Source organism: Coregonus clupeaformis, chromosome 29, assembly GCF_020615455.1.
Source record: "Coregonus clupeaformis isolate EN_2021a chromosome 29, ASM2061545v1, whole genome shotgun sequence".
Lineage (NCBI taxonomy): Eukaryota > Metazoa > Chordata > Actinopteri > Salmoniformes > Salmonidae > Coregonus > Coregonus clupeaformis.
This window is the reverse complement of record NC_059220.1, coordinates 78,939-151,027: the sequence shown is the minus strand read 5'-3', so window position 1 is coordinate 151,027 and position 72,089 is coordinate 78,939.

Here is a 72,089-nt window from a genome sequence, read left to right as displayed (position 1 = left end):
CTGAACTGTTTATGATAGATCTGCCCGTTGGTAGAGTCCTGAACTGTTTATGATAGATCTGGCCGCTGGTAGAGTCCTGAACTGTTTATGATAGATCTGGCCGCTGGTAGAGTCCTCAACTGTTTATGATAGATCTGCTCACTGGTAGAGTCCTGAACTGTTTATGATAGATCTGCCCTCTGGTAGAGTCCTGAACTGCTTATGATAGAGCTGCTCACTTGTAGAGTCCTGAACTGTTTATGATAGATCTGCCCGCTGGTAGAGTCCGGAACTGTTTATAATAGATCTGCCCATTGGTAGAGTCCTGAACTGTTTATGATAGATCTGCTCATTGGTAGTCCTGAACTGTTTATGATAGATCTGTCCACTGGTAGAGTCCTGAACTGTTTATGATAGATCTGGCTGCTGGTAGAGTCCTGAACTGTTTATGATAGATCGCCCGCTGGTAGAGTCCTGAACTGTTTATGATAGATCTGCTCACTGGTAGTCCTGAACTGTTTATGATAGATCTGGCTGCTGGTAGAGTCGTGAACTGTTTATGATAGATCTGCTCACTGGTAGAGTCATGAACTGTTTATGATAGATCTGCCCGTTGGTAGAGTCCTGAACTGTTTATGATAGATCTGCCCGCTGGTAGAGTCCAGAACTGTTTATGATAGATCTGGCCGCTGGTAGAGTCCTGAACTGTTTATAATAGATCTGCTCACTGGTAGAGTCCTGAACTGTTTATGATAGATCTGCCCGTTGGTAGAGTCCTGAACGGTTTATGATAGATCTGCTCACTGGTAGTCCTGAACTGATTATGATTGATCTGCTCGCAGGTAGAGTTGTAATGTATTTTTTTCCTATCCACTTTTCTCTGTAGAGAGCCCCGTCTTTGGGCGTCTTGTCAGCCGATCGTTTGATCTTTCAGATGGTGTTTGTCATCACAGGCTGAGGAACATATGCTGTTATGCAGGACAGGACGGCTCCGTCACAGACTCTAGATGAGACATTCAAGATGAAACGTCTGGGCCATTTTATCGACTTCAAACCAGGTTATTTATCTCATCTTTCATCACAGGCCTATGTACTTTAGTGTCGTTAAGACAGGCGCTGCCTCCCTGGGTGAAGAACAATTATTTACTTGTTCAAGTGGTTTCATAACTATCTGAACAGAGTCAGTTAACTGTTAGAGACTGACCAAACGTAACATTATACAGCTCTCGTACAATAATTCTATAACCTTTATAATTGCTATGTAACAAGCTAAGTACATTCAGTTATATGGTACATATCACTTCAGTTGATTACCCTTATAGATTTCATATTACGAGTCTTCTAAATGTGGACCTTCTTTGAATGATAACAGTACACTTCCACCTCAGTGTCACCGCCATGGAGCAGCTAACAATGGACATCATCCTTGTCATTCAAAAAACATTATGTTGCCCCCTTTAGAACAGGTTCAGACTTCAAGGCGATTCCTCCCAACAACATTTTAACAATGGAAATAGGCAGCGAGCCAGAAAAAACTAAACAGATACGGTAGCCTTGAGAGAGAGAGAGAGAGAGAGAGAGAGAGAGAGAGAGAGAGCAAGAGAGAGAGAGAGGTGAGTGGGTTTGGGTTTACTTTACATTACATGTACAATTCTGTTCAGAGTGGTAGGAACTAACATTGTGTAGGTTTTCAAATTTACGAAAGCATTGTACTCCTTGTATGTTCAGCATAAGGCCATTCCAGGCACAAACAAACTGACAGGCACACAAAGGGTAGTCTAGGATTTTTTTCAGAGTCCTGGGACTGCACAATGTGTCTAGAGGTTATATCAGAGTCCTGGGTCTACACCACAAGGCTAGGGTTTATTTCCCAATGAAAACGAGCTGAGCAGTACGTGGAAAAGGACATTGGACCAATATCCTTCAGTTGATGAAATCTAGAAAGGCCAGGCCACCACTCAAAGAATGAGGGTAGGACCAAAGACACAAAGGGAAATCAAGATAATCAAATCCTCTTTCAAAACAGACTGTATGACCTCATGAAGCCACACAATACAATGACTAGCACAATGCAACACTGTTTGTGCAGTACAGAGACGTGGATGCAAAGAGAATCTTTCAGGGAAAATGGGTTGTTCAATGTAAGTGTCACAAACGAGACTCCCGCTGTTCCTCCTGCTCACCACCAGAGGGAACCCTCTCCTGAGTATTAAACCCCTGAACTACATTTCCCACATACCTGGCTCTGATTACCGTTGCACCTGACTCCCATCAGTAGACTATTTAGGTGCTCTCAAACTCTCTCCCCTTGCGAAGTCTTGTTTACCCTGGTGATCATTTCTGTGCGTTTTCGCCTGTGTCTGTCTGCCCGTGGATTTACTCTGGACTGTTTTTCCCTCCTTGATTCTTTGCTGCCTGCCCTGGACTATATTCTTTACTGGACTGATTTTGGTAAGCTTGCTGCCTGCCCTGACCTTATGCCTGTACCTGGATTACGAGTTGCCTTATCCCTACTGTTGTGTCTGCTGGCGATTGACCCTGTTTGTACGACCCAGATTGTAATAAAACTGCAAATGGATCCTCACTCTCCTGGAGCGTCATTACAGAAGACTTCGCCAACACACGATCCAGCAGCTCTGGTTCAGATGTCCACGGAGATCTCCACTCAAGCTCACCAACTCGCCATTCATCAACAGCAGCTAACCCATTTAACTACAGTAACAGAGGAACTCGTCAGGACGCTACAGAGGTTGCCGGTGTCGCTAACAAACCCAGCCCCTCCTCCACCGAACGCGAGTGTGGGCGCTTCTCCACCACCGTCACTCACAGTTAACCCACGTCTGGCTCTCCCTGATAAGTTCGACGGCAACCCAACTAAAAGTAAGGGATTTCTACTGCAATGTTCATTATTCATTGATCAACAACCAGCTATGTATGTCACCGATGCCAGCAAGATTTCCTTGGTATGCTCACTCCTCGCTGACAAGGCGTTAGAGTGGGTGACGGCGGTTTGGAGAGAGGATGGCACTGCTTTTCCATCGTTTGGTACCTTTCTTCAACGCTTCCGGGAAATATTTGAACACCCGGAGGGAGGTATGAGAGCTGATGACCGACTACTTGCGTTGAGCCAGGGCAGGAATACCGCAGCAGAATATGCTTTGACATTTCGCACTCTAGCAGCTCAAACCGACTGGGTGGAGAGCACACTTAAACTGCTCTTTCGCAAGGGACTCAGCTTGGAGTTGCAATCCGAACTGGCCTGCCGAGATGAAGGGAAATCGCTGAATCAATTCATCGAACTAACCATTCAGATTGACAATCTGATTCGTTCACGTCGTCCACTCAGAACGGTACCCACCAGCACACAATACCCGGTCACTCTGTCTCAAACTGAACCCATGCAGCTCGGATATACTCACCTGACTCCGGAAGAACGAGAACGCCGCATACGTCAACATCTCTGCCTCTATTGTGGTCAACCGGGCCATCTGAGGGCGTTTTGCCCCACAAGACCACCTCCTCGTAATCCCTCTTCGGTGAGTCCTTGTGTTCAAGCACATCATTCCAGTTCTTGCATCAAAGTACCTATAGTATTATCTCTAGAGGGCAATCATATATCCACATCAGCTCTATTAGACTCAGGAGCAGCCGGGAACTTTATGTCTCACGAGTTTGCCCAACAACAACAACTCCCATTAATCTCCTGTAACTCTCAATTGGCAGTGGAGGTGCTAGATGGACGGCCTCTCGGCGATGGGAGGGTCCTGCACACCACCGTGGACCTTCAACTACAGACCGGTACCCTTCACACTGAGGTAATTCGTTTCTACGTCATCTCATCACCTCATAACCCGGTTATTCTTGGACTCCCCTGGCTACGTCAACATAATCCCCTCATCTCATGGAGGGAGGGTCGTATCATCAAATGGGACCCGTCATGTCACTCCAACTGCTTAACTGGCAGCCCTTCACTCTCCATTCAGACCGTCACGCTAAAGGGACGAGCCGGTCCTTTTCCCCACTCTTCCCATTGAATACTCTGACCTCATCGAAGCTTTTAGCAAGACCAAGGCGATGGAACTCCCCCCCCCACCGATCAAGCGACTGTTCCATCAAACTATTACCAGGCACAACACCACCTAAGGGCCGAATCTTCCCCCTATCACAACCCGAATCAGAAGCCATGAACAACTACATCGAGGAGGAACTTTCGAAGGGGTTCATTAGAACGTCGACATCACCTGCAGCCTCTGGCTTCTTCTTTGTTAAAAAAAAAGACGGTGGCCTACGCCCTTGTATCGACTACCGGGGTCTCAACGACATCACCGTCAAGTTTCGATATCCTTTACCGCTGGTACCAGCTGCCCTAGAACAACTCCGCAAAGCCAAGTACTTCTCCAAACTGGACCTCCGCAGCGCCTACAATCTCATTCGCATCCGGGACGGTGATGAATGGAAGACAGCCTTCTCTACCAGCACTGGGCACTATGAGTATTTGGTGATGCCTTTCGGGCTGTCCAATAGTCCGTCCGTATTTCAGTCATTTATCAATGACGTCTTTCGGGACATGCTTAATCGTTGGGTAATTGTTTACATCGATGACATTCTCGTCTATTCCAACACCTATGAGGAACACGTGCAACACGTGAGAACAGTATTACAACGACTCATTGATCACCAATTATACGCCAAAGCAGAGAAGTGCGAATTTCACCAGACTTCCACGTCTTTCTTGGGCTACATCATCAACCAGGAGGGAGTCGCCATGGACGAGAATAAGGTCAAGGCCGTTCTAGACTGGCCACTGCCAGTAACCTTAAAGGAGTTACAACGCTTCTTGGGATTTGCGAACTTCTACCGACGCTTCATCAGGAATTTCAGCTCGGTAGCCTCTCCCTTAACCTCTATGACTAAGAGAAATGCACCACACCTCACCTGGTCAACTACAGCACAGGAGGCTTTCGCAGAACTCAAGTCACGTTTCACATCTGCCCCCATCCTCCATCACCCTAATCCTGAAATCCCGTTTACAGTTGAGGTGGACGCTTCTAATACGGGCATTGGAGCCATCCTCTCACAGCGGCACGGATCCCCACTCAAGCTCTATCCGTGCGCCTATTACTCCCGCAAACTTAGTCCAGCCGAACAGAACTACGACGTCGGGAACCGAGAACTGTTGGCCATGAAAGCAGCTATGGAGGAGTGGCGTCATTGGCTGGAGGGAGCTAAACACCCGTTTGTGATTCTAACTGACCACAAGAATCTGGAATACTTGCGATCTGCCAAGAGACTGAATCCCAGACAAGCGAGGTGGGCTCTCTTCTTTACACGATTTGACTTCACCGTTACCTATCGTCCCGGTTCAAAGAACACCAAAGCAGACGCATTATCACGCCAACACGACGGTGTAGTTCCCACTGAATCCAAGGAAACCCTGCTTCCTGAGTCATTAATCGTGGCCCCTATTCAGTGGGACATCATGACAGAGCTCACCCAGGCCAATTCACAAAAGACCCCTCCTCCCGAATGCCCCCTAACAAAACTTTTGTACCTCAGGATCTCTGTCAGAAAGTGCTACAGCAAGTTCACTCCGTACTCAGCTCCGGTCATCCTGGAATCGCTGCCACTGTTCACCTGCTTCAGAACAGCTTTTGGTGGCCAACCTTGCGGGCAGACACAATAAAATTCATTAACGAATGCACCACCTGTAACACAAGCAAACATCTCAGACAACTACCATCGGGCCTACTGCAACCACTGCCAGTTCCCCACCGACCATGGTCCCATCTTGCCATAGACTTTATTACCGATCTTCCCAAGTCCAATGGGAACACCACAATACTCACTGTCATAGATCGCTTCTCCAAGGCCTGCCGGTTGATTCCACTTCCCAAACTGCCCACAGCATTGGAAACAGCCGAACTCATGTGCAACCTTGTGTTTCGCTTCTATGGCCTGCCTGAGGACATCGTGTCGGACCGGGGGCCCCAATTCACATCCAGAGTATGGTCAGCATTCTTCCAACAACTCAACATCAACATTAGCCTCACTTCAGGATATCACCCACAATCTAATGGTCAGACAGAACGCCTCAATCAGGAGATCACCCGGTTTCTCAGAGCCTACTGTCATCAGAACCAAGCAGACTGGAGTCGATTCCTCATGTGGGCGGAGTATGCACAGAACTCACTCCAGAAACCCTCCACCGGTCTAACTCCATTCCAATGTGTAATGGGCTTCCAACCTCCCCTATTTCCATGGTCAGGGGAACCCACCGAGGTACCCTCTGTCAACGACTGGCTCCAGAGAAGCGAGGACATCTGGAGTCAGGCTCACACCCACTTGCTACGTGCTGTCAGGAGACAGAAGTTGCAGGCCAATCGTCACCGTCGCCCCAATCCCGAATATACTCCAGGTCAATGGGTCTGGCTATCCACTCGAGACCTACGCCTCAGACTTCCTTGCAAGAAACTCAGTCCCAGGTATGTAGGTCCCTTCCAAATTGTTAAACAGATTACACCAGTTTCCTTCCGTTTGGCATTACCCTCTAATTATCGTATCTCTCCCACTTTTCATGTATCACTTCTCAAACCCGCTGGTGGTCCGAGAGCGGAGGAGGAGGAGCAGACCAGTGATCAGGGGCCCCCACCCATCTTGGTGGACGGCGAGGAGGCATATCAGGTTCGAGATCTACTCGATTCCAGACGCCGGGGCAGGCTCCTCCAATATCTGGTGGATTGGGAGGGGTACGGACCGGAAGAGCGATCCTGGGTTAATACAGAGGACATACTCGACCCCGCACTCATGACTGAGTTCCATAGGACGCACCCGGAGAAACCGGGCCCCCGACCTCGAGGAAGACCCCGGCGTCGTTCGCCTCTTCGCGTCAGGAGCCGCTCGCAGGGGGGGGGCTCTGTCACAAACGAGACTCCCGCTGTTCCTCCTGCTCACCACCAGAGGGAACCCTCTCCTGAGTATTAAACCCCTGAACTACATTTCCCACATACCTGGCTCTGATTACCGTTGCACCTGACTCCCATCAGTAGACTATTTAGGTGCTCTCAAACTCTCTCCCCTTGCGAAGTCTTGTTTACCCTGGTGATCATTTCTGTGCGTTTTCGCCTGTGTCTGTCTGCCCGTGGATTTACTCTGGACTGTTTTTCCCTCCTTGATTCTTTGCTGCCTGCCCTGGACTATATTCTTTACTGGACTGATTTTGGTAAGCTTGCTGCCTGCCCTGACCTTATGCCTGTACCTGGATTACGAGTTGCCTTATCCCTACTGTTGTGTCTGCTGGCGATTGACCCTGTTTGTACGACCCAGATTGTAATAAAACTGCAAATGGATCCTCACTCTCCTGGAGCGTCATTACAGTAAGTCTGGCTGGCAGTCCGCCCATAACAAACAGATTGCAGGTCAGGTCATACCACTGCACTTACCAGGTCATGTCAAATCAAATCAAATCAAATTGTATTTGTCACATGCGCCATCCCCGGTGGAGCGGACTGCTCTGGCTCCGGAGTGGAGCAGCTGACCGGAGCTGGATCAGGCACCGGTGGAGCGGACTGCTCTGGCTCCGGAGTGGAGCAGCTGACCGGAGCTGTACCAGGCACCTGTGGAACGGGCACGGGCCGTGCCGGACTGGACACACGCACCACAGGTCTGGTGCGAGGAGCAGGCACGGGCCGTACCGGACTGGGAACACGCACCACTGTCTTGGTGCGAGGAACAGGAACGGGCCGGGCCGGACTGGGAACACACACCACTAGTCTGGTGCGAGGAGCAGGAATGGGCCGGGCCGGACTGGGGACACACACCACTGGCTTGGTGCGGGGAGCAGGAACGGGCCGGGCCGGACTGGGAACACACACCACTGGTCTGGTGCGAGGAGCAGGAACGGGCCGGGCTGGACTGGGAACAAGCACCACTGGTCTGATGCGAGGAGCAGGAACGGGCCGGGCTGGTGAGGTGCACTGGAGACCAGGAGCGTTGAGCCGGCACAACCCGTCCTGGCTGGCTGCCCACTTTCGCACGACACGTGCGGGGCGCTGGCACAGAACGCACTGGGCTGTGCATGCGCACTGGCGATACAGTGCGTATCTCCGCATACATGGGTTCCTCTATTAACCCCCGCTCCTTATGTTTCCTAACCAGCTCCTCTCTCCGTGCCTCTACTTCCTCCTTCTCCCTACGAGCCTCCTGCAGTGCCTCCTCTTGAATGGAGCTCTCCCGCTCTATTCTTGCAATCAGCCCCCATAATATGGTGGCCTCCTCTCTTACCCTGCAGATCCGATCCTTCTCTCTCTCTCGGCACTCCTCCTCCAGTGAGGACTCCTCCGGGAGCCCCCACGAGCCAGGGAACAGAAACTCATCGTTGTCGTCATCCTCCGACTCCTCAGTATAAAACTGTTCCCACTCTTCTTCCCATGGTCGTAGGGACTCAATCTGGAAACCCACCGGTTTCCTCTCTCTCGCTCCCCGACCACTCCTTTAGTCCCCCCAAAAAAATGTTTATTGGGGCTGCCTCTTGGGCTTCCTCCTCGGCCGGCGCCTTCTGTGTTGCCGTTGCTCCTCTCCTGCCTGGGCTTCCTTCTTCGCCCAGGGTCCTTTCCCCGCAAATATCTCCTCCCAAGACCAAATCTTCCCGACCTGTGTCCAGGGTGTTTGCTCCTGGGCACGCTGCTTGGTCCGTGTTAGGTGGGATCTTCTGTCACGTTCGTTTAAGGACGGGTCAGACCAAGGCGCAGGGTGAAATGCATACATGTTTATTATAAAGATAAACACACGAACAAAAACAACAAAACAACGTAACGTGAAGTCCTCAGGCTAAACACAATACAAGCCTCTACACGGAACAAGATCTCACAACCACTGATCGCCAACAGGCTACTTAAGTATGATCCCCAATCAGAGACAACGAGCGACAGCTGCCTCTGATTGGGAATCACACCCGGCCAAACATAGAAACACACAACATAGAATGCAAACATAGAAATACTAACCTAGATATCCACACCCTGACTCAACATACTAGAGTCCCATAGGTCAGGGCGTGACAGCCAAATACAACAGGTGTAGACCTTACAGTGAAATGCTTACTTACAAGCCCTTAACCAACAGTAGTGAGGCTATATACAGGGGGTACCGGTACCGAGTTAATGTGCGGGGGCACCGGTTAGTCGAGGTAATTAATATGTACATGTAGGTAGAGTTATTAAAGTGACTATGCATGGGGGGGTAGCCGTTTGATTAGCTGTTCAGGAGTCTTATGGCTTGGGGTTAGAAGCTGTTAAGATGCCTCTTGGACCTAGACTTGGCGCTCGGGTACCGCTTGCCGTGTGGTAGCAGAGAGAACAGTCTATGACCAGGGTGCCTGGAGTCTTTTTTAGGGCCTTACTCTGACACCGCCTGGTATAGAGGTCTTGGATGGCAGGTAACTCAACACATTTACCAATTACATTAAATTACTCATAATCTGTTTACAAACCGCTTAGAAAACCTTTACAAAAGGGTTCTATATTGTACAACTACAGAGTTTACCTTCAGTTTCCTAACAGTTTTTATTCAACAAATACAAATGTTTTTTAAGTGTTTAGTGTAGAATCTGATCAATTTGTTTGGACGAACAAACTGTTGTACCAATCAGTTTGTGTCTTTATCATATTATCTTAATATGATAAAGACTAAGATAATATGATAAAGACTATCTTAGTCTTTATCATATTATCTTAGAGAGACCGTGTACCAGGAGAGCTCTCTTCCTCCATCTGTCTGGCTAGATGAGAGTGAAGGTAGAGAACTCTCCTGTTTCAGTTTAGATTAACAGAACTCTAAGGTGATGACAGAACGTAGTGGCACAAGATCCATGCACACACACACAGATACAGACACAGACACACACACACAATCGCACAAACACACGCATGCACGCATGAACACACACACAAACGCACACACACGCATGCATGCACGTACAAACACACACACAGGCCTGTATGATACTATGATTAATCTCTTGGAATGTAGTGGTGCTGAACGATATCTCAATAGTTGCTGTGGTTTTAGGCTGGAATTGAATCCATTTTGATTGGCAAAAAAATACAAAAAGTTAACAGTCCTTACCTGAGATTGAAATACCGTTTTTTACAATCACTTTGGCATTAATTTCAGAACCTTGACGTCATTTTTCAAAACTCTAGACACAAAACTCAAAACGGTAATCACTTGTAACACAGGCTGTCCAATGTTCAAAACATTGCATTGTGCATTCATATCTTTAAAGAAATCTTGCACTTGCACAATCATTGGTTCAAAAAACAAATTTATTGTGAAATACCAATGAAACGTTAATTTAGATACCCACACACAAGCAACCGATAGTTTCACTGTGTCATTGTTCGTACAATCATTAAATATTGTAGTACAAAATAGTTGATACATGTTTCATTATGGTACTACATGTAAATACATCCCTGTTAAAGTACTGCAGTAGTAGAGAGAATACTACAGACACAGTGGAATCATTGAACAAAATCTGAAATATATTGATGAAAAACAATACAGTACTGTAAAACATCAAATGCAGTGTTCCTCAACTTGCTTGCTTGTACTGTAAAAAGCAAAACGTAGGAGTGATTACTGTACTTCTACATTTTCATCAACTCTGTCTTGTGGATTTGGCCACAGGTTCTCATCTACATCACAATGGATGTTTTCATTAGCCAATCATCTTGGAAAAAACCTTTGGCCATGGCGAATCCAGGCCTGACACTGGTCTGCCGTGATGTCATTGCATGCGTCATCCATGGCCTGGAGAAGAGTGACTTGTTCATGAGGGCGCCTATCATAAACCTTCCATCTCCATGTGGAGAAAAATTCCTCAATCGGGTTAAGGAAAGGAGAGTATGGGGGTAAATACAGGGTGGTAAATTGTGCATGGGCCTGAAACCATGCTTGCACCATATGAGCATGGTGGAACCTGACATTTTCCCACACAATGACATAGGTCACGCCATCAGCTCTACAGACCTGATCGAGCTCATCAAGGAAGGTTACAAGGAGAGCTGCATTATATGATCCAATACGAGGTCTGCGTCCCACCACACCATCTTCTGATATAGCCGCACACATGGTAATGTTGGCCCCAAGTTGTCCAGGTACTTGGATGGTTGCCCGCTGGCCAATGAAATTCCGACCTCTCCTCCTTGTCTTGGCCAGGTTAAAGCCTGCCTCATCCAAATATATGAATTTGTGATGGTTGTCATCAGCATCCAGCTCCATCACCCTCTAAAAATACATTTTGGAAAGAGATTTACTGATTACTGTACAATGTAGAATTATTAGGGAATTTTATTACAACAGCCATCTTCAAACTGAACATACCTGAACATACTCAGTCCTCATTTGCTTCACTCTGTCTGCATTTCTTTCAAAAGGCACACGGTATAGTTGTTTTAAAGACACCTTGTGCCTTTTCAGCATGCGTGCAATAGTCGGCAAACTTATTGATTCCACATTGTTAAACATGTCTTCATTGTCCAAGATATGCTGGCGAATTTCTGTAAAGCGAATATCATTTCTGGCCCGAACCAAATCGACCACAGCCTGCTCTTGTTGGTCAGTCAGAATTTTGCCTCTGCCTCCCCTATTTGGCCTAGTCTCAATTCTACAGGGAACATTAAAGTAAGAAGACTCTTGGTCACATCACCTACTCTGTGATACACATTGGTATGCAGTCATTTGACAATTGAGAGTGGCATAATGTTTAGTGCATGCTGACGACTTACCGGTTCTCATTGCGGAATGTTCTGATTATTGAAGCCACGGTTGACCTTCTGAGGTTTGGTTGTATCTGTCAAGGCGTGTTGTAGGTGTAGTGTAGGAATCAAACGCAGGACGCAGACTGAATGTTCCAAATGCTGTATTACTGGCCCAAACACAGGCAACAGGACAACTAAGCCCGACAGCAAAAACACGCACGAAGGCGAAAGGTCAATGCGCACTAACAGGTGCGACAAAATGAAACGGTGCACACACAAGTGCAAATAAGCTCCAGCACAGTGGAGAAATACGCTCAACCGAGCAAGACACAACACTGACGGAAACAATCATACACAACACTAGACAAACACAACGAGAAACTTATAGGACACTAATTACGTCAAAACAGAAACAGGTGTGGAAACAAACAGACGAAAGCAAACGAACATGAAACATCTATCGGTGGCAGCTAGAATTCCCGGAGACGACGAACGCCGAAGCCTGCCCGAACAAGGGAGAGAGGCAGCCTCGGCCGAAACCGTGACAGTACCCCCCCCCTTGACGCGCGGCTCCAGACGTGCGCCGACTCCGGCCTCGGGGACGACCAGGGGGACGCGGCGCAGGGCGCGTCGGATGCCTCCGATGGAACTCCGTCAGGAGCGACGGGTCCAACACGTCTCTCCTCGGCACCCAGCACCGCTCCTCCGGACCGTACCCCTCCCACTCCACTAGATACTGGAGACCCCCCATCCGACGTCTCGAATCCAAGATGGATCTCACGGAGTACGCCGGTGCCCCCTCAATGTCCAACGGGGGCGGAGGAGTCTCCAAGATCTCATCTTCTTGGAGTGGGCCCGCTACCACCGGCCTGAGAAGGGACACATGGAACGAGGGGTTAATACACTTATACTCCACAGGTAGCTGTAATCTATAACATACCTCGTTCAACCTTCTCAGGACTTTAAATGGCCCTACAAACCGCCGACCCAGTTTCCGACAGGGCAGGCGGAGGGGCAGGTTTCTGGTAGAGAGCCAGACTCGATCACCAGGTGCGTACACCGGTGCCTCACTGCGGTGGAGATCAGCGCTCGCCTTCTGACGTCGGAGGGCCCGCTGCAGGTGGACGTGTGCAGCGTTCCAAGTCTCCTCCGAGCGCCGCGCCCACTCATCCACCGCAGGAGCCTCGATCTGGCTCTGCTGCCAGGGTGCCAGAACCGGCTGGTAACCTAACACACATTGAAATGGAGTTAGGTTAGTGGAGGAATGGCGTAGGGAATTCTGGGCCATCTCGGCCCAGGGAACGTACCTTGACCACTCCTCCGGCCGGTCCTGGCAGTATGTTCTGAGAAACCTACCCACATCCTGGTTTACGCGTTCCACCTGCCCATTGCTCTCCGGGTGGTAACCCGAGGTGAGGCTCACCGAGACCCCCAACCGCTCCATAAACGCTCTCCAGACTCTGGAGGTGAATTGGGGACCTCGATCAGCCACAATGTCCTCGGGTACCCTGTAGTGCCGGAACACATGGGTAAACAGTGCCTCGGCAGTTTGCAGGGCCGTAGGAAGACCCGGCATGGGGAGCAAACGACAGGCCTTAGAGAACCAGTCCACAACGACCAGGATGGTAGTATTCCCTTGGGAGAGGGGAAGGTCTGTTATAAAGTCCACTGAGAGGTGGGACCATGGCCGTTGTGGAACGGGCAGGGGTAGCAACTTACCCCTAGGTAGATGTCTAGGCGCCTTACACTGGGCGCACACCGAGCAGGAGGAAACATAAACCCTCACATCCCTTGCCAACGTGGGCCACCAGTACTTGGCACTAAGACAGTGCACTGTCCGGCCGATACCCGGATGTCCAGAGGAGGGTGACGTGTGAGCCCAATAGATCAATCGATCCCGAACCTCGAGCGGAACGTACTTCCGACCCTCCGGGCACTGTGGTGGACTAGGGTCGGTGCGTAACGCCCGCTCGAGTTCGGCATCGACCTCCCACACTACCGGTGCCACCAGACACGACTCAGGCAGTATGGGAGTGGGCTCCACGGACCTCTCCTCCGCGTCATACCGCCGAGACAGCGCATCTGCCTTGCCATTCTGTGACCCAGGGATGTACGTGATCTTAAAAGTAAACCTGGTCAAGAACATACTCCATCTTGCCTGGCGAGGGTTCAGCCTCCTCGCCGCCCGGATGTACTCCAGGTTACGGTGGTCCGTCAAAATGAGGAAAGGGTGTTGAGCCCCCTCAAGCCAGTGCCTCCACACCTTTAGAGCCTGTACCACGGCTAACAGCTCCCTGTCCCCTACGTCATAGTTCCGCTCCGCCGGACTGAGCTTCTTAGAATAAAAAGCACAGGGGCGGAGTTTGGGTGGCGCGCCAGATCGTTGTGAAAGCACGGCTCCTAAACCGGCCTCCGACGCGTCCACCTCTACTTGGAACGGCAAAGAGGGATCCGGATGCGCCAGCACCGGGGCCGAGGTAAACAGGTCCTTCAGCCTCCCAAACGCCCTGTCCGCCTCGGCCGACCACTGCAGACGCACCGGACCCCCCTTCAACAGAGACGTGATGGGAGCTGCCACCTGTCCAAAACCCCGGATAAATCTCCTGTAGTAATTTGCAAACCCCAAAAACTGCTGCACCTCCTTCACAGTGGTTGGTGTTTGCCAATTACGCACGGCCGACACCCGGTCTACCTCCATCCTCACCCCTGACGCAGACAACTGATAACCCAAAAAGGAGACCGACTCCTGGAAAAACAGACACTTCTCTGCCTTCACATAAAGGTCGTGCTCCACCAGCCTCCGCAACACCCTGCGCACCAGGGCCACATGCTCGACACGGGTAGGTGAGTACACGAGAATGTCATCAATGTACACCACCACCCCCTGCCCCTGCATGTCCCTGAAGATCTCATCCACAAATGATTGGAAAACTGATGGAGCGTTCATCAACCCGTATGGCATGACCAGATACTCGTAATGGCCCGAGGTGGTACTAAAGGCTGTTTTCCATTCATCACCCTCCCTGATGCGCACCAAGTTGTACGCGCTCCTGAGATCTAATTTCGTGAAGAAACGCGCCCCATGCAACGACTCAGTCATGGTCGCAATCAGCGGGAGTGGATAACTATACTTCACCGTAATCTGATTGAGACCACGGTAATCGATGCACGGGCGCAAACCACCATCCTTTTTCTTCACGAAAAAGAAACTCGAGGACGCGGGGAAGTGGACGGCCGTATGTATCCTTGTCTCAGCGATTCGTCTATGTAAATCTCCATAGCTTTCTTCTCCTCCTGAGACAGAGGATACACATGGCTCCGTGGGAGCGCAGCTCCTGCCTGTAGGTTTATCGCACAATCCCCCTGCCTATGGGGTGGCAACCGCGTCGCCCTCGCCTTACTAAACGCGATAGCCAAATCCCCATACTCAGGTGGAACGTGCAATGCGGGCACCTGGTTTGGACTCTCCACCGAGGTAGCCCCTACGGAAACGCCCAAACATCTACCCACACACTGAGCAGACCACTCCATCAGAGCCCTCTCCTGCCACGAAATCACTGGGTTATGGGTACTCAACCAGGGCATGCCCAGCACCACCGGATACGCAGGAGAGTCAATCAGGAACAGCTGAATCATCTCCTGATGATCCCCCCTGCGCACACATCCTAAGTGGCGCCGTGACCTCCCTGATTAAGCCCGTACCCAACGGACGACTATCTAGGGCGTGAACGGGAAAAGGAACATCAACAGGAATGAGGGGAATCCCTAACGCTAAACAAAACTTTTTATCAATAAAATTCCCAGCCGCGCCTGAATCTACCAGCGCCTTATGCTGGGAATGAGGTGCTACCTGTGGAAAACGTACAGGCATACAAAAATGGGCAACCGTGAGCTCTGGGTGAGTGGGGCGCCTACTCACCTGGAGGGAATCCCCAGTGCGGGACCTGTCGTCATCTCCCCTAGGAGGCCATCCCCAGCACCTAGCCGCGGTGTGTCCTCCCCGACCACAGTTGGTGCAGTGGATGGACCCCCTAGCCTGCCGACTCCTCCTCTCTCTAGCGCCAGCGCCCCCGAGCTCCATAGGACAAGGCTCGGAGGCGCTGGAGGGTGGAATGGACGGACCCTCCGCAGGACGTCCCGCGGGTAGCCAGCAGGGTATCCAGCCTGATGGACATATCAACCAGCTGGTCGAAAGTGAGGCTGGTGTCCCTACAAGCCAGCTCCCGACGGACGTCCTCTCGTAGGCTGCATCGGTATAGATCGATGAGGGCCCGATCATTCCACCCTGCATCTGCCACTAGAGTACGGAATTCGAGCGCGAATTCCTGGGCACTTCTCCTCCCCTGCCGGAGGAAGACCAGACGCTCCCCCGCCGCTTTCCCCTCCGGGGGATGGTCAAACACCGCCCTGAAGCGGCGGGAGAACTCGGTGTACGTAATCGTCGTGGCGTCGATCTTCCTCCACTCCGCGTTGGCCCACTCCAACGCTTTTCCCGGCCAGGCAGGAGATCAGGGCGGACACGCTCTCATGCCCTGAAGGTGCCGGGTGCACTGTGGCCAGGTATAGCTCTACCTGGAGCAGGAATCCCTGACACCCAGCCGCGGTCCCGTCGTAGGCCCTCGGGAGAGATAGTCGGACTCCTCGAGGTTCCGGCGCTGGAATGGGCGGGCTGGCCGATGGTGCTGGCAGGGCGGGCGGCGGTGGAGGCGAACCCCAGCCTCGGAGTGTGGTAATCACCTCCTGCAGGGCGGTCCCCATCTGCAGGAGCTGCTCTTGCTGGTCCCGAACCTGGGCTTCCAGTCTCGTCTGGGCTGCTTCGGCTCCTGCTGATTCCATTGGTGGTGTATGATTCTGTCAAGGCGTGTTGTAGGTGTAGTGTAGGAATCAAACGCAGGACGCAGACTGAATGTTCCAAATGCTGTATTACTGGCCCAAACACAGGCAACAGGACAACTAAGCCCGACAGCAAAAACACGCACGAAGGCGAAAGGTCAATGCGCACTAACAGGTGCGACAAAATGAAACGGTGCACACACAAGTGCAAATAAGCTCCAGCACAGTGGAGAAATACGCTCAACCGAGCAAGACACAACACTGACGGAAACAATCATACACAACACTAGACAAACACAACGAGAAACTTATAGGACACTAATTACGTCAAAACAGAAACAGGTGTGGAAACAAACAGACGAAAGCAAACGAACATGAAACATCTATCGGTGGCAGCTAGAATTCCGGAGACGACGAACGCCGAAGCCTGCCCGAACAAGGGAGAGAGGCAGCCTCGGCCGAAACCGTGACAGTATCATTGTCATTGTCATCTCAGTCATTGTCATGCCATGATTTATGACATGGTCTACAACTATTGCTCGGATTTCATTGGACACTCTTTGCTGTTGCTGCCGCTGTCTTGGTCCGTGGCCTTGTCCTCTACCACGTTCCCCCACACCTCTCAAACGAGGCCCATGACAACCTCTCAGAAGGGGTGCTTGTCCCCTGCCATTCCTTTGACCAAAACGTCTTCCTCAGAAGACGGAACTGTTTTTAACAGAACTGTTTCACAGATCACAGAACTATATCAGGGTGTCATTTCTCAGGCAGAAATGTAGATAAAAATAATGAAATCCTGTTCCCCAAACAAGTGCAAGAACCACAGAGTCAAGAATAGGTTAAATATACAAATAAAATAAAATCAATTAAAAACAATAGCACATCAACATAAAAACATATAAACATAAAGCTGGAGCCTGAGGACAGTGTCCAAAAGCACAACATCACTATTAATCATAAAACACCTCAAGTTATTTGAAAGTTCTGAGGACAAAGAACACACAAACACACAATGCCTCAGTGATTCACAGAAGTATATCACAGATCACAGAACTATATCAGGGTGCCATTTCTCAGGCAGAAATGTAGATAAAAATAATGAAATCCTGTTCCCCAAACAAGTGCAAGAACCACAGAGTCAAGAATAGGTTAAATATACAAATAAAATAAAAACAATTAAAAACAATAGCACATCAACATAAAAACATATAAACTTAAAGCTGGAGCCTGAGGACAGTGTCCAAAAGCACAACATCACTATTAATCATAAAACACCTCAAGTTATTTGAAAGTTCTGAGGACAAAGAACACACAAACACACAATGCCTCAGTGATTCACAGAAGTATATCACAGAACTATATCAGGGTGTCATTTCTCAGGCAGAAATGTAGATAAAAATAATGAAATCCTGTTCCCCAAACAAGTGCAAGAACCACAGAGTCAAGAATAGGTTAAATATACAAATAAAATAAAATCAATTAAAAACAATAGCACATCAACATAAAAACATATAAACATAAATCTGAAAGCGTTGCTCAAACTCCCGTAACAGTCCCGTTATTTTATCTTTGAACCGCTTCATGTCTGCCACATGTTGGGTCGCGCACACATTTTTCAGACAGGGGAAGTGAGCTGCATCACCACCGGCAAGTTGCGTCTCCCACAATGACAGCTTCAACTTGAAAGAACGTATGCTGTCATAATACTGCGTGACAACTTTGTTGCGCCCTTGCAGCTGTTTGTTCAAGTTATTCAGGTGCTCTGTAACATCCACCATAAATGCAAGGTCCTGCATCCATTCTGCGGAATGAAATTCTATCACTGGTTTGCCCTTTTCTTCCATGAACTGTTCAATTTCTTCTCGTAAATCAAAGAAACGCCTCAGCACAGCACCTCGGCTTAACCATCTTACCTCAGTGTGGTATGGCAGGCCATAGATGTGGTCTTTCTCTCTGAGAAGGCTGTCAAACTGACGGTGATTCAGGCTTCTGGATCGGATGAAATTAACAGTTTGGATGACCACCTTCATGACGTTATCCATCTTTAATGACTTGCAACACAAAGCCTCCTGGTGCAAAATACAGTGAAAAGTCAAAAAATCACGTCCTCCATTTGCAGATTGCACTTTCTCTCTGAACTTTGTCACAACGCCTGCTTTTTTCCAGATTATTGAGGGCGCACCATCTGTAGCCAGGCTGACAGCGCGGGACCAGTCCACTCCGACCCTGTCCAGCGCGCCGACGAGTGCGGTAAAAATATCAGCTGCTGTCGTTGTATCTGTCATCGGCACCAACTCCACGAACTCCTCGGTGACGGTCAATGTGTCATCAACTCCGCGGATGAAAATGGCCAGTTGTGCAACATCTGTAATGTCCGTGCTTTCATCAATTGCAACCGAAAACGCAATAAATGACTTTACTTTTTGCTTCAACTGGCTGTCCAAATCCACTGAAAGATCGGAAATCCTGTCTGCAACTGTGTTTCTTGTCAGGCTGATATTTGCAAAAGCCTGCCACTTTTCAGGGCACACAATCTCCGCTGCCTTCATCATGCATGTTTTTACAAATTCACCCTCACTAAATGGTTTTGAAGCCACTGCGATTTCATTAGCAATGAGGTAGCTAGCTTTCACTGCAGCGTCACTGATGTCTCGGCTGTGAGTAAACACAGACTGCTGTTTCTTCAGACCCGCCAACAGTTCATTCACCTTCTCTCATCTCCGCTGTCCTTGAAAGTTGTCATATTTGTCGGCATGAAGACTCACATAGTGGCGACGAAGGTTATATTCATTCAGCACTGCAACATGCTCTGAACACACCAAACATACAGCTTTCCCATTCAATTCCGTGAATAAATAGGATGACCATTTTTCTTGGAACACTCTGCACTCTGCGTCCACTTTTCTCTTTTTTGACAGATACATATTGGGGCAATGAGGGTGCCAAAGCACATAATGTTAAAAGTAGAAGCCGTAATAAATATAGCGGGCAAAAGAAAGTAGCTCATTGGCTGCACATGCTTGACCTACTTGCTCTGCCCCGGTATAAACAGTTTGCTTGCTTAACACAATTGCTATTGCGCCATCCAGTGGACGCAATATGAACAGCAGTTTATTTTATAGAAAAATTGCAGCGCATTTCTATACTTTACCAATTTTTTTAATTTTTTATTTTTAAATTTTTTTTTAAATCATCTCGCGGGCCGGATTAAACCCGTTTGCGGGCCTGATCCGGCCCGCGGGCCAGACGTTTGACACCCCTGCTGTAAATAGTCTGAAAAGGTGGTACATGGGAACATAGAAACGGTGTCTGATAAAGAATGATGATGAAATATTACATCCATAGATAATGTAGTCTAATTGGTTCATGCTCCACGCTAATTGGTGACAATGAATCTCGTTATCTTGAAACTTTCATGATATAAACATGGAATATTGTTTGTCTGTTTCCATACAACTATGCATTAAGAGTAATGCAAAAGTTACTTATCATTTTGAGCAGTTGTATCAATTGATAGTTGGATAATTGTAATGAAATGAATAGACACTCATCTGAAATGTAATGTGTGAATTGCCTTTTTGAAATAGTAGTGCTTTTATGTTAAGTTGTGTCATATTGAACAGGTGTTTTTTGTTAAATGAACAAATGATCTTAGTTTTATGTGTATTGTATCCAAGCAATTGAAAAAAGTGTTAGAGTTTTGAAAGATGTGCATTTTGATCATTGGTTGTGAGTTTTGTGTCTAGAGTTTTGAAAAATGACGTCAACGTTCTGAAATTAGTGCCAAAGTGATTGTAAAAAACTGTAACATTATCTACCATAAATTGTTGTCAGTAAACAACAACAGTGGAGAACAATTTATATTTATTGAAATGCCAGCGTCTACAACCTCCACTGCTTCCAAAAAACTGTATCAACTCTGATCTGCCGGAAATTGGCAGCTGATGAAAACACCTTCTCTCAGACAGATGAAAACACCTTCTCTCAGACAGATAACAATCTGCCTTGAATATAAACATAAACACAGTATTTCATCCTGCAAAAGCCTACATCCCATCTGATTATGAAAATCTGTCAACATTATCCCTGTGGAAAGAGAGAGAGAGAGAGAGAGAGAGAGAGAGAGAGAGAGAGAGAGAGAGAGAGAGAGAGAGAGAGAGAGAGAGAGAGAGAGAGAGAGAGAGAGAGAGAGAGAGAGAGAGAGAGAGAGAGAGAGAGAGAGAGAGAGAGAGAGAGAGAGAGAGAGAGACTCATCACAAAGATGAGGTGATGATCAGGAAGAAGCACATTATCTATCTGGCATCCCTGAAGCAGTCATACTTCCTTTAACACGGGATATGAGAGAATGTGTATCTGTAAAATGTGGGACATGCCTTTAATTAGCAGACATTCTTGTTTATTAGTGGAGCCAGCTTAATTAGCCGTCTCGTTTTTTTCCGCCTTGCTTTGTCTCTGCGTTGTTGTTAACAAATCAACAATTCAATTAAAGAGCCGCTCATTGGATAGTACGGGGGGATGATCACAGCTTTGGTGGCACTTCTCTGACTCCCAATTATCAACTTCCTGTTGATCTGATCTCATACAATTAAATCTATCTTCTTAAAGTTCTGTCGGAGACAGAGGATGAGGATGTATGAGCCGAAAGCAATCAGAAGCTGGAACTGTTAACAAAGTTATTGCTTGCTAACTGGTTAACTTGCCCCTTTTGTCTAACATTAGCTATAACTAGCTAGCATAGCAAGCTAAGCTACTGGCTAGCAAGCAAAAAGTGATATTTTCGATTAATTTTATTTACAACTTACACAGGCCATAGCTGTCCACATTTTGTTAGTTTTTGAAAGCTAAACAGACATTTTTCCCTCTTGTTTAAAATTTTTTTTTTTATTAGCCTTTATTTGTATTAGCAATTCTGAGACATGTGATTATGGTCAATAGTGTTTTTCACCAGCAGATGTTTGAGTTCTCTTAAAATGTAAAGCAACCTTTAAGGCTGGATAAGAGGCCCTTTTGTTGGAATTAACATAAAAAACCTCAACATGCTTTAACAAAAATGAATTAACTGAAAGCAAGATTTAAAGCAATTAAATTTTTTGGGGATCAATGAATGCCTCCTTCCTCTTTCTGATAACAAACCCATGAAGCAATCCTTGATGCCATTTCAAAGGGCGGGGGAAAAACCTGGTACATGAGTTTTGCCAATATGGTAGCCGGAAACATTGTATATGGGAATTTGGATTTTTGTTTGTTTTCACAATTACACAGCATCATAACAATTCAAAGGTTGATTCATCATATACAGTGGGGAAAAAATATATTTAGTCAGCCACCAATTGTGCAAGTTCTCCCACTTAAAAAGATGAGAGAGGCCTGTAATTTTCATTATAGGTACACGTCAACTATGACAGACAAATTGAGAAAAAACATTCCAGAAAATCACATTGTAGGATTTTTAATGAATTTATTTGCAAATTATGGTGGAAAATAAGTATTTGGTCACCTACAAACAAGCAAGATTTCTGGCTCTCACAGACCTGTAACTTCTTCTTTAAGAGGCTCCTCTGTCCTCCACTCGTTACCTGTATTAATGGCACCTGTTTGAACTTGTTATCAGTATAAAAAAGACACCTGTCCACAACCTCAAACAGGCACACTCCAAACTCCACTATGGCCAAGACCAAAGAGCTGTCAAAGGACACCAGAAACAAAATTGTAGACCTGCACCAGGCTGGGAAGACTGAATCTGCAATAGGTAAGCAGCTTGGTTTGAAGAAATCAACTGTGGGAGCAATTATTAGGAAATGGAAGACATACAAGACCACTGATAATCTCCCTCGATCTGGGGCTCCACGCAAGATCTCACCCCGTGGGGTCAAAATGATCACAAGAACAGTGAGCAAAAATCCCAGAACCACACGGGGGGACCTAGTGAATGACCTGCAGAGAGCTGGGACCAAAGTAACAAAGCCTTCCATCAGTAACACACTACGCCGCCAGGGACTCAAATCCTGCAGTGCAAGGACGTGTCCCCCTGCTTAAGCCAGTACATGTCCAGGCCCCGTCTGAAGTTTGCTAGAGTGCATTTGGATGATCCAGAAGAGGATTGGGAGAATGTCATATGGTCAGATGAAACCAAAAGATAACTTTTTGGTCAAAACTCAACTCGTCGTGTTTGGAGGACAAAGAATGCCGAGTTGCATCCAAAGAACACCATACCTACTGTGAAGCATGGGGGTGGAAACATCATGCTTTGGGGCTGTTTTTCTGCAAAGGGACCAGGACGACTGATCCGTGTAAAGGAAAGAATGAATGGGGCCATGTATCGTGAGATTTTGAGTGAAAACCTCCTTCCATCAGCAAGGGCATTGAAGATGAAACGTGGCTGGGTCTTTCAGCATGACAATGATCCCAAACACACCGCCCGGGTAACGAAGGAGTGGCTTCGTAAGAAGCATTTCAAGGTCCTGGAGTGGCCTAGCCAGTCTCCAGATCTCAATGCCATAGAAAATCTTTGGAGGGAGTTGAAAGTCCGTGTTGCCCAGCGACAGCCCCAAAACATCACTGCTCTAGAGGAGATCTGCATGGAGGAATGGGCCAAAATACCAGCAACAGTGTGTAAAAACCTTGTGAAGACTTACAGAAAACGTTTGACCTGTGTCATTGCCAACAATGGGTATATAACAAAGTATTGAGAAACTTTTGTTATTGACCAAATACTTATTTTCCACCATAATTTGCAAATAAATTCATTAAAAATCCTACAATGTGAATTTCTGGATTTTTTTCTTCTCATTTTGTCTGTCATAGTTGACATGTACCTATGATGAAAATTACAGGCCTCTCTCATCTTTTTAAATGGGAGAACTTGCACAATTGGTGGCTGACTAAATACTTTTTTTCCCCCACTGTAACAGGAACAAAATTCTAAAGTTTTCCTTCACCGGTAGCATTTTACAACCTCCAGCGATGCAGAAGTATGAAATATTTAGAGTGGATTTGACAACCAACCCATATTGGGAATGTTTTTTCTTTTTTGCCCAGAGCATTTCAATCCAGAGAACAATATGAATGGGTGAATAATTCAGCCTCCAGTGCTTGACACTTCCTGAAAATCTATTACATTTTAATCTTGTTATAGCCCAGCAGCAGACTGCAGGACTTGGGAGGATCAGTTCAGCATTTCCATTTGATTTAGAAAAAGTGTCCCATGAAGCAGAACTAATGTTAGGAGGTGGTATGCGGTGGCCGGTAGTATAATAATATTGTTTTCTTCTGACATAGAGGATATGTGGTTATAGCAGAGTAAATGATTGTAAAAGCCCACACTTTAATAATTTCTCAGGGAAATATCTGAAAGGTGAATTTAGTGGATACAGACTGGCGGCAGTGTTAGTGGTCTGTTAGTGTAGGACATGGGGATGTTGGATACTCACCACTCAGCCTGAACTGGCCCCACGTGCACTGCCGAGGAGCTAGCTTTTCCGTGGCGTGACTGGTAAGGTGCTTCAGGAGGGCATTCACCTGTGTGTTTGCGAGGCAGAGGTCCTGGGTTCAAGCCCTTGGTATGAGCCGAATTAGGAGGAAGCGGTACTCGCTAGGCAAGCAGTGTAACGTCCGCTACGTGAGTGTGCACGTGAGCGTGCGTGATGACGGGACGAGGACATTGGTCTTGTAGAGAGGCTATTGAGCTGTTTACGTGGGATCATCAGTGTCTAAACCTCCTATCACACAGCTCCTGATAGACACCGCTGGGTATTATCACACAGCTCCTGATAGACACCCCTGGGTATTATCACACAGCTCCTGATAGACACCCCTGGGTATTATATCACAGCTCCTGATAGACACCCCTGGGTATTATATCACAGCTCCTGATAGACACCGCTGGGTATTATAAAACAGCTCCTGATAGACACCGCTGGGTATTATCACACAGCTCCTGATAGACACCGCTGGGTATTATCACACAGCTCCTGATAGACACCGCTGGGTATTATCACACAGCTCCTGATAGACACCCCTGGGTATTATCACACAGCTCCTGATAGACACCGCTGGGTATTATCACACAGCTCCTGATAGACACCGCTGGGTATTATCACACAGCTCCTGATAGACACCCCTGGGTATTATCACACAGCTCCTGATAGACACCGCTGGGTATTATCACACAGCTCCTGATAGACACCCCTGGGTATTATATCACAGCTCCTGATAGACACCCCTGGGTATTATATCACAGCTCCTGATAGACACCGCTGGGTATTATAAAACAGCTCCTGATAGACACCGCTGGGTATTATCACACAGCTCCTGATAGACACCCCTGGGTATTATATCACAGCTCCTGATAGACACCGCTGGGTATTATAAAACAGCTCCTGATAGACACCGCTGGGTATTATCACACAGCTCCTGATAGACACCCCTGGGTATTACAACACAGCTCCTGATAGACACCCCTGGGTATTATATCACAGCTCCTGATAGACACCCCTGGGTATTATCACACAGCTCCTGATAGACACCGCTGGGTATTATCACACAGCTCCTGATAGACACCCCTGGGTATTATCACACAGCTCCTGATAGACACCGCTGGGTATTATCACACAGCTCCTGATAGACACCGCTGGGTATTATCACACAGCTCCTGATAGACACCCCTGGGTATTATCACACAGCTCCTGATAGACACCGCTGGGTATTATCACACAGCTCCTGATAGACACCCCTGGGTATTATATCACAGCTCCTGATAGACACCCCTGGGTATTATATCACAGCTCCTGATAGACACCCCTGGGTATTATAACACACTCAGCCACAATGCTGCCACTGGGAACCTCGACACAATGGACATAACACAGTACTCTGTTAATTCCACCTTAACGGACACCATCATCACCACAACCTCAAAGAGCAGAGCACCCAACACCTGCACATAGAACCACACCATGTACAGGAGGTACAATTCGGCATGACTGTCACAAGATCACGCCACCTCAGCTGTACAGCACAAACACAACATCCAAACTTAACACAGCCAGCACCTACTCGTCATGAGAACACAACTCCACAGCATGGTCCCTGAATCACACATGACACAAGAACACAACTCCACAGCATGGTCCCTGAATCACACATGACACAAGAACACAACTCCACAGCATGGTCCCTGAATCACACATGACACAAGAACACAACTCCACAGCATGGGTCTCTGAATCACACATGACACAAGAACACAATTCCACAGCATGGTCTCCTGATGACAGCATGGTGTCGTCATGACAGCATTGTGTCGTCATGACAGCAGGGGTAAAGAGGACACAAGGAGAGAGATGTAAAGCTCCAATGTCGTTGTTATTTTAAGGATCTTGTTTTCATGAGACGTGTCATGATTTATGCCGGGGAAATAGCACACACACACACACACACACACACACACACACACACACACACACACACACACCCACACACACACAGTCGTGTATAACTGACCTTGTGGGGACACACAATTCAGTCCCATTCAAAATCCTATTTTCCCTAACCCCTAACCCTAAACCTAACCCAAACCTTAATTCTAAACTTAACCCAAAAACCTAACCTTAACCCTAACCCTAAACCTAACCCTAGCTCCTAGCCCTAAACCTAATTCTAACCCTAACACCCTAACCTTAACCCTAAACCCCCTAGAAATAGCACTTGACCTTGTGGGGACTAACAAAATGTCCCTAGTTGGTCATATTTGTGTTTGTTTACTATTCTTGTGGGGACTTCTGGTCCACACACACACGCAGGCCCACACACACACACGCACAAACACACACACAAACTCACATACACACAAACACACACACACATCCCCTTGTCATCCCCCTGTCAGGTTTCCAAAAACAGCCTGAGCGATGCCAAGGAGAGTCTTTCATCTCTGGATTACCATCAACCACTATCCCCCAAAATCTTCCATCGAAGATGAAACAAGTAAAGAGAACCTAGAATTAGTTTTGCTCACTAATCTACGGTAAGTCTTCTTTGGCAGAAACACACTGGGCCATGTTGAGGTATTCCAAGACTTCTCCAAGATGGTGGATAGCTTGATGCATGTGATGTTGCTGTAGGTACTCAGAGAAAGTCAGGTGATAACAGTGATAAAGGTGTGTTCTGTGGAGTCTCCGTAAGGTGTCAGTGCTGTTCTTGGTTCAATGATCATTGACGAGAGGGAGAGGAATAGTGTTGATCAATACTTTAACCCACCGGCAACGCAGTTACGCATTATGCAACACTCCTGCTAAATTAATGATCACCCTCGTCCCCATCGAGTAGATTGATCAGTAGGCGACGGGTAATGTACTCCCAATTACCACGATAGAAGGTAGGAATAACAGTGATTTCAGGTCAATTAGAGGAGATAGCTTTACATTTACATTTACATTTTAGTCATTTAGCAGACGCTCTTATCCAGAGCGACTTACAGTTAGTGAATACATTTTTTTTTTTTTATACAGGCCCCCCATGGGAAACGAACCCACAACCCTGGCGTTGCAAACGCCATGCTCTATCAACTGAGCTACATCCCTGCCGGCCATTCCCTCCCCTACCCTGGACGACGCTGGGCCAATTGTGCGCCGCCCATGAGTCTCCCGGTCGCGGCCGGCTGCGACAGAGCCTGGATTCGAACCAGGATCTCTAGTAGCACAGTTAGCACTGCGATGCAGTGCCTTAGACCACTGCGCCACTCAGGAGCTTTACATGGTATGGAATGGGTATAGTAGCTAATAAGTTCTACATGTGATTAACCAGGTAGGAGATTTTTTCCATCACAGTTTTTCTCAATTGTTTTGGTAAAACAGTTAATTGCGCTCAAACCGGTTAACTCGACCACGAAAGCAAACTTTTTAGAGCATGAAATGGAAACATCAATATGTTTTTAACATAAATGCTGAGTAAAATGTAAGTTTGTTTCATATGGAGTATTGCGCCTCACATTCATTATCCTTACAAGCAGACCCTCATGTAAAGTGTTGCTTCTATATAGTTGTTGCTGTGTGGCAATGGGTTGTTTTCTCCCAGGAAAACATGGCTCTTTTAGGACAGACGGATCCCTGATGGAAGCGGATGGCTTTTTGACCCCTGGGGAAAGTGAAAGTGAGCTCCCCACTAATTGGAAGAAGGAACCAGGAAACCAGGAGTCCTTGGTTTTCTTTCCTATTTTCTAGAATTGTCGGAAACCTTTTTCTCACGTCGCGCAGTGTGTGTGTGTCTGTGTCTCTGTGTGTGTGTGTGTGTGTGTGTGTGTGTGTGTGTGTGCCGGCTGACATTTAGAAACCAACAATCCAATTTTATCAATAGAGTAGAGGGGTCAGAGTTCAACTCCGTCCCCCGATTTCCTCCCTCCAAAAACAAGCGGTTTTTACTGGAATCAGACGTCTCTATTTACACTCCCTCACAACAGCTAGATGGCTGTTCTTGGAATCTCCACATTTGTGAGAGACAAATAGGGTGGATTGCAAAATAAAAGTGGGCGATTCTGACCCCACTCGCTCTAGCCAGTGATACCTTCTTTCAGCCAAATTGCTTTCTAGTGTGAGAAAGCTGTGGTCCTAATAATGATACCACGACTCAAAGTATGAAACACAATCTCAGTCCTCGTATGAATGTAAAGTACATTCTCATTCGCAATAGAACAAAACTTTGGTCTCTCTTATGACTGTTCTGAATGCCTCATAGTATTTAGGCTGAAAGCCTGTGTGTCAGCTATAACATATTGACAGTATATTCAAAGAGTATAAAAAAACGTGTTAATGATGCACACTGGGTCCAAGGGGAAGGCTGAGACATTTCTCATGAGGTGAAGAGGTGTCGGCTGCAGTATTGAGTCCTGTAGGCAGATTTAGCTGAAATCAATGGTGCATGTGTTTGCTCAGATTAATAAACCATTGATCTGAGGCAGGTCTCATCGCCCGGTAATCTCTTTTGAAGAGGGCCGTGATTCTCTGATGGGTTCGGGCAGGTCTGTCGGTAATGAAATATTAAACCATGATCCCCTCCACACGGATATTGCTGCATTCACTGTTCTGTGATTAGCATAGCAATGAAAGTACACACATCCAAGAAGCCATTTTGAAAAAGGAACCCTTTGGTCAGACAATACTTTCTTTATTACGCTTGCTACATATCAGTGGTATGCTTGGAACAATATACAACGCTAGATGCTATCACACTGTAAGATTACTACTATAACTGGTTTTGCCCTGTTGATTTCTGATTGGCTCACACCAACTGCAGGCCCGAGTACAAACAACTATGTTGAGCAGCATCCAACTGAGAGGAAAACCGCTAGTGTCATAGACCGTCTAGCATCCAACTGAGAGGCAAACCGCTAGTGTCATAGACCGTCTAGCATCCAACTGAGAGGAAAACCGCTAGTCTCATAGACCGTCTAGTTAAGGTGATATGTTGCCACCTTAAGGCATGGATAATATCCTCATTCACTATCAAGTACACTATATATACAAAAGTATGTGGACACCCCATCAAATTAGTGGCTATTTCAGCCACACCCGTTGCTGAAAGGTGTATAAAATTTAGCACACCGCCATGCAATCTCCATAGACAAACATTGGCAGTAGAATGGCCTTACTGAAAGCTCAGTGACTTTCAACGTGGCACGGTCATAGGATGCCACCTTCCCAACAAGTCAGTTCGTCAAATTTCTGACCTGCTAGAGCTGCCCCGGTCAACTGTAAGTGCTGTTATTGTGAAGTAGAAACATCTAGGAGCAACAAAGGCTCAGCCGCGAAGTGGTAAGCCACACAAGCTCACAGAACGGGACTGTCGAGTGCTGAAGCGCGTAGTGCGTAAAAATATATCTGTCCTCGGTTGCAACACTCACTACTGAGGTCCCGCCTCTGGAAGTAACGTCAGCACAAGAACTGTTCGTCGGGAGCTTCATGAAATGAGTTTCCATGGCCGAGCAGCCGCACACAAGCCTAAGATCACCATGAGCAATGCGAAGCGTCGGCAGGAATAGTGTAAAGCTCGCCGCCATTGGACTCTGGAGCAGTGGAAACGCGTTCTCTGGAGTGATGAATCACGCTTCACCATCTGGCAGTCCGTCGGACGAATCTGGGTTTGGCGGATGCCAGGAGAACGCTACCTGCCTGAATGCATAGTGCCAACTGTAAAGTTTGGTGGAGGAGGAATAATGGTCTGGGGCTGTTTTTCAGGTGAACCTTCAGAGGTAGTAATGGACTGGGCAGCTCTCCACTTAAACTTTGTATAGCCTGAAGATTATTCAAATCTGAGAGCTTAAGCATCAGCAATGAATGGCCATTATTGTATGAGCAAGATAAGATGGGTACTGAAAGGGTTTGTGTGTACTTGCAATGTATTCCTTACAGGTGTGTGTTCAAGCTATATGAGCATTAATGATAATGATGTGTAAGTGTGAGTTGGTGTTTGTATGCATACGCACCACTGAAGGCCATAGCAGTCTCCAGATGTGTGAAGCTTCTCTCTGACAGTGAACAACGCTGAGTCTCCCCTACTTCATCCTGTGGCGGCAGCTCTGACAGAATCTCTGACACAAAAACCCCTCCTAGAAGGGAAGTGGAGACAGCCTGGGCATAATTAGAATGAATGTGAGATGGAGAATAGGAAAACTAGGCATGGCGGCTCAAGATCAGCTCTTCATTTTATGCATCAGCCGTTCCATGTCTCACGGTTTAAAACACAGCCAGACGGGTTACTCATGCTGTCATACTGTCTATCACCATGTTGACAGACTGAAGAGTGGTAGTGACAGACTGAAAGAGACTGATAGATTTAGAGAAGGGGCTAAAAAGAGAGTTAGATACGGTCGAGACAGAGAGATTCAGTTTGAATGTACACCTTCACTGCAGAATTCAGCAGTTTCACATATCAATAGATAAACGTTTCCCAAGGGGGGCCAGCATGAAAATGTATGCACTCACTATCTGTAAGTCGCTCTGGATAAGAGCGTCTGCTAAATGACTGAAATGAAATGTTTAAAAAAACAGTACCAGTCAAAAGTTTGGACACACCTACTCATTCAGGGGTTTGTCTTTATTTTTGTACTATTTTCTATATTGTAGAATAATAGTGAAGACATCAAAACTATGAAATAATACATATGGAATCATGTAGTAATCAAAAAAGTGTTCAACAAATCAAAATATATTTTATATTTGAGATTCTAGCCACCCTTGATGACAGCTTTGCACACTCTTGGCATTCTCTCAACCAGCTTCACCTGGAATGCTTTACCAACAGTCTTGAAGGAGTTCCCACATATGTTGTGCACTTGTTGGCTGATTTTCCTTCACTCTGAGGTCCAACTCATCCCAAATCATCTCAATTGGGTTGAGGTTGAGTGATTGTGGAGGCCAGGTCATCTGATGCAGCACTCCATCACTCTCCTTCTTGGTCAAATAGCCTTATACAGCCTGGAGGTGTGTTGGGTCATTGTCCTGTTGAAAAACAAATGATAGTCCCACTAAGCCCAAACCAGATGGGATGGCTTGTCGCTGTAGAATGCTGTGGTAGCCATGCTGGTTAAGTGTGCCTTGAATTCTAAATAAATCACAGACAGTGTCACCAGCAAAGCACCCCCACACCATGACACCTCCTCCTCCCTGCTTTACGGTGGGAAATACAAATGAGGAGATCATCCGTTCACCCACAACGCGTCTCACAAAGCCACGGCGGTTGGAACTAAAAATCTCAAATTTGGACTCCAGACCATAGGACAAATTTCCACCGGTCTAATGTCCATTGCTCGTGTTTTTTGGCCCAAGCAAGTCTCTTCTTCTTATTGGTGTCCTTTAGTAGTGGTTTCTTTGCAGCAATTCGACCATGAAGGCCTGATTCACTCAGTCTCCTCTGAACAGTTGATGTTGAGATGTGTCTGTTACTTGAACTCTGTGAAGCATTTATTTGGGCTGAAATTTCTGAGGCTGGTAACTCTAATGAACTTATCCTATGCAGCAGAGGTAACTCTGGGTCTTCCATTCCTGTGGCGGTCCTCATGAGAGCCAGTTTCATCATAACGCTTGACGTTTTTTGCGACTGCACTTAAAGAAACGTTCAACGTTTTTGAAATGTTCCGTATTGACTGACCTTCATGTCTTAAAGTAATGATGGACTGTTGTTTCTCTTTGCTTATTTGAGCTGTTCTTGCCATAAATATGGACTTGGTCTTTAACCAAATAGGGCTATCTTCTGTATACGCCCCCTACCTCGTCACAACACAACTGATTGGCCCAAATGCATTAAGAAGGAAAGAAATTCCACAAATTAACTTTTAACAAGGCACACCTGTTAGTTGAAATGCATTCCAGGTAAATACCTCATGAAGCTGGTTGAGAGAATGCTAAGAGTGTGCAAAGCTGTCATCAAGGCAAAGGGTTTCTATTTGAAGAATCTAAAATATAAATATATATTTTGATTTGTTGAACACTTTTTAGGTTACTACATGATTCCATATGTGTTACTTCATAGTTTTTAATGCCTTCACTATTATTCTACAATGTAGAAAATAGTAAAAATAAAGAAAAACCCTTGAATGAGTAGGTGTGTCCAAACTTTTGACTGGTACTGTATAGCGCAGATAGAGAGAGAAGGGGAATGAGAGACAGAAAGAGGTCTTTAGGATCACATCTGCTGTCTGTCTTCTCCATGGCAGAGGACCATAATAAAAGCCCTTTCCGTCCCAGACAGGATGGTGATTTGTCTGTCCCTTGGCAGGCCATTACAGTTGCCTGTGGAAAACTACAAAGATCCCATCTTAGCTTGAGTATATGTCACCTGAGAGGCAATCTGAGGTATGTAATAAACACACACGCACGCACGCACACACACACACACACACACACACACACACACACACACACACACACACACACACACACACACACACACACACACACACACACACACACACACACACACACACACACACACACACACACACACAAACTATTTATCTCTTTGTTTCAACTAGGATATGCTGCTTTGGTGCATCATTACTCTCTTTATCTGTTTGTCTCTGTCTCTCTGTGTGCAGTCGGTGGGAAGACCTGAAGCTTAATCTGTCTCTCTCTGTGTCTCAGTGTGCAGTCGGTGGGAAGACCTGAAGCGCTATCTGTCTCTCTCTGTCTCTCTGTGCACAGTCGGTGGGAAGTCCTGAAGCGCTATCTGTCTTTGTCTCTCAGTGTGCAGTCGGTGGGAAGTCCTGAAGCTCTATCTGTCTCTCTCTGTCTCTCAGTGTGCAGTCGGTGGGAAGTCCTGAAGCTCTATCCGTCTCTCTCTGTCTCTCAGTGTGCAGTCAGTGGGAAGTCCTGAAGCTGAATATTTCTCTCTCTGTCTCACAGTTTGCAGTCGGTGGGAAGTCCTGAAGCTCTATCTGTCTCTCTCTATCTCTCAGTGTGCAGTCGGTGGGAAGTCCTGAAGCTCTATCTGTCTCTCTCTGTCTCTCTGTGTGCAGTCGGTGGGAAGTCCTGAAGAGCTATCTGTCTCTGTCTCTCAGTTTGCAGTCGGTGGGAAGTCCTGAAGCTCTATCTGTCTCTCTCTGTGTCTCAGTGTGCAGTCGGTGGGAAGTCCTGAAGCTGAATATTTCTCTCTCTGTTTCTCAGTGTGCAGTCGTTGGGAAATCCTGAAGCTCTCTGTTGCTCGCCCATGAAATAAGCTGTTCAGTTCCCCTGTTCACAGGGCTATGATGCACTTTCTAATTTTGGGCTCCAGTGAACAGATCTGGACCTGTTCTCAGTTTATGTTTTTCAGACTGCCTGAAAAATCTAAAGACAAAAATAGAACTTTTGAGCTAAGGGAAAGCAGCTATCATGTTCTTATCACAGTGCTTACCTCGACTGACCAGGTTTTCTGGTTGTTCGATCTCATTTCCTATCAAAAGATTTATCAACAAAATGAAAAAAGACACGCATAGGAATGCATGCTCGCACATACACACTCATGTGAGTGCACACAGATGCATGCCTACACACCAGCAGCGTCCTGGTCATGTTATGTTTTAGTCCAATATGTGTTGCTTTATGCCCTAATTACGATGATTATAAGGCTGATTCTTTATGTATTGTTTACCGGAAAATTGCATTTTTCATGTTGAATGTCTGACTACTGTTATATTTTAGGGATATATTTGATTTGTATTTTGTGATTTATTACTCTTTGACACGGTTGACCCTATTCATATCATTAAGCCTATTAGTCCTTTATCCCCTCAGGCATTGATCCGTTGTCTTCTAACTAACCTAGGATCTGTTGTTTTTAACAAACCTAGGATCTGTTGTCTTCTAACTAACCTAGGATCTGTTGTCTTCTAACTAACCTATGATCTGTTGTCTTCTAACTAAGCTAGGATCTGTTGTCTTCTAACTAACCTATGATCTGTTGTCTTCTAACTAACCTAGGATATGTTGTCTTCTAACTAACCTATGATCTGTTGTCTTCTAACTAACCTAGGATCTATTGTGTTTTAACTAACCTAGGATATGTTGTCGTCTAACTAACCTAGGATCTGTTGTCTTCTAACTAACCTAGGATATGTTGTCTTCTAACTAAGCTAGGATCTGTTGTCTTCTAACTAACCTATGATCTGTTGTCTTCTAACTAACCTATGATCTGTTGTCTTCTACCTAACCTAGGATCTATTGTGTTTTAACTAACCTAGGATCTGTTGTCTTCTAACTAACCTAGGATATGTTGTCGTCTAACTAACCTAGGATATGTTGTCTTCTAACTAACCTAGGATCTATTGTGTTTTAACTAACCTAGGATCTGTTGTCTTCTAACTAACCTAGGATCTGTTGTCTTCTAACTAACCTAGGATATGTTGTCTTCTAACTAACCTAGGATATGTTGTCTTCTAACTAACCTAGGATATGTTGTCTTCTAACTACATTTACATTTTAGTCATTTAGCAGACGCTCTTATCCAGAGCGACTTACAAGAGCAATTAGGGTTAAGTGCCTTGCTTAAGGGCACATCGACAGATTTTTCACCTAGTCGGCTCGGGGATTAGAACCAGCGACCTTTCGGTTACTGGCACAACGCTCTTACCCACTAAGCTACCTGCAACTAACCTAGGATATGTTGTCTTCTAACTAACCTAGGATCTGTTGTCTTCTAACTAACCTAGGATCTGTTGTCTTCTAACTAACCTAGGATATGTTGTCTTCTAACTAACCTAGGATATGTTTTCTTCTAACTAACCTATGATCTGTTGTCTTCTAACTAACCTAGGATCTATTGTGTTTTAACTAACCTAGGATCTGTTGTCTTCTAACTAAGCTAGGATATGTTGTCTTCTAACTAACCTAGGATCTATTGTGTTTTAACTAACCTAGGATCTGTTGTCTTCTCACTAACCTAGGATCTGTTGTCTTCTCACTAACCTAGGATCTGTTGTCTTCTCACTAACCTAGGATCTGTTGTCTTCTAACTAACCTAGGATCTGTTGTCTTCTAACTAACCTAGGATCTGTTGTCTTCTAACTAACCTAGGATCTGTTGTCTTCTAACTAACCTAGGATCTGTTGTCTTCTAACTAACCTAGTATCTGTTGTCTTCTAACTAACCTAGGATCTGTTGTCTTCTAACTAACCTAGGATATGTTGTCTTCTCACTAACCTTGGACCTGTTGTCTTCTCACTAACCTAGGATCTGTTGTCTTCTAACTAACCTAGGATCTGTTGTCTTCTCACTAACCTAGGATCTGTTGTCTTCTCACTAACCTTGGACCTGTTGTCTTCTCACTAACCTAGGATATGTTGTCTTCTAACTAAGCTAGGATATGTTGTCTTCTAACTAACCTATGATCTGTTGTCTTCTAACTAACCTAGGATATGTTGTCTTCTAACTAACCTATGATCTATTGTCTTCTAACTAACCTAGGATCTATTGTGTTTTAACTAACCTAGGATATGTTGTCGTCTAACTAACCTAGGATCTGTTGTCTTCTAACTAACCTAGGATATGTTGTCTTCTAACTAAGCTAGGATCTGTTGTCTTCTAACTAACCTATGATCTGTTGTCTTCTAACTAACCTAGGATATGTTGTCTTCTAACTAACCTATGATCTGTTGTCTTCTACCTAACCTAGGATCTATTGTGTTTTAACTAACCTAGGATCTGTTGTCTTCTAACTAACCTAGGATATGTTGTCGTCTAACTAACCTAGGATATGTTGTCTTCTAACTAACCTAGGATCTATTGTCTTCTAACTAACCTATGATCTGTTGTCTTCTAACTAACCTAGGATATGTTGTCTTCTAACTAACATATGATCTGTTGTCTTCTAACTAACCTATGATCTGTTGTCTTCTGCCTAACCTAGGATATGTTGTCGTCTAACTAACCTAGGATCTGTTGTCTTCTAACTAACCTAGGATATGTTGTCGTCTAACTAACCTAGGATATGTTGTCTTCTAACTAACCTATGATATGTTGTCTTCTAACTAACATAGGATCTGTTGTCTTCTAACTAACCTAGGATCTGTTGTCTTCTAACTAACCTAGGATATGTTGTCTTCTAACTAACCTAGGATATGTTGTCTTCTAACTAACCTAGGATATGTTGTCTTCTAACTACATTTACCTTTTAGTCATTTAGCAGACGCTCTTATCCAGAGCGACTTACAAGAGCAATTAGGGTTAAGTGCCTTGCTTAAGGGCACATCGACAGATTTTTCACCTAGTCGGCTCGGGGATTAGAACCAGCGACCTTTCGGTTACTGGCACAACGCTCTTACCCACTAAGCTACCTGCAACTAACCTAGGATATGTTGTCTTCTAACTAACCTAGGATCTGTTGTCTTCTAACTAACCTAGGATATGTTGTCTTCTAACTAACCTAGGATCTGTTGTCTTCTAACTAAGCTATGATCTGTTGTCTTCTAACTAACCTATGATATGTTGTCTTCTAACTAACCTAGGATATGTTTTCTTCTAACTAACCTATGATCTGTTGTCTTCTAACTAACCTAGGATCTATTGTGTTTTAACTAACCTAGGATCTGTTGTCTTCTAACTAACCTAGGATCTGTTGTCTTCTAACTAAGCTAGGATATGTTGTCTTCTAACTAACCTAGGATCTATTGTGTTTTAACTAACCTAGGATCTGTTGTCTTCTAACTAACCTAGGATCTGTTGTCTTCTAACTAACCTAGGATCTGTTGTCTTCTAACTAACCTAGGATATGTTGTCTTCTAACTAACCTAGGATATGTTGTCTTCTAACTAACCTAGGATCTGTTGTCTTCTAACTAACCTAGGATCTGTTGTCTTCTAACTAACCTAGGATATGTTGTCTTCTAACTAACCTAGGATCTGTTGTCTTCTAACTAACCTAGGATATGTTTTCTTCTAACTAACCTAGGATATGTTTTCTTCTAACTAACCTATGATCTGTTGTCTTCTAACTAACCTAGGATCTATTGTGTTTTAACTAACCTAGGATCTGTTGTCTTCTAACTAACCTAGGATATGTTGTCTTCTAACTCAGCTAGGATATGTTGTCTTCTAACTAACCTAGGATCTATTGTGTTTTAACTAACCTAGGATCTGTTGTCTTCTAACTAACCTAGGATATGTTGTCTTCTAACTAACCTATGATATGTTGTCTTCTAACTAACCTAGGATATGTTGTCTTCTAACTAACCTAGGATCTGTTGTCTTCTAACTAACCTAGGATATGTTGTCTTCTAACTAACCTAGGATCTGTTGTCTTCTAACTAACCTAGGATCTATTGTGTTTTAACTAACCTAGGATCTGTTGTCTTCTCACTAACCTAGGATCTGTTGTCTTCTCACTAACCTAGGATCTGTTGTCTTCTCACTAACCTAGGATCTGTTGTCTTCTAACTAACCTAGGATATGTTGTCTTCTAACTAACCTAGGATCTGTTGTCTTCTAACTAACCTAGGATCTGTTGTCTTCTAACTAACCTAGGATCTGTTGTCTTCTAACTAACCTAGGATCTGTTGTCTTCTAACTAACCTAGTATATGTTGTCTTCTAACTAACCTAGGATCTGTTGTCTTCTAACTAACCTAGGATCTGTTGTCTTCTAACTAACCTAGGATCTGTTGTCTTCTCACTAACCTTGGACCTGTTGTCTTCTCACTAACCTAGGATCTGTTGTCTTCTAACTAACCTAGGATCTGTTGTCTTCTCACTAACCTAGGATCTGTTGTCTTCTCACTAACCTTGGACCTGTTGTCTTCTCACTAACCTAGGATCTGTTGTCTTCTAACTAACCTAGGATCTGTTGTCTTCTAACTAACCTAGGATCTGTTGTCTTCTAACTAAGCTAGGATATGTTGTCTTCTCACTAACCTTGGACCTGTTGTAAAAGTAAAAGTGCATAGAAGTCAGAGTGTCAGCTGATGCCTGCTGTCCTTACATTGTCCCAACGTTACTTTGCTGACCACAGTATACCGAGAACCTTTGCTAAGCTGACTGCCTCCGCCAGGATAGTTGTTTGATGGTTTCATCACTTGGGTTTGGCTGCTGGGCTCCGGTCATATTGATTGTGAGAGCATGTTGAAGAAGCGACGTGGATATAGTGAGCTTCCCTTTAAAACAACTCTAGTATAATCAACCCTCCACCCTAGGTGATCCCTCTCTCAATCACGATAATTGGGAGTACGTCGACCACTGCTGTCCAATCGATGGGTGCCTTCTTTTTAAATGAGGACAATGAGCAAGAGGAGTGATCCCCAAATTGAGCGAGACTAGGTTAATGTGTTTGATTTACTGTGAGCAGCTGTTTGAATCAAGCCCTTGTGCATGTTTATTGTATCAAAGACAATTGGGTTCTGGAGTTTTTCTTGGTCAGGAAAGGTGGTCTAACGATGAATAATAATATTAATAATGTATTGGATTTCTATAGTGCCTTTCCACCTACAGTAGGTGTTCAACGCACTTTACATAGATAGAGGAGAAACTCACCTCTTCCACCACCAATGTGTAGCGCCCACTTCGGTGATGCATGGCAACCATTTTGTGCCAGAATGCTCAACACTCATCAGCTCTAAAGTTAACATACAAACTGTTGCTGCATTGATTACAACTGTCAACTTTGCTTTTGGTAAGAAAGCGGTTATTTATCTCTCTCAGCTTGGCCCATCACAGTAGATGGATGCCAAAGCAGTGGACCATACGTTTTTTTTCACATTAAGGTGTTAAGCGCAGTTAGCATACTCTTTCATTCCCATGGTATTATGACCATTTCAGTTTCTATCTGTATCATCTGAAATAGTTCGAACAGGTTTCAGGGGCACATTTTGTATTATGTTTAGCTGAATAACAATCAGTTTCACTCAGTGTGACCATCAGACAAAGCTACTTACTGTGGTGATTGATTTGAGCATGTTTCAGAATAGAAAGGACACCGTTTGCTAACTAGCCATACAACTTCGAGTGTAGCTTTACCGTGATGTAGAGCAAAGAAATATGTCCACTTCATCCAGCTGTTTCTATAGTTATTTCACTGTGCTGTCAGGTTGCTTCCTGTAATTGGGCTCAATCTTTGCCTCCATGCGCCTCTACACTTGATTGACAGCAGGTCTTATGCAATTCCATGAATAACTCCTGCACAGATTTCTGCTCACTTCCTCTCTATTACTGAGTCCTGGCAGAGAGCAGCTCACTGGTCACAAACTGGTTGAATCAATGTCGTTTGAACGTAATTTGTCAAAATTGTGACGTGGAATCTATGTAGAAAATACATTTGATTTGCAAAAAGTAATCAAATGTTTGAGGGTGAAATTTTTACCACAGTATTATGTCATCATGGTAACCAAATTTCAACATAGACAAACTTTGTATAAAATATACAGTTGAAGTCGGAAGTTTACAATACCTGACAATCAATCCTTGTAAAAATTCCCTGTCTTAGGTCAGTTAGGATCACCACTTTATTTTAAGAATGTGAAATATCAGGATAATAGTAGAGAGAATAATTTATTTCAGCTTTTATTCCTTTCATCACATTCCCAGTGGTCAGAAGTATACATACACTCAATTAGTATTTGGTAGCATTGCCTTTAAATTGTTTAACTGACAGAGCTGGTGTAACTGAGTCAGGACTGTAGGCCTCCTAACTCGCACACACTTTTTCAGCTCTGCCCACACATTTTCTATAGGATTGAGGTCAGGGCTTTGTGATGGCCTTGACAATACCTTGACTTTGTTGTCCTTAAGCCATTTTGCCACAATTTTGGAAGTATGCTTGGGGTCATTGTCCATTTGGAAGACCCATTTGCGGCCAAGCTTTAACTTCCAGATTGATGTCTTGAGATGTTGCTTCAATATATCCACGTAATTTTCCTTCATGATGCCATCTATTTTGTGAAGTGCACCAGTCCCTCCTGCAGCAAAGCACCCCCACAGCATGATGCTGCCACCCCCGTCCTTCACGGTTGGGATGGTGTTCTTTGGCTTGCAAGCATCCCCCTTTTTCCTCCAAACATAACGATGATCATTATGGCCAAACAGTTCTATTTTTGTTTCATCAGACCAGAGGACATTTCTCCAAAAAGTACGATCTTTGTCCACAAGTGTAGTTGCAAACCGTAGTCTGGCTTTTTTGTGGCGGTTTTGGAGCAGTGGCTTCTTCCTTGCTGAGCGGCCTTTCAGGTTATGTTGATATGGGACTCGTTTTACTGTGGATATAGATACTTTTGTACCTGTTTCCTCCAGCATCTTCACAAGGTCCTTTGCTGTTGTTCTGGGATTGATTTGCACTTTTCGCACCAAAGTACGTTCATCTCTAGGAGACAGAACGCGTCTCCTTCCTGAGCGGTATGACGGCTGCGTGGTCCCATGGTGTATATACAGGGACTGATGGCCGTTGAGGGTAAGGTGTCAGTAACAACAGCGATATGCTCAGAGACTGAGGGCTGTTGAGGGTAAGGTGCCAGTAACTACAGCGATATGCTCAGAGACTGAGGGCCGTTGAGGGTTAGGTGGCTTTGGTTTCTGGCTCTGTGCCTGGAAGGAACTATCAGTTGAGACGTTAGCCATTTTGGAAGCCATTTAGTAGTATTTCATCATATCACATCGCTCAACGATTGCCCATGTTTTGAAATTAGTAGGTTGAGGTTCCAACAAGTGAATCAGAATTGGACAGGTTTAGCTATGCAGATAACAGATCAGATTCAAATATACACAAAACATGAATGAAATAAATACCCATAAGCCCACTGTACACCTGACACGTGCATATACCAACATATTGTGAGGGAAAAAAGTATTTGATCCCCTGCTGATTTTGTACATTTGCCCACTGACAAAGAAATGATCAGTCTATCATTTTAATGGTAGGTTTAACAGTGAGAGACAGAATAACAACAAAAAAATCAAGAGAAACACATGTCAAAAATGTTATAAATTGATTTGCATTTTAATGAGGGAAATAAGTATTTGACACCCTCTCAATCAGAAAGATTTCTGGCTCCCAGGTGTCTTTTATACAGGTAACGAGCTGAGATTACGAGCACACTCTTAAAGGGAGTGCTCCTAATCTCAGTTTGTTACCTGTATAAAAGACACCTGTCCACAGAAGCAATCAATCAATCAGATTCCAAACTCTCCACCAGGGCCAAGACCAAAGAGCTCTCCAAGGATGTCAGGGACAAGATTGTAGACCTACACAAGGCTGGAATGGGCTACAAGACCATCGCCAAGCAGCTTGGTGAGATGGTGACAACAGTTGGTGCGATTATTCGCAAATGGAAGAAACACAAAAGACCTGTCAATCTCCCTCAATCTCACCTCGTGGAGTTGCAATGATCATGAGAACGGTGAGGAATCAGCCCAGAACTACACGGGAGGATCTTGTCAATGATCTCAAGGCAGCTGGGACCATAGTCACCAAGAAAACAATAGGTAACACAATACGCCGTGAAGGACTGAAATCCTGCAGCACCCGCAAGGTCCTCCTGCTCAAGAAAGCACATATACAGACCCGTCTGAAGTTTGCCAATGAACATCTGAATGATTCAGAGGAGAACTGGGTGAAAGTGTTGTGGTCAGATGAGACCAAAATGGAGCTCTTTGGCATCAACTCAACATGCCGTGTTTGGAGGAGGAGGAATGCTGCCTATGACCCCAAGAACAGCATCCCCACCGTCAAACATGGAGGTGGAAACATTATGCTTTGGGGGTGTTTTTCTGCTAAGGGGACAGGACAACTTCACCGCATCAAAGGGACGATGGACGGGGCCATGTACTGTCAAATCTTGGGTGAGAACCTCCTTCCCTCAGCCAGGGCATTGAAAATGGGTCGTGGATGGGTATTCCAGCATGACAATGACCCAAAACACACGGCCAAGGCAACAAAGGAGTGTCTCAAGAAGAAGCACATTAAGGTCCTAGAGTGGCCTAGCCAGTCTCCAGACCTTAATCCCATAGAAAATCTGTGGAGGGAGCTGAAGGTTCGAGTTGCCAAACACCAGCCTCGAAACTGCAAGATCTGCAAAGAGGAGTGGGACAAAATCCCTCCTGAGATGTGTGCAAACCTGGTGGCCAACTACAAGAAACATCTGACCTCTGTGATTGCCAACAAGGGTTTTGCCACCAAGTACTAAGTCATGTTTTGCAGAGGGGTCAAGTTCTGATTTCCCTCATTAAAATGCAAATCAATTTATAACATTTTTGACATGTGTTTTTCTGGATTTTGTTGTTGTTATTCTGTCTCTCACTGTTCAAATAAACCTACCATTAAAAATTATAGACTGATCATGTCTTTTTCAGTGGGCAAACGTACAAAATCAGCAGGGGATCAAATACTTTCTTCCCTCATTGTACTTGCGTACTATTCTTTGTACAGATGAACGTGGTACCTTCAGGCATTTGGAAATTGCTCCCTTGGATGAACCAGACTTGTCGAGGTCTGCAAATTTTTTTCTGAAGTCTTGGCTGATTTCTTTAGATTTTCCCATGATGTCAAGCAAAGAGGCACTGAGTTTGAAGGTAGGCCTTGAAATACATCCACAGGTACACCTCCAATTGACTCAAATGATGTCAATTAGCCTATCAGAAGCTTCTAAAGCCATGACATCATTTTCTGGAATTTTCCAAGCTGTTTAAAGACACAGTCAACTTAGTGTATGTAAACTTCTGACCCACTGGAATTGTGATACAGTGAATTATAATTGAAATAATCTGTCTGTAAACAATTGTTGGAAAAATTGCTTGTGTCATCCACAAAGTAGATGTCCTAACCAATTTGCCAAAACTATAGTTTGTTATTAATAAATTAGTGGAGTGCTTGAAAAACGTGTTTTAATGACTACAAATTTCACACCCTGGCCTTGAGAGACCGGTTTTCATTAGTTGGTTTGGTCAGGGTGTGTATTTCTATGTGTACATTCTATGTTTCTATTTCTATGTTGGCCGGGTGTGGTTCCCAATCAGAGGCAGCTGTCGATCGTTGTCTCTGATTGGGGATCATACTTAGGTAGCCATTTTGCCTACCTATCTTGACTCTTGTTTGGCTTGTTTGTGTGCAGCCATTGTGAGCGTCACGTTACGTTGCTTTTGTTGTTTTGTCGTGTGTTAACGTAGTGAATAAACATGTATGCATTCCACGCTGCACCTTGGTCCAATCCGTTACTCAACGAACGTGACAGAAGATCCCACCACCAACGGACCAAGCAGCGTGAACAGGAAGAGCAGACAACATGGACATAGGAGGATATTTTGGATGGTAAGGGATCCTGGACTTGGGAAGAGATCCAGGCAGGTATGGATCGCCTTCCTTGGGAGCAGACGGAGACAGCGAGGGAGAATCAACGGCGACGCCGAAGTGCACAACGATGAAGGAGGCCTGAGAGGCAACCCCAATAAATTTTTTTGGGGGGGCACACGGGGTGGTCGACGAAGCAGCAGGAGGCCATGAAAAGGCTGACTGTGGAGGAGGAGGAGGCCGCTATAGTAGAGGCCCTCCAAGACCTGCAGCTAAGCAGTCTGAGAGAGGAGACCACCACCTTACAGGGGCTGTTAGCTCAGAGGGAGCAGGAGTTCTCCCTTCAGAGGGAGGCGCTACAGGAGGCTCACAGGGAGAAGGAGTCAGTGGATGCACTGAGAGAGGAGTTGGCCAGGCAACAGGAGGAGCTGAGAGAGGAGTTGACCCTTCAGCAGCAGAGAGCTCAGTACTTAGAGCAGAGGCTGGAGAAGCCAGGTTGCAGAGCAGAGCCAACTCCCCGCACTCGCTTTGAGGATCGTGTGACAGTGCAGGCACCAGGCTATGCGCCGGCATTGCGCACTGTGCCGCCAGGGCGCCTTCACAGACCAGTGGTGCGTGTCTCCAGTCCGGCACGGCCCGTGCCTTCTCCTCGCACCAAACCAGTAGTGCGTGTCGCCAGCCCGGTACGCCCCGTATCTGCTCCCCGCACCAAACCGGTGGTTTGTGTATCCGGCACGGCCCGTGCCTGTTCCTCGCACCAAACCTGTGGTGTGTGTCCCAGCCTGGTACGGCTGGTGCCAGAGCAGTCCACTCCACCGGTGCCTGGTCTAGCTCCGGACAGCTGCTCCACTCCAGTACCAGAGCAGTCCGCTCCACCGGTGCGCAGTCCATCTCCGGTCAGTTGCTCCACTCCAGTGCCAGAACAGTCCACTCCACCGGTGCTCAGTTCAGCTCTGGTCAGCTGCTCCACTCCAGTGCCAGAGCAGTCCGCTCCACCAGTGCCCAGTCTAGCTCTGGTCAGCTGCTCCAGTCCAGAGCCAGAGCAGTCCGCTCCACCGGGGTCCAGTTCAGCTCCGGTCAGCGGCTCCACTCCAGAACCAGACGTAAACCCCTCTCCAGGGTCGGGGCCTCCCACACCAGGGTCCAGACAGGGCTTGGTGCATCGCGGTGGGATTGCCGGTCCAGGCCCAGATGTCAGCCCCTCTCCAGGGTCGGGGTCTCCCACACCAGGGTCCAGACAGGGCTTGGTGCTTCGTGGGAGGACTGAGAGGGGAAGCATCGCGCCGAGGTCCAGACCGGACCAGGGGTGCAACGGGGAGGCAGTAGGGGAGAGGACGTCACGCCCGGAGCCGGAGCCGCCACCGAGGCTAGATGCCCACCCGGACCCTCCTCTGTTAAGTTAGGTTTTGCGGCCGGAGTCCGCACCTTTGGGGGGGGGGTACTGTCATGCCCTGGCCTTGAGAGAGCGGTTTTCTTTAGTTGGTTTGGTCAGGGTGTGTATTTCTATGTGTACATTCTATGTTTCTATTTCTATGTTGGCCGGGTGTGGTTCCCAATCAGAGGCAGCTGTCCATCGTTGTCTCTGATTGGGGATCATACTTAGGTAGCCATTTTGCCTACCTATGTTGTGGGATCTTGACTCTTGTTTGCCTTGTTTGTGTGTAGCCATTGTGAGCTTCACGTTACGTTGCTTTTTGTGTGTTAACGTAGTGAATAAACATGTATGCATTCCACGCTGCACCTTGGTCCAATCCGTTACTCAACGAACGTGACAACAACCTAAGTGTATGTAAACTTCCGACTTCAGCCTTATATAGCTTCACTTCGGTCTCCTATGTAGAGTTTTAACCAATTCCAGCCCTGCTTCGCTATGATGTCACTATTACCAGTGTGCTATAGTGAGAATGATTGTTGAGAGATCTGCTATTAAAAACGAAATAGATTCTCTGTTGCTACCAAAGTCATTCCAATGGGTAGGTTTAACAAAGCAAATTAAAATGTAACCATACTTTATCACTCATATGTCATCAATGATTCTATTTCGTCCTATATAGCATTTGCAAAGTCATCGACAGCTATTGTTTCAATTCAACCCAGAATTCACTAAAAATAGTCAAAACAATAGGCCTAATGTAACATTCAACCTTTAACATCAGTAACACATCCATGGCCACATTTTGAGGTTACTGTACCTATAGGTCTACATTTCTTCTCATGTAATCATATAAAGCGTGCGGAGATCTTCACAATCGCTGTAATAATCTGTACAGAATCTCCGAAAGCATTGATCACTTCCACCATATACTTTTAACGTAATCTCAGCTGTAATCTAGTTCATTTGGTTCCGCTATTAGCTGAAGCACAGTGATAACACATTAATGTGTTGTATAAATAAACAACACATCTGGCATTGTATTCCCATTTGAACTTTGCTGTGCTTTTAATTTGGTTGAAAGTACAGTGATAGACATTTGAGTGACAACAAAACCAAGAAATCAGACATTGTTTTTCTATTGGAATTTGATTGTGCTTGTAGATGGTTGAAAGCACAGTGATAACACATTGGAAATTCAACTAACATTTGTCTGTCTTTTTGAGTGGGTGAATATAGGTCATAGTCTCATTGATCAACATCTCAACCAAATATTACCCAATTATCCACGTTGAAATGACGTGGTGCCCAGTGGGAGCTTACTGTTAATCATAAAAATAGTACGTATATAGCACATACTATAAATAATCTACTCCTATCAAAGTCTGTCTGAACATGGTTGACGTCACGACTTCCTCCGAAGCTGCCTCCTCCTCTCCTTGTTCGGGCAGGCTTCGGCGTTCGTCGTCACCGGCCTTCTAGCCACTGCCGCTCATCATTTCATCATTCCATTTGTTTTGTCTTGTTTATTACTCACACCTGGTTCATATCCCCTCATCAGTACCTGTATAAGTGTTCCCTCTGCCCCCTTGTCTTTGTGTGTGTGATTGTTTATTGTGAGGATAGTGAAGCTCGGTGGAGCTCCTTGTATTTTGTATCGCCGGGATATTCACCTGTGTGCCTTGTTTTCTCCAGTGTGTATTTACCGCACTGGAGTGTTTTACGCACTGCTGCGTACCGCTGTTTTACCGAGTAAACCATTTATTCTGTGATTTACCCTCCTGCGCCTGACTCCGTCCAAATCACCCGCCACAGTTTAAATGTTTTGTGTTGGGTAAATCAGTGAATCGACACACATTGTACCGACTACATGCATCATTATAATGGAATAAATGCTAAAATAACACATGCACCAGTACTACCGGTTGACAAGAGTTAATCCAAGTAATCTCCTATTGAACAGATTTAAAGGTATACATCAGGCCTTCTATCTGGAAGAACATTTAATTCTGAACGGGCTTAAATATATCTCATAAAAAGCAACCCACTGCTTGTTCAAAATAACATTTTTTTTGTGTTATGCCAGTAAGGCAATCCGTTGGGTTATTCACATAACTCAGCGTGTGTTCTGTGATATATAAACCCAGCGCTGGGTTAGTGAAATGACTCAAGTTGGGTTGTTTTTAACCCAGCGTTTTTGTAGAGTGTAGAGCTGATGGGTGAATAGGTTCCACTCACAATTACTATGCTGTGTACAAGCAGCAGCCTACGGTGTTGTACACTCTCACACACATTGTTCCTCAGAGGAGCGCATGAACTGAGTGCATTACTGACGCTTGAGGCGCATAACTGGAGCTCTAAGAACAATATCTCCAGTAAATGTTTAACCGTGTGCCCCTGTATCCTGCTCCTCCTCTTCTGTTTGTTATTCTGGTTGTCATGTTTGTCCCGTTTGTCCCGTGGACGGCATTCCACTCACATTCAATAGATAATTATACCCTTTTCTCCCACTCCTAAAATCACTTTTTTTTATTTATTTTTTATATCAAATCATGACAACTGTTTCTGTTCTCTTCTGCCTCCAGCAAGACATGGCCTTCCGTTGGAAAAGAGAAAAAAGTATTATATTTTTAAAGGAGGAACGATATACAGTTCTCTCTAATGGTTCTAGTTTTGCTCTATTTTTCCCCATTTGGGATGTATCGTGTGGGTTTTTAAAGCACTATTTCTCAGTTACTTGTAACCAGAATGTTCTCATCCAAAATAAAGTGGGTCACTTTCCAACTCCTTAGTGTTCTCCCCACGGTATGCTGCAGCCTAGTGTTCTCCCCACGGTATGTTGCAGCCTAGTGTTCTCCCCACGGTATGTTGCAGCTTAGTGTTCTCCCCACGGTATGTTGCAGCCTAGTGTTCTCCCCACGGTATGTTGCAGCCTAGTGTTCTCCCCACGGTATGTTGCAGCCTAGTGTTCTCCCCACGGTATGCTGCAGCCTAGTGTTCTCCCCACGGTATGCTGCAGCCTTAGTGTTCTCCCCACGGTATGCTGCAGCCTAGTGTTCTCCCCACGGTATGCTGCAGCCTAGTGTTCTCCCCACGGTATGCTGCAGCCTAGTGTTCTCCCCACGGTAGGTTGCAGCCTAGTGTTCTCCCCACGGTATGCTGCAGCCTAGTGTTCTCCCCACGGTATGCTGCAGCCTAGTGTTCTCCCCACGGTATGCTGCAGCCTAGTGTTCTCCCCACGGTATGTTGCAGCCTAGTGTTCTCCCCACGGTATGTTGCAGCCTAGTGTTCTCCCCACGGTATGCTGCAGCCTAGTGTTCTCCCCACGGTATGCTGCAGCCTAGTGTTCTCCCCACGGTATGCTGCAGCCTAGTGTTCTCCCCACAGTATGCTGCAGCCTAGTGTTCTCCCCACGGTATGCTGCAGCCTAGTGTTCTCCCCACGGTATGTTGCAGCCTAGTGTTCTCCCCACGGTATGTTGCAGCGTCTCCAACACGTTTGATAGCTAGGTGCCTTATTATGTCCCATCTCCCAGTGAGCTGTGCACTCGCAGAAAAAAGGGCACGGTTAGGGTCCAGTATTGTTCCCGGGGTATTATTAAGAAAAATACATATAATGCTCCTTCAGAGGTACACATACTGTATGATCTCACATGGTACTGTTAGGGTACATGTGCTGATAATCTAGTATAATGGTACATTTATGTTATTGTAGCGACCTTAAGCCAACACTGAGCGACCTTGTCAAGAGGTACGGACCACTTGGCGTAATGGTTCAGGTCATCAACTAGATTCAGCCGCTGGCCTACATTTTCTTGAGCGGATGGTCAGGGGGGCTGGAACATATTGGCCGCAAAAAGCCCAAACAGATATAATATTTGACTAAAACATAATCATTTCAAACCTTGCTTTCATTTGTATATGATCACGTGTCTCTCTATTATGCGTGGGAATACTTGGGAACAGATTTCCCAAATTAAAATCACTTGGAGCTGATTTCCTGGTGTTTATACAGACTTTTATGTCCAACAATGATCCACCCCTCCCCACCCCAATGTATTAAATTAAACCTGGTTTAGGTGTTAGCTTGACAGTTGCTGGACCCAGGTTCGAGTCCCGGTTGGGGATATCTCCAAATTCAGGCATGTAAACATGAGGGCCTTGGTATAGAGAAGAGGTAAATTTTTCCACTTAAAAGGAACAAATGGCTTTTCACTGTGGTGGTACCCTGAAAAGACACATTTGTACCTTTTATGAACTGAAAGGGTACAATTATTATAAAATCAAATCAAAGTTTAACGGTCGGGTGCACAGATTTGCAGACTCTATGTACATAGGGCAGCAGTCTCTAAGGTGCAGGGTAGAGTACCGGGTGGTAGCCGGCTAGTGACATTATCTAAGGTTCAAGGCAGGTTACTGGGCGGAGGCCGGCTAGTGGTGACTGTTTAACAGTCTGGTAGCCTGGAGATAGAAGCTGTTTCTCAGTCTCTCTGTCCCAGCTTTGATGCACCTGTACTGTCTCCGCCTTCTATATGTTAGCGGGGTGAACAGGCCGTGGCTCGGATGGCTGAAGTCCTTGATGATCTTCTTGCCCTTCCTGTGACACCGGGGAGCTGTAGATGTCCTGGAGGGCAGGCAGTGTGCCCCCGGTGATGGTTTGGGCTGACCGCACCACCCTCGGGAGAGCCCTGTGAAACAACACGACAGGATGCTCTCAATTATGTATCTTTAGAAGTTCGTGAGGGTCTTAGGGGCCAACCCGAATTTCTTCAGTCTCCTGAGGTTGAAATGGCACTGATGCCTTTGTCACCACAATTTCAGGTTGTCAGTGATGTGCACGCCGAGGAACTTGAAGCTTTTGTCCTTCTCCACTGCGGCTCTGTCGATGTGGATGGGGGCGTGCTCTCTCTGCTGTCTCCTGTAGTCCACGATCATCTCCTTCATTTTGTTGACGTTGAGGGAGAGGTTATTCTCCTGGTACCACTCCACCAGAGTTCTCACCTCCCTGTAGGCTGTCTCATCATTATTGGTAATCAGGCATACCACTGTTCTGTTGTCAACAAACTTGATGATTGATTTGGAGACGTACAGGAGGGGGCTGAGCACGCACCCATGTCGGGCCCCCGTGTTGAGGATCAGGGTGCCGGAGGGGTTGTTGTCTACCTTCACCCCCTGGGGTCGGCCCGTCAGGAAGTCCAGGACCCAGTTGCACAGGGCAGGGTTCAGACCCAGGGCCCTGAGCTTAGTGATGAGCTTGGATGGCACTATGGTGTTGAAGGCTGAGCTGTAGTCGATGAACAGCATTCTTACATAGGTATTTCTGTTGTCCAGGTGGGATAGGGCAGTGTGCAGTGCAATGGCGATTGCATCGTCTGTGGATCTGTTGAGGCGATATGCACATTTTATTGTGTCTAGGGTGTCGGATAAGGTGGAGGTGACATGATCCTTAACTAGCCTCTCAAAGCACTTCATGATGACAGAAGTGAGTGCTACGGGGTGATAGTGATTTAGTAATTTAGTTCAGTTAGCTTCGCTTTCTTGGGTACAGGAACTATAACTAATGGTAAAATGGACATACAGTGACAAGCGCTTGTACCCCTTTAAGTACAATTCTGTAACTTTCTTCTGAGAGTGTAGGTGTCTGATCAAGTAAACTCTTCACATAAAGAGTCTGGGGCGAAGCGGTTTGTATGGTTCTGTGTTCCATAATAAAGTCTCGCACCAAGGCCAAAAAACAGAACAGAACGTAGCGGCTGTCGGTGTTTGATGTGGTGTAATTGGTAATATCCACATAAAAATGTACTTCATACCAATTGTAATGAGTTTTGACGTCAGATATCTGAGTAACAGAATATTGCAGGGAGCTTTTTCTGGAGATCACACACTTTTGTCAACTGTAATATGTTTTATGGAAGATAAGTCCATAAACTAATTACCAATTCGCTTTTATGTCTCTCAACTTTCATATTGAGACGGGAACACAACAAATACATGTCTCTAGGCTGCAGATTGAGTTCCTTTCATCTGGATGTTCCATTAGCAGAATGGAGAGATGGCTCTGTAAACAACCGATGCCCTGGGCATCTCTCCCCCATGTTTTTTCGTTCCAATTTTGTTGGCCATTTTGTTTGAGAGGACTCATTGAGAAACTTTTCCAAAAAAAAGATTTTCAAAGATTTTGTGATCGTATTCATATGACTTCTTAGAATTAATAGGCCCCGAATTCTAGAACAAAACACATTGTTTAAAAAAAAAATGTTTCTAATTAATGTTGTAATCAATTGAATCCAAACCTAATAAAAAGATAAGAATTGGCTGAATTACTGAGATATAACACCCAGTAATGTGGTGGCGAACACAAACCCACAGCAGATGTGACTTGGTGAATGTTTCATGCGTCTTGTCACCCTGTGCACGATGCATTATAAAACCTTGGTGTCACATGGCAACACTACAGACACCTAAGTATTTGCCACTTAGAACTGCAACTCAGTGACAAGCGTTTCCATAAATATAAATACTGAATAAAATGCATTATCCAGCCCTCTAGACCAGTATTTCTTAGCCCAGTATCTCTTAGTCCAGTATCTCTTAGACCAGTATCTCTTAGACCAGTATATCTTAGACCAGTATTAACTGTGTTATTTTGGTAAGACCATGCCTGTTCCACCAATGTACAGTATATCTAGTACTATACTATACTATACTATACTATACTATACTATACTATACTATACTATACTATACTATACTATACTATACTATACTATCCCTTCCCTTTTACTAGACACACTGTTGTACTGCACCACATGCAATACATTGGTGGAACTGGCATGGTCTTACCAAAATAACACAGGCAATAGTGGTCTAAGAGATACTGGTCTAAGATGGCTGCACAATGCATTTTATTCAGTATTTATATCTATATCTATACAAAGGCATTGATGATGTTTTCATTCAACCATCAAATCCAGTGAGGCTATGTGGTTAGAGTGGCAGCTTATATAGGTGTGTCTGTTATTACACGTTTAGGCAACAACAACAAAAATACACCTTTATGACTGGAGGGAATTCCATGTCTTCCATTCTCATTAAAACCAGCACAATAATTAAAAAATGTTTACAAAAAGTTTAAAAACCTTTAAAGCTGGAATCCTCAAAGGCCCAGTGCAGTCAAAAACATGATTTTCACGTGTTTTATATATATTTCCACACTATGAGGTTGGAATAATATTTAAAAAAATTAAGATAATGCACTTTTAGTGTAAGAGCTGTTTAAAAAGTCTGAAATTTCAGCCTGTTTTGGTGGGATGGAGTTTTGGCCTGACTGGTGATATCACTGGGCAGTAAATTAGTTAATAGACCAATAAGAAAGAGAGTTCCAAACCTCTCTGCCAATAACAGCTAGTTTTCAGTTTTCCCCACCCCACTCAGACCACTCCCAGACAGTCCTAGCATAATTCTTCCTTGAGAAATGTATCTTTGCTAAGAAGCATTTATTTTCTTACTTTGGCAATCCCAGTAAGTTACTCAAATCTTACCCAGAAATGATTTGATATTGAGATAAAAACATTGGACATTTAATGGTGAAACAGCCACATCCATTTGTGATATTAAAACAACAAAGAAGTTACTGCAAACAACAAGTTTATTTGGTCACACTTTATTTGGATAAGGTTAGGGTTAGGTTTAGAATAAGGGTTAGGGTAAGGCTTAAGTTTAGAAAATATAAAACTCTCATCTTCATGACTCAGGTCTGGCACAGTTCTCTGCTCTTTTCTGAAGTTACGGAAGTTAGAGAATCCAAATGAACTGAAGAATCTGTCGTGTTCCGCTTTAGAAAGTGCTAGAGGGATGAGAGGAAATGAAAAGAAGAAGATGAAATTGACTTCCCGTACAACGAGCAGCAGCCCTCCGCCACAAAGCTGTAGATAACTCCTACATGTACAACTCTCATGGATATTGGGGCTCATGGTGACTAAGACTAAAGTTTGAAGTGGAATTGAGAGGGAAGCCAGATTCAAATCATTCTCCTATTTATTTAGTTCAGAGAGTCTTAGAGCCGTGCTTTAAAAAACACAAAAATATCTACTTATAGGTTTCTCGAGCAGTACAGCTAGATATCTACCATAGGCAGGTTTCAGACTGCCAGTAAGCTCAGCCTCCTCCCAAAATCAACTCCCCAGCTCCTCGGCTTCAAGGTTCCTACTTATAAAGTTCACCATGGGTCATTGGTCGGCCAATCTGACCAAACCCTTTAACCCTGCAATAACTGATTCTCCCAACAGGGGCGCCACCCTGGTCGGATTATTACTTCCCGTGCTGCTGGCTGGCTGACTGCTTCCTCTGTGGGCCTGACCTCCTCACAGCCTAAATAGAGACCATCCATCAGCTCAGCCTGAGTTAAACTTCCTGTCAAAACAGAGAGAGAGAGAGGGAGAGCTGGGAGAGAAGGAGAGAGAGAGAGGGAGAGCTGGGAGAGGAGAGAGAGAGAGAGAGAGAGAGAAAGAGAGAGAGAGAGAGAGAGAGAGAGAGAGAGAGAGAGAGAGAGAGAGAGAGAGAGAGAGAGAGAGAGAGAGAGAGAGAGAGAGAGAGAGAGAGAGAGAGAGAGAGAGAGAGAGAGACCAAGAGAGAGAGAGAGAGAGAGAGAGAGAGAGAGAGAGAGAGAGAGAGAGACAGAGAGAGACCAAGAGAGAGAGAGAGAGAGAGAGAGAGAGAGAGAGAGAGAGAGAGAGAGAGAGATGCACTTAAAAGAAAGATGCAGTGCATTCATCTGTTGATCTTGGAATTACTAATTGTGTTTCATCACAGTTGTTGGTTTATGGAATATCTTCCCCAAATTGCATGCATATTCAGTTGAACGGGTCCATTCACATGAATATTTATATCTTCAAATTAGACAAGGCACTTCATGAGGAAAGAGCTCTTCGGTGGCGTACTGGTTACTGTGTAATGCATAACAATAGAACAATATATATGACTCAGAATTAGAAAAGCAGATTGATGTGTCATGAAAATGAATTGTGTGAACTGTACCGAGTGCAGTCTGTGGACCATGTAACTTTGCTTCAGTATGTACCAGGACCATGCAGCTTTGCTTCAGTATGTACCAGGTGTGACACTCTGGCTCCAGGGACTCTGATTGTTGAGCCAGGGTTGTTTTTTCATTTAGGGTGTATTTCTATGTTGGTTCTAGTTGTTCATTTCTATGTTTGGTTTTGTGGTTGATTAGTCATATGACTCCCAATCGGAGGTAACGAGTGTCAGCTGTTCGGCTCGTTATCTCTGATTGGGAGCCATATTTAAACTGTGTGGTTTCTCCTTGGTTTGTGGGTTTTTGTTCCATGTTTCTGTCAGTGTTACAGAGGACTTCACTATCGTCATTTGTTGTTTTTTGTGGTTGCTTTATTAAATAAAGTCATCATGTTCACTCCACGCGCTGCGTATTGGTCCGCTTCTTCAGACGATCGTGACAGAAAAACCCACCATCAAAGGACCAAGCAGCGTGTCAAGCGGCAACAGGACCCAGCTCCAAAAGCTTCCTGGACATGGGAGGAGATTTTGGACGGAAAGGGGTCCTGGACTTGGGAGGAGATCCTGGATGGGATGGATCGCCGTCCATGGAGCGAAACGGTGGAGAGGCGACGGCGAGAGGAGCAACGGCGTCAGCAGGGCCATCGTCGGAAGGTCGAGAGGCAACCCCAAAAAGTTTTTTGGGGGGGGCACATGGCTTGGGCGGCTGGGCAGCAGGAGGCTGCCACAGGGCTGACGGAGGCAGAGAAGGGGCGTATTCAAGAGGCAACCAGGTTACGGGGGTCACTGGGCAAAGTAGGGAAAGGAGATGTAGAGGCACGGCGAGTGGTACTGGGGTGTATTACCAGTCCGGTCCGGCCCGTTCCAGTTCCCGGGGTAGAGCCAGTGGTGTGTGCCTCCAGTAGGGTCCGGCCTGTTACGACCCCTCGCACCAAGTGTACGGTGCGCGTCTCCAGCCCGGCTCGGCCTGTTCCGGCCACTCGCACCAGGGATACGGTGCGCTTCGCCAGCCCAGCGCGGCCTGTTCCGGCCACTCGCACCAGGGATACGGTGCGCGTCGCCAGCCCGGCCCGGCCTGTTCCGGCCACTCGCACCAGGGATACGGTGCGCGTCGCCAGCCCGGCCCGGCCTGTTCCGGCCACTCGCACCAGGGAAACGGTCGTCAGCCTTTTCCCACCAGTGCATACACCACGCACCAAGCCTCCTGTGTGTTCCCCGAGTCCTGTGCGTCCTGTTGCTGCTCTCCGCACTAGGCGTTATGTGAGTCCCCAGGGTCCAGCATGCCCTGTTCCGGCTCCCCGCACTAGGCGTTATGTGAGTCCCCAGGGTCCAGCATGCCCTGTTCCGGCTCTCCGCACTAGGCGTTATGTGAGTCCCCAGGGTCCAGCATGCCCTGTTCCGGCTCCCCGCACTAGGCGTTATGTGAGTCCCCAGGGTCCAGCATGCCCTGTTCCGGCTCTCCGCACTAGGCGTTATGTGAGTCCCCAGGGTCCAGCATGCCCTGTTCCGGCTCTCCGCACTAGGCGTTATGTGAGTCCCCAGGGTCCAGCATGCCCTGTTCCGGCTCTCCGCACTAGGCGTTATGTGCGTTCCCAGGGTCCAGCAAGCCCTGTTGCTTCTCTCCGCACTAGCCCTGAGATGCGTGTCCTCAGCCCGGTACCTCCTGTTCCGGCACCACGCACCAGGCCTACGATGCGCCTCAGACGGCCAGAGTCTGCCGTCTGCCCAACGGGGCCTGAACTGTCCGTCTGCCCAACGCCGTCTGAACTGCCCGTCTGCCCAACGCCGTCTGAACTGTCCGTCTGCCAAGCGCCGCAGGAACTGCCCGTCTGTACTGAGCCTGCAAAGCTGCCCGTCTGCCATGAGCCTTCAGAGCCGTCCGCCAGACCGGAGCCGCTAGAGCTCTCCGCCAGACAGGATCAGCCAGAGCCTTCCGCCAGACAGGATCAGCCAGAGCCTTCCGCCAGACAGGATCAGCCAGAGCCTTCCGCCAGACAGGATCAGCCAGAGCCTTCCGCCAGACAGGATCAGCCAGAGCCTTCCGCCAGACAGGATCAGCCAGAGCCTTCCGCCAGACAGGATCAGCCAGAGCCTTCCGCCAGACAGGATCAGCCAGAGCCTTCCGCCAGACAGGATCAGCCAGAGCTTTCCGCCAGACAGGATCAGCCAGAGCCTTCCGCCAGCCAGGATCCGCCAGAGCCGTCCAGCCAGGATCCGCCAGAGCCGTCCAGCCAGGATCCGCCAGAGCCAGCTAGTCAGGTACTGTCCCTTAGTCCGGTGCTGCCCCTTAGTCCGGTGCCGCCCCTTAATCCAGTGGGGTTTAGTTGGGGGGTGGTCATGTGGAGGGGGCTACGGAAGCGGATAGTGACTAAGGTGGGGTGGGGACCACGACCTGGGCCAGAGCCGCCACCATGGACAGACGCCCACCCAGACCCTCCCCTAGACTGTATGCTGGTGCGCCCGGAGTTCGCACCTTTAGGGGGGGGTACTGTGACACTCTGGCTCCAGGGACTCTGATTGTTGAGCCAGGGTTGTTTTTTCATTTAGGGTGTATTTCTATGTTGGTTCTAGTTGTTCATTTCTATGTTTGGTTTTGTGGTTGATTAGTCATATGACTCCCAATCGGAGGTAACGAGTGTCAGCTGTTCGGCTCGTTATCTCTGATTGGGAGCCATATTTAAACTGTGTGGTTTCTCCTTGGTTTGTGGGTTTTTGTTCCATGTTTCTGTCAGTGTTACAGAGGACTTCACTATCGTCATTTGTTGTTTTTTGTGGTTGCTTTATTAAATAAAGTCATCATGTTCACTCCACGCGCTGCGTATTGGTCCGCTTCTTCAGACGATCGTGACACCAGGACCATGTAGCTTTCCTTCAGTATGTACCAGGACCATGTAGCTTTGCTTCAGTATGTACCAGGACCATGTAGCTTTGCTTCAGTATGTACCAGGACCACGTAGCTTTGCTTCAGTATGTGGTCCATGTAGCTTTGCTTCAGTATGTACCAGGACCATGTAGCTTTGCTTCAGTATGTACCAGGACCATGTAGCTTTGCTTCAATATGTATCAGGACCATGTAGCTTTGCTTCAGTATGTACCAGGAACATGTAGCTTTGCTTCAGTATGTGGTCCATGTAGCTTTGCTTCAGTATGTACCAGGACCATGTAGCTTTGCTTCAGTATGTACCAGGACCATGTAGCTTTGCTTCAGTATGTACCAGGACCTTGTAGCTTTGCTTCAGTGTGTACCAGGACCATGTAGCTTGGCTTCAGTATGTACCAGGACCATGTAGCTTGGCTTCAATATGTACCAGGACCATGTCGTTTTGCTTCAGTATGTACCAGGACCATGTAGTTTTGCTTCAGTATGTACCAGGACCATGTAGCTTTGCTTCAGTATGTACCATTACAGAGGATCTAATAGTTGTGACCTTGAGTGTAAGCCAGTTTCCAGCTTCTGAAACTCAGCCTTACAAACTGGGGAATGGTAGGCTACATCCAGAAATCTCTAAGTTGCCCGATGCAGTGGAAGAGTTTGTGTTTCTGTTGATTTAAGCACATGGGTTGATGAAAGGGTCCAAGGATGACACAGCATCCTTCTGAAACACACTGCTTGTTACACAATATCAACTTGACCTTTTTTTTTATCCCTCTGCCATAAGCAAGTTTGAAAGTCAGGAGCGTATAAACATCCTTTTTCCTCCCTGTTCTCTAAAACCCCTCGGCGACTCCTCTAAACTCTGATGCTGATCATGTTTAGAACAGCAGGGGAACAAACACATGGCAGCCAGCAGCTCCTTCCTTTCTCAGGTGGGGAACTAAAGCGTGGGGCCATTGTGACGAGGACATCCTAAAGCCAGGGTACGTGGTTCTGTCTTGTCTTCTCATGTGGTACTAAAGTACGTTGAGCTTTGTATGCAGCGAGCGTCAGCCATGAAACAGGAAGAGGCATGCGGTTTAATGTCACCTCACCCACATGTCTTATTAATGCATAATAGTGGTTTGGTTTTATGTGCTGTGTTTTAAATAGGCCAGTGACTCACAGTTCTATCTCATCTGTGTGGTAGGCTCATGATATCAAAAAAGCTGGTCTTGTATCTTAGTATTTCACTCATTCTACGTTCTACCGGTATTGTCCCTGTGCTCGCTATCTCTTCTGAGCAGAGACACCGGAGATATTACACTGTCAAACCCACTGCTCCTTCTAGCTACACTGAGTTGATGGTGTTTGTGCAGATCGACAAGGCACCTTTTGGATTGTGACCGTCTGTTGAGCTAATCAAGCTCAATCAACAGCCTTTCTGGAAGCCTTCTATACCCGCAGGGATCTTTTCAATGCCAGCGGTGCAGCGTTTATAATTGTCAATGGGGAACGGAACCTGGGGATACTACCTGCAGGCTGCACATGGGGAAAACTAGTCCAACTTCCCCTCTGCTACTATTGATTAGGCTTGATTGGGCAAGAAAAAGTGAAACGTCCGTATGAACCTGTTAAACTCCAAATTCCAAGATACAAAGTCCTCAGCTGTATGACAAATTGGCACCGAACGGGGGGGAGAACCCATTTCAGCTAAATTGGACCCATATCCCTCCAATGCCGTCTCTGCCTCAGCCGTAACATATTAGTTATAAAAGAGCAGTTTAAGCTGAAAAGGAGAATAGACAGACCCACGTTACTGGAAGCCAGGGGTCTCAAACCTTTTCTAGTATGAAAAAAAAATTAAACATGTTGCAAGCTACTATCTTTCAAATAGACACATTCTTCTCTTCTCCTCTTCCCTGTAACTCTTCCCAGCGTCCTTAGTGTACAAGAGAAAGTAGTGCACTGTTTTCTGTCAATTTACCAGTTAAAATAATGGTTCATAAACAACTCTAATGGGGCCCGATAAAATTATATTTTGTATTTTCCTGAATTCTGTTTTCTCTGTTTTATTTTTCCTGGTTTCCATGCCAACATCATCAAGTCTCCTCTGATTATTCTAATACAGATAATATATCCACATAATTTTCCATCCTCATGATGCCATCTATTTTGTGAAGTGCACCAGTCCCTCCTGCAGCAAAGCACCCCCACAGCATGATGCTGCCACCCCGTGCTTCACGGTTGGGATGGTGTTCATCGGCTTGCAAGCCCCCCCCGTTTTTCCTCCAAACATAACGATGGTCATTATGGCCAAACAGTTCTATGTTTGTTTCATCAGACCAGAGGACATTTCTCCAAAAAGTACGATCTTTGTCGCCATGTGCAGTTGCAAACCGTAGTCTGGCTTTTTTATGGCGGTTTTGGAGCAGTGGCTTCTTCCTTGCTGAGCGGCCTTTCAGGTTATGTCGATATAGGACTCGTTTTACTGTGGATATAGATACTTTTGTACCTGTTTCCTCCAGCATCATCACAAGGTCCTTTGCTGTTGTTCTGGGATTGATTTGCACTTTTCACACCAAAGTACGTTAATCTCTAGGAGACAGAACACGTCTCCTTCTTGAGCAGTATGACGGCTGCGTGGTCCCATGGTGTTTATACTTGCGTACTATTGTTTGTACAGATGAACGAGGTACCTTCAGGCATTTGGAAATTGCTCCCAAGGATGAACCAGGCTTGTGGAGGTCTACAATTTGGTTTCTGGGGTCTTGGCTGATTTCCTTTGATTTTCCCATGATGTCAAGCAAAGAGGCACTGAGTTTGAAGGTAGGCCTTGAAATACATCCACAGGTACACCTCCAATTGACTCAAATGATGTCAGTTAGCCTATCAGAAGCTTCTGAAGCCATGACATCATTTTCTGGAATTTTCCAAGCTGTTTAAAGGCACAGTCAACTTAGTGTATGTAAACTTCTGACCCACTGGAATTGTGATACAGTGAATTATAAGTGAAATAATCTGTCTGTAAACAATTGTTGGAAAAATGACTTGTGTCATGCACAAAGTAGATGTCCTAACTGACTTGCCCAAACTATAGTTTGTTAACAAGACATTTTATTGACTCCAACCTAAGTGTATGTAAACTTCCGACTTCAACTGTATATATATATATTTGCGAGAGAAAAAAAACATATGGGGGATTGGAGGTGATGCAGACAATTACATTGATGGAATTACAATACAATATTAAAGCGGATCTACCACCCAACTTTAGAATAAGGCTGTAATGTAACAAAATGTGGAAAAAGTCAAGGGGTCTGAATACTTTCCGAATGCACTGTATATATATTGTGTACACACTGCCATTGCTACTACATACAATACAAATTAAATCTAAAAAATCTAAATAAAAACAACAATGACAACAAAAGTGACCCTAACAAGACGTAACACACACCGGGTGGGTTGGGTTGGGTACACACACTACCAATCAAAAGGTTTAGAACACCTACTCATTCAAGGGTTTTTCTTTATTTTTACTAATTTCTACATTGTAGAATAATAGTGAAGACATCAAAACTATGAAATAACACATATGGAATCATGTAATTGTCACGGTTTCGGCCGAGGCTGCCTCTCTTCCTTGCTCGGGCAGGCTTCGGCGTTCGTCGTCTCCGGAATACTAGCTGCCACCGTTGCATGTTTCTATGTTCGTTTACTTTTGTCTGATTGTTGTTACACCTGTTATCGTTTAGTGTAATTAGTGTCCTATAAGTTCTCGTTGTGTTTGTTCATTGTTGTGTGTGATTGCTTACTCTGTCGTGCGTTGCTGGATGTATTTTCTGTATTGCTCGGTTGAGCTATTTTCTCCACTGTGTTGGAGCGTTTTGTCGCACCTGAGTAGTGCGCCCGTTTTGTTTTGTCGCCTGCGTGCGGAGCTTCGCCTTCAGGCTAGTTTGTTCATTTTGTTCAGTGCGGATATTTCACTAAAGTCTTTTGGACTGTACTTCTGTGTCCTGCGCCTGATTCCACCACCACACCCACCTACAGCATCTTTGACAAAATCACACACCATATCGAATGGAATCAGCAGGAGCCACAGCAGCACAGGAGACGCTGGAGGACAGGATCCGCGAGCAGAATGACCAGATCCTACGGATGGGGGCCGCCCTGCAGGAGGTGATCACCACCATCCGAGGCTGGGAGAACCGAGGGACACCTCCACCGCCATCTTCCCTGCCCTTACCATCGGCCAGCCAGCCCATTCCCGCGCCGGAACCCAGAGGAGTTCGACTCTCGCTCCCGAGGGCCTACGATGGGACCGCTGCCGGGTGTCAGGGATTCCTTCTCCAGGTGGAGCTTTACCTGGCCACCGTGCACCCGGCGCCCTCGGGACACGAGAGCGTGTCCGCCCTGATCTCCTGCCTGTCCGGCAAGGCGTTGGAATGGGCCAACGCAGAGTGGAGGAGAATAGACGCTAACACCATTACATACGACGAGTTCTCCCGCCGCTTTAGGGCGGTGTTCGACCATCCCCCGGAGGGGAAAGCGGCGGGGGAGCGTCTGTTCTACCTCCGGCAGGGGAAGAGGAGTGCCCAGGAGTTCGCCTTGGAATTCCGTACTCTAGCGGCGGATGCAGGGTGGAATGAGCGGGCCCTCATCGATCACTACCGATGTAGTCTATGTGAGGACGTCCGTAGGGAGCTAGCCTGTAGGGACACCAGTCTCTCGTTCGACCAGTTGGTCGACATGTCCATCAGGCTGGATACCCTGCTAGCCACCCGCGGACGTCCCGAGGGGGGTCCGTCCATTTCACCCTCCAGCGCCTCCGAGCCGTGCCCCATGGAGCTCGGGGGCGCTGGCGCTAGAGAGAGGAGGGGTCGGCTTACGAGGGGGTCCATCTCCTGCACCAACTGTGGTCGGGGAGGACACACCGCGGCTAGGTGCTGGGGATGGCCTCCTAGGGGAGAAGACGACAGGTCCCGCACTGGGGAGTCCTTCCAGGTGAGTAGGCGCCCCGCTCACCCAGAGCTCTCTGTTGCACACTTCTGTATACCTGTGCGTTTTCCACAGGTAGCACCTCATTCCCAGCATAGGGCGCTGGTAGATTCAGGCGCGGCTGGGAATTTTGTTGATAAGAAATGTTGTTTAGCATTAGGGATTCCCCTTCTTCCTGTTGACGTCCCCTTCCCCGTTCATGCCCTAGATAGCCGTCCGTTGGGTGCGGGCTTGATCAGGGAGGTCACGGCGCCACTTAGGATGTGTGCGCAGGGGAGTCATCAGGAGATGATCCAGCTATTTCTGATCGACTCGCCTGCGTATCCGGTGGTGCTGGGCATGCCCTGGTTGAGTACCCATAACCCATCTATTTCGTGGCAGGAGAGGGCTCTGATGGAGTGGTCTGCCCAGTGTGTGGGTCGATGCTTAGGCGTTTCCGTAGGGGCTACCTCGGTGGAGAGTCCAAACCAGGTGCCCGCATTGCACGTTCCCCCTGAGTATGAGGATTTGGCTATTGTGTTCAGTAAGTCGAGGGCGACGCAGTTGCCTCCCCATAGGCAGGGAGATTGTGCGATAGACCTCCAGGCAGGAGCTGCGCTCCCACGGAGCCATGTGTATCCTCTGTCTCAGGAGGAGAAGAGAGCTATGGAGACTTACATAGACGAATCTCTGAGACAAGGATACATACGGCCTTCCACTTCCCCTGCGTCCTCGAGTTTCTTTTTTGTGAAGAAAAAGGATGGTGGGTTACGCCCGTGCATAGATTACCGTGGTCTCAATCAGATCACGGTGAAGTACAGTTATCCACTCCCGCTGATTGCGACCATGACGGAGTCATTGCACGGGGCGCGTTTCTTCACTAAATTAGATCTCAGGAGCGCGTACAACTTGGTGCGCATTAGGGAGGGCGATGAATGGAAGACAGCCTTTAGTACCACCTCGGGCCATTACGAGTATCTTGTCATGCCATACGGGTTGATGAACGCTCCGTCAGTTTTCCAATCATTCGTGGATGAGATCTTTAGGGACATGCAGGGGCAGGGGGTGGTCGTGTACATAGATGACATTCTTGTGTACTCGCCTACCCGGGTCGAGCATGTGGCCCTGGTGCGCCGAGTGTTGCGGAGGCTGTTGGAGCACGACCTGTATGTCAAGGCAGAGAAGTGTCTGTTTTTCCAGGAGTCGGTCTCCTTTTTGGGTTATCAGTTGTCTGCGTCAGGGGTGAAGATGGAGGTAGACCGGGTGTCAGCCGTGCGTAATTGGCAAACGCCAACCACTGTGAAGGAGGTGCAGCAGTTTTTGGGGTTTGCGAATTACTACCGGAGGTTTATCCGGGGTTTTGGAAAGGTGGCAGCTCCCATAACGTCTCTTTTGAAGGGGGGTCCGGTGCGTCTGCAGTGGTCAGCCGAGGCGGACAGGGCGTTTGGGAGGCTGAAGGATCTGTTTACCTCGGCCCCGGTGCTGGCGCATCCGGATCCCTCTTTACCATTTCAGGTAGAGGTGGACGCGTCAGAGGCCGGTATAGGAGCCGTGCTTTCGCAACGGTCCGGCGCGCCACCTAAACTCCGCCCCTGTGCTTTTTTTCCCAAGAAGCTCAGTCCGGCGGAGCGAAATTATGACGTAGGGGACAGGGAGCTGTTAGCCGTGGTACAGGCCCTAAAGGTGTGGAGGCACTGGCTTGAGGGGGCTCAACACCCTTTCCTCATTTTGACGGACCACCGTAACCTGGAGTACATCCGGGCAGCGAGGAGGCTGAACCCTCGCCAGGCGAGATGGAATATGTTTTTGACTCGGTTCACATTTAAGATCACGTACATCCCTGGGTCACAGAACGGTAAGGCAGATGCACTGTCTCGGCGGTATGACACGGAGGAGAGGTCCGTGGAGCCCACGCCCATACTGCCGGAGTCTTGTCTGGTGGCACCGGTAGTGTGGGAGGTTGATGCTGAAATCGAGCGGGCGTTACGCACCGACCCTAGACCACCTCAATGCCCGGAGGGTCGGAAGTACGTTCCGCTCGAGGTTCGGGATCGATTGATCTATTGGGCTCACACGTCACCCTCCTCTGGACACCCTGGTATCGGTCGGACAGTGCACTGTCTTAGTGCCAAGTACTGGTGGCCCACGTTGGCGAGGGATGTGAGGGTTTATGTTTCCTCCTGCTCGGTGTGCGCCCAGTGTAAGGCGCCTAGACATCTGCCTAGGGGTAAGTTATTGCCCCTGCCCGTTCCACAACGACCATGGTCGCACCTCTCGGTGGATTTCCTCACTGACCTTCCTCCTTCACAGGGGAATACCACTATACTGGTCGTTGTGGACCGGTTTTCTAAGGCCTGTCGTTTGCTCCCTATGCCGGGCCTTCCTACTGCCCTGCAAACGGCCGAAGCACTATTCACCCATGTGTTCCGGCACTACGGGGCACCCGAGGATATCGTGTCTGATCGAGGTCCCCAATTTACCTCCAGAGTCTGGAGAGCTTTTATGGAGCGGTTGGGGGTCTCGGTGAGCCTCACCTCGGGTTACCACCCGGAGAGTAATGGGCAGGTGGAACGTGTGAACCAGGATGTGGGTAGGTTTCTTAGAACATACTGCCGGGACCGGCCGGAGGAGTGGGCAAGGTACGTTCCCTGGGCCGAGATGGCCCAGAATTCCCTACGCCATTCCTCCACTAACCTAACCCCTTTTCAATGTGTGTTAGGTTACCAGCCGGTTCTGGCACCTTGGCAGCAGAGCCAGATCGAGGCTCCTGCGGTGGATGAGTGGGTGCGGCGCTCGGAGGAGACATGGAACGCTGCACACGTCCACCTGCAGCGGGCCCTCCGTCGTCATAAGGCGAGCGCCGATCTCCACCGCAGTGAGGGACCGGTGTACGCACCTGGTGATCGAGTCTGGCTCTCTACCAGAAACCTGCCCCTCCGCCTGCCCTGCCGGAAGCTGGGTCGGCGGTTTGTAGGGCCATTTAAAGTCCTGAGAAGATTGAACGAGGTGTGTTACAAATTACTACTACCTGTTGAGTATAAAAGTATTAACCCCTCGTTCCATGTGTCTCTTCTCAGGCCGGTGGTAGCTGGCCCACTCCAAGAAAGTGAGATCAGGGAGACTCCTCCGCCCCCATTGGACATCGAGGGGGCACCGGCGTACTCCGTGCGGTCCATCTTGGATTCGAGACGTCGGATGGGGGGTCTCCAATATCTAGTGGAGTGGGAGGGGTACGGCCCGGAGGAACGGTGCTGGGTGCCAAGGAGAGACATTTTAGACCCGTCTCTCCTGACGGAATTCCATCGTGGGCACCCGACGCGCCCTGCTCCGCGTCCTACTGGTCGTCCCCGAGGCCGGAGTCGGCGCACGTCTGGAGCCGCGCGTCAAGGACGGGGTACTGTCACGGTTTCGGCCGAGGCTGCCTCTCTTCCTTGCTCGGGCAGGCTTCGGCATTCGTCGTCTCCGGAATACTAGCTGCCACCGTTGCATGTTTCTATGTTCGTTTACTTTTGTCTGATTGTTGTTACACCTGTTATCGTTTAGTGTAATTAGTGTCCTATAAGTTCTCGTTGTGTTTGTTCATTGTTGTGTGTGATTGCTTACTCTGTCGTGCGTTGCTGGATGTATTTTCTGTATTGCTCGGTTGAGCTATTTTCTCCACTGTGTTGGAGCGTTTTGTCGCACCTGAGTAGTGCGCCCGTTTTGTTTTGTCGCCTGCGTGCGGAGCTTCGCCTTCAGGCTAGTTTGTTCATTTTGTTCAGTGCGGATATTTCACTAAAGTCTTTTGGACTGTACTTCTGTGTCCTGCGCCTGATTCCACCACCACACCCACCTACAGCATCTTTGACAGTAATAACCAAAAAAGTGTTAAACAAATTAAAATATATTTTATATTTGAGATTCTTCAAATAGAAACCCTTTGCCTTGATGACAGCTTTCCACACTCTTGACATTCTCTCAACCAGCTTCATGAGGTAGTCACCTGGAATGCATTTCAATTAACAGGTGTGCCTTCTTAAAAGTTAATTTGTGGAATTTCTTTCCTTTTTAATGCGTTTGAGCCAATCAGTTGTGTTGTGACAAGGTAGGGGGGGTATACAGAAGATAGCCCTATTTGGTAAAAGACCAAGTCCATATTTATGGCAAGAACAGCTCAAATAAGCAAAGAGAAACGACAGTCCATCATTACTTTAAGACATGCAGTCAATACGGAACATTTCAAAAAACGTTGAAAGTTTCTTCAAGTGCTGATTCAAAAACCATCAAGCGCTATGATGAAACTGGCTCTCATGAGGACCGCCACAGGAATGGAAGACCCAGAGTTACCTCTGCTGCAGAGGATAAGTTCATTGGAGTTGCAAGAGGTTAGCCACCTCTTCTCCACTCTCTCTCCAGCAACAACTTGACTGGTTTGAACTCATTTGAGCTAAAAAATGAGGAGTTCTGAAAAGACGACTGACTATTTTCCAATGGAATTCACTCCATGCATTTGCATTGGTAACTTTATGAGCTTCAGCGAATATATCTAACCTTCTCTTCACTTATATCTTGATCAAGTTCACCTTCCCACCACTAATAATAATGTATACATGTGTTATTTTGTTTCATGGCTGATAAAGCCCAGTATAGGTTAGTTGTTGGTTTCTCAGTGTATTGATTATCCTGAACTCCGGCTAAGTATTGTTCTGTGGCCAAGGGGGTGCTCTGTGACCTTATCCAGTTTGGGTGTTTGGATAGAAAGTTTGCACTCGTAGATACCTGAAGGAGTCTGACCTTGGTATATTAAACTCAGAGCTCGGTTTTTCCAATTATTTTAGAGTACCCTTTTCAAATAATTGATGGACCTATTGAAGTTTCAAGTGTGCCCAATTTCTCGGTAACTTACATTGTGGTGCTGAAACTCGAAGCAGCAAACGCGGCACAATCAATTGGAAATGACCAGCTCATGGTGCTGAAAGTAGGCAAATTCCAGTAGGCATAATTCATTTCAACCGTCTTCATTTTAATTCGACTTTACTAACAACAAGAGGGCTTTGTGTTGGAGCCTATTTCTTCCTATTGAATAAATAATAGGTAGGCCTACCTGTTTGACAGATTAAATTAGGCCATAGGCTGCTATATCCATAGATTTGTCGGCCAATTCCTCCACCCACCATGCACTCTTTAAATCAACCTTTTTAAATAGCCTACCTCTGTGTCAGGGAAGGGCTGTTAAGTTAAAACCAGGACTCGAATTGAGGGGGTATGGGAGGGGATTCCATAGGCCTACCTTTTATTAAAGAATATGGCAGAAAGCACAGGCCTACCCCTTGCTAGTTTAAGATTTAGAAGAAAATACAACGGATCAGATTATATAAAGTGATCTATAATAGCGATTTTTTGGTCCGCAATACATTATGCTAGAAACAAGCTGTAAAATACCCAGGAAAGACATGACTCCGATGCATTTGGCTATATCATTGTTTAGTTTCGTTGACATTTAGAGGCTGAGCTACAACCTTCTATAGCAGAGTAGACATAAAATTGAATTTGCTTGGGAAGTAATCTGATTCTGTCTTATCAATTGATTAAGCTATTCACTTTCTGTACAACAGAAGATGTTTAAACCCAGACGGCTTTTAGGGAAACACTTGTGACCTTCTCTCGTTGGATTAAGCCACGGAACATTTTTCTGTGTCGGTAGGCCTACTCTGTCTGGGGTGGAAAGGTAGGCCTAACTTTTGAAAGTACCATGCTCAGATTCCTAATGACGTCTCAGATTTAATTAATTGCAAACAGGGACAGTTTTGTTGCAAACAAGAAACACTGATTTGGCATTGGAGAGATGTGATAAGAGCCCCCTGTGTAGCTCAGTTGGTAGAGCATGGCGCTTGCAACGCCAGGGTTGTGGGTTCGTTTCCCACGGGGGGCCAGTATGAAAAAATGTATGCACTCGCTAACTGTAAGTCGCTCTGGATAAGAGCGTCTGCTAAATGACTAAAATGTAAAATAAGAGAACACATAAGCCGGTAATTTGTGTGCTATTAAAAAATATTCTGCTTATACGTAGAATTGCATGAAATGTTTATAAAAGGCATTTTTTTCTCGGATCTGCAAATAAGATGATAGATTCATGGATTGCTTTTATTGTAAAGGAGATGTTTCCACCCCTACTCTTGTCCACGGTGGTCTGTGAACCCACAACCTTCTGGCTCACAGACCTGTGCACTATCAAAATTCCTGTATTGCCATTTACTGCGTACAGGACAAAGAACAGCTCCAAAAATTGCATATCTAATGCTCTGGTCTGTCTAAGAAGTGAGGGTAAATGGTATCCACTTTGTTTTAATTAATATTTTGGGTATAGGGGAGGGTCACTTGTTAGTTTTTTTTTCAAACGTTCAGGGTGGGTTTAGGTGAAATATATTTTTCTGACGAGAGGGCCATCCATTTTCATATCAGAGGGGTAATGGGTTTGGAATAGAGGAGTAATGCATGATGAATACGGGGTGGTCATAGTGTGTTTGTGGAACAGGTCACGTTAACAAAATGATACTACACCAGCCCTTCTGACAAATATTTTCCTATATTTTGAAGTTAACTTTTGAAAATGGTAAGGCACTAATTGGACTGGCATTGTTCATCTCAGGGATTCAGTGTCCACCTGTGTTGTGGGTGTGTGTGGGTGTATGACAGAGAGAGATTAAAAGAGAGATGGAGGGAGAGAGATGAAGGGAGAGAGAGAGAATAAGTGAGAGAAGGAAAGTGAGAGTGTTTTTCAGTTTAGAATAGTTATCTTCAAAGACACAAGTCGCCGTGGAATTGAGAGGTGTTGAAGTGTGGGAGTTTGGAGCTGGGTTTTGCTATACTCACACACCACAAACCAAACTGATCTGAAAAGACAATTGCTCTCAGGCCAGAGGGTGAACATCACCATTCCTGGAGGATGAAAAGCCAGAGAAGAAGAGGAATGTAACATTTCCTTGAGATGACATTCGCCTTGGACAGTGCAGTGTAGCAGCCTTCCCCAGACCAAGCAACCAACACTGCCACTCACAAGATCCCTGCTTTCACTATCCTCCTCAGTCTTTCTCTATCCTCCTCAGACTTTCACTATCCTCCTCAGTCTTTCTCCATCCTCCTCAGTCTTTCTCCATCCTCCTCAGTCTTTCACTATCCTCCTCAGTCTTTCACTATCCTCCTCAGTCTTTCTCTATCCTCCTCAGACTTTCTCTATCCTCCTCAGTCTTTCTCTATCCTCCTCAGTCTTTCACTATCCTCCTCAGTCTTTCACTATCCTCCTCAGTCTTTCTCTATCCTCCTCAGACTTTCACTATCCTCCTCAGTCTTTCACTATCCTCCTCAGTCTTTCACTATCCTCCTCAGTCTTTCACTATCCTCCTCAGTCTTTCTCTATCCTCCTCAGACTTTCTCTATCCTCCTCAGTCTTTCTCTATCCTCCTCAGTCTTTCACTATCCTCCTCAGTCTTTCACTATCCTCCTCAGTCTTTCTCTATCCTCCTCAGACTTTCACTATCCTCCTCAGTCTTTCACTATCCTCCTCAGTCTTTCTCTATCCTCCTCAGTCTTTCAATATCCTCCTCAGTCTTTCACTATCCTCCTCAGTCTTTCACTATCCTCCTCAGTCTTTCACTATCCTCCTCAGTCTTTCTCTACTTCATCTCTCCTTCTGCCTCCCTACACCTGCTCTCAATATTCTCTTAGTCTCTATCTGTCCCTCACTACTCTCTCTGTCCTATATCTTTCCTGTTCTATATATCTATCTCCTACATCTTTCTCTAACTCCTTTCTCTTTCGCTATATCTCCATCACTGCCCTCTCTGTCCTATGTATTTCCTGTCCCCCCTCTCTCTCTCTCTCTCTCTGTATCATAACCCGGTAATGAGTACCTAATGCAGAGGTTCTGCATTATTGATGGGGATGTGTGTTCAGACTGGGGTCTTTTAGTGATGAGCTCTGATACTGATCCTGACAAACTCCAGCAGACGCAGAGCAATGGCCCTGTGTGTCCCCCCGCAGTCATGTCATCATTAAGAACGCAGCGCGACACGTGGCACAACACCATGATGGAGTCTGCAGGAAGCCAGGGGTGGCGTAAGGATATTGAGTTTTATTAAACGAAGGCCGGTTGTCGCTGATTACATGCCAGTCCTGGTTTCACTCTGAATATAGCCTTATGAGAACAATAGTAGTCTACATGCTCCCTCCTTCTGCCTGTCGGGTAATAATTGTGTCTGCCATTTTGTGTCAAATGCTGAACACTGTGGCCTGTCACTCAGGGATGAGCGGTGTCTTAACCAGACCAACCGTGACTTGTTTACACAATGTTCTGGCAGACAGCAGTTACGTCTCGAAGGCGGCGTGTGAGTGTTACCTTATTTCCCCAGGGAGACAGAGAGAGAGAAGGAGAGAGAGAGACAGAGGGAGATGGGTGGATTATTGAATGGCAACATCTGAATTTTTCTATTGAGTCCATGGTGAAAACCTGTGAATTAATAACTATACCCAATATACAGTGATCAATATACATTTGAGCCTAGCACACTTTCATTGTAAACGCTTTTCAAAGAAGTGGTTCCACTCCACGGCTCAGATACTGCCGCTACTGCCTGTGGATCTCCTTGACCTTCTCTCCACAGAATTAATGAAGCGTACACTCCATCATAGATTATTATGGGCCTGCAAACGATCAGAGATATCATTACACACACACTCGTCACGGCTCACTGCCCACCTAAAGCCCAATTCCTGTGAGGCCTTATGCAGCATATAGCTCCATTGTACTACAGGGCTGCCTTCAATTAGATCTATGTTTAGTGGTAAGTGGAGTGAAAATGGTGCAAAAAGAGATTAAATGGAATGTGTCAAATCTAGGTTACATGTGTAGGGGAAGAGGGGCTGAATGGAGGATGGAAGCTGTTGTATGTGTCCTCTTGCTAATGAGTTGTCATCTTGCTCTCTCTCTCTCTCTCTCTCTCTCTCTCTCTCTCTCTCTCTCTCTGCTTGTCACACACACACACACACACTTCTCACACTTCTCACACACACACACACACACACACACACACACACACACACAGACACACACACACACCCTGAACACACGCTGCTGGTACATGTACTTAGTGACTGTCCTTGTTAGTATAACCAGCATTACAGTATTCCAGTATGAATGGCCTTGCTGCACCTGATAAATGCCAGCTCAGCTGAACAGTCCTAATCAAACAGGCTGGAATGTGTGTGCTTGTCCTCTCTCTGCCTCTAAGCCTGAACACAATGAGAACCAATCAGAGGCCTCGCAGTTCACATTCACTGTCAATTAGGTTTCTCATAAAATAAAAATTAATCAGTGCAGAGGCGAATGGACAAATTTTTGGATTTCAGACAGGTGAAATGAATATAGACGCTCACACCCAGAAAATCTAGATCGCAACCCGTTGATTAACAGAGCCTTGTGTTTGCCTTCTGTGGATTGAATCGATTTAGCATGGCCATTCCACTCTCCTGGCTTGGTTGGCTTTATAGTGGAGAAAGGAAAGCCACCAGAATTAAAGCCTTCATAAAGATGCCACTATTAGTCTGGTGAATCAATTGGATATGAAAGTCAATTGGATGGGTTTATGGTTGGGGGAGTGTGTTATTGAGGATGGGGGATGGGGCACGTGGGGGGGGGATTTCTGGCCCAGAAACTGCTAGTATTTTGTGTGTTGTACTGTATGTATTGCATGGCTCAGTGCCGTTTCATGTGAGTGTCTGTGGGAGGAATTGGAAAATGGTTCAAATCAAATTAAATGACATTTTATTTGTCACATGTGCCGAATGAAACAGGTGAAATGCTTACTTACAGGCCCTTAACCAACAATGTCGTTTTAAGAAACATAAGAGTTAAGAAAAATATTTACTAAATAAAATAAAAAGCAGCAATAAAATAACAATAACTGGTACCGAGTCAATGTGCAGGGGTACAGGTTAGTCGAGGTAATTTAGGTAATATGTACATGTAGGAAGGGGTAAAGTTACTATGCATAGATAATAGATAATAAACAGCGAGTAGCAGCAGCATATAAAAAGGGGGGGGGGTTCAATGTAAATAGTCCCTGTAGCCATTTGATTAGCTGTTCAGCAGTCTTATGGCTTTGGGGTAGAAGCTGTTATGAAGCCTTATGGACCTAGACTTGGTGCACCAGTACCGCTTGCCATGTGGTAGCAGAGAGAACAGTCTGTGACTAGGGTGGCTGGAGTCTTTGGCAATTTTTAGGGCCTTCCTCTGACACTCCTGGTATAGAGGTCCTGGATGGCAGGAAGCTTGGCCACAGTGATGTACTGGGCCGTAAGACTACCCTCTGTAGCACCTTGCGGTCGGAGGCCAAGCAGTTGCCATACCAGGCGGATGCTCTCGATGGTGCAGCTGTAAAACTTTTTGAGGATCTGAGGACCCATGCCAAATCTTCTCAGTGTCCTGAGGGGGAATAGGCATTGTCGTGCCCTCTTCACGAATGTCTTGGTGTGTTTGGACCATGATAGTTTGTTGGTGATGTGGAATCCTTTGTCT